Genomic DNA, 72,089 nt, shown 5'->3' with positions numbered 1-72,089 from the left:
TGTTGGGTAGAAGTCCGTAGACACAAGGAATAGACTGTGATCCACAGAGTGCATGGATGGTATATAACTGGAAGAAAAGTTCTGGCACGATTTTAAGTTCCATCCATTAACCAATGACGGGCTGTGGATAGGATTTGTAAATTACGTTGAGTGACATATATTAGCATACGTGGTTCTTCACCTGGGCCACTGTCATGTAGGAGAAAATGCCTGTCTTTCATGTCAGCTCTGACTTTCAATGCTTCAGGCCTGCCTACCACTGGAGCATGTGTATGTTCGTTAACATAACCAACAATGTCCCCACATAAAACTTTAATTTTCGCCTTGCACTTGCATTTTAGTGTCTGTTAAAACTGTCAATTTAAGTATTGAAGGGGAGAATTTACCAGGGGGGAAATGCCCTAGAACCGGGATACTGGGTTCTTGAAGTCTGGTATCCAAAATTAAGTTCTGGTATCCCTGGGATATCAGGATACCGTTAGTTAATCTCGAACACTGTCATTCTGTTATACAAAATGCACCAACTGTACAAATAATTCCACCACCTAAATGACTTACATTGACTAACAACTTTGTCAAAACCATATACACAAGAAAATATAATATCTACTCACTGTTACGTATAACCCATGTAACCCCTTTTCAGATAAGTCTCTTGATGTCATGTCATAGGGTTTTACGTGCACAAGCTGTTGTAGCGCACGCCTGTCGTGGGCACAAGAGCTGGCCTTGGCCGGCTCCTCCGTCCATGACAGGAAAGGTGGGGGGAGGGGAGAGGAGGGACCGCCTGCACTGGCAGGTGCAAGGGAGCACCAGCAGCCCGATCAAATCGGTAGCAGGCAGGTGGGGGTGGTGGTGATGGTGCTATGGAATTTGAATGGAGCAGTTAAATGCCAAAGAAAAAAGGGTGCGCAATTTTGATTGAGGGAATTTGGTGCAATTTTGAATGGTCGGTCGAAAGGTAAATGGCCGAGCTAATATAGGTTTTGATATTAGTGAATCAGATAAGTGTCTCTCTCCAGACTTGACCAATTCTGGGACAGGAGGGGGAAGGGTAAGTTTGAGGTAGGCGGAATTTGGAATAAAAATTAGTAAAGTTGAAAATAACCATGTCTGGTCAAAATTAAGGCCAAACAAAAAATTTAACTGCTCATCAAAAGTTGAAGGTGATTGGAGCAATTTAGACAGACGGATTGTTTAATGTCCTCTCCTCTATTTTTCTCCTTGCATTTTTATACCTTGTACACTAAACCAACTCGTTTTTCATTAGCTAGCGAATATCGGCAATGTAGTAAGAATGCCTCAAACAATACGCACATGCACCATACCCTTCCTGATCATCAGTACTCCCTTGCTTTAGTGAAATGTCCATATTACACACAGACTAAAATAAAGATAGACTTGCCTCTTTTCTAAACAAACTCAACCATTAAAATTAAAATAAATATATAATTACCAACCTTGACTTGTGACAAATAGTATGTTGTTATCTGTGGTATATTTTTTTAATATAAAGTAATTTAAGCCTAAACATTTGAAACCCACAAGCAAAATAATTCCTACAAATCACACTTGTAATGTAATAGTATTGCATGTGTCGGTCATGATGTTTTGGAGACTGATGCGTTAGCAGGAAAATTTAGTGTTATATTGTGAATGATGAATTAAAAATACATGTACATTGTATTTAAAAAGGACCCTTCAAATAGATTGGTGGGTGGGGGTCATGGGATTCTTATGACTCCTCTCTGTAGTACTGGCTAATCACTGGCGTACGTTTCATTGGCGGGGACAGGGTGGGGAGAGTAGCCCATGTAGTGGCGACAGCGGGTTTCCTCTCAAAATCTGTGTGGTCCTTAACTATATGTCTGATGCCATATAACCGTAAATAAAATGTGTTGAGTGCGTCGTTAAATAAAACACTTCTTTCTTTCTTTATATGGGGAGGCAACCCATACTATGAATGCATGAGCCACTGTTTAATTTAAATGAAATGGTGATAAGTTTTAAAATAAAATAAACCTAACGAAAGCAACAACCAGATTAACAAATGAAGGGGTGGGGAAACAAAGGGGGTGGGGGAAGACTATCTCCCCAAAAAACAAAATTATAAACTCAGTTTGGTTTGACGTAAGAACAGAGAAGTGTTTTGGAAATAACAAAAAAAGACAATTTTTGTGCAATTTAGAAAACAATCTGCTAAAAACTAAACTCCATAGACTGCATAGTATAAAAAAAGGTACTATAAGCAGTTGGACACAGTTTGAAGATTCTGACAACCGACGCTGATGTCGCGTATTAATTTAATCTTCAACTTAAACAAAAATAATATAAGTATACTAAATGACAAACGTAAGACTAAAATCACTTACAAGCAGTATAAACAGAATGTAGGTAATCGTACTAATAGCCATTACCGCCCGCATCTTAACAGCCAAGATCGCCAAGTCTGCCGTCTCGTCTGGCACCATTGATTTCTCCACCCTCCGGCTCGCTGTCATTTCTTCCTCAGTATGAATGAATGAATGAATGTTTAACGACACCCCAGTATGACAAATACATCGTCTATTGGGTATCAAACTATGGTAATGCAAACAATAAAGTGATGATCAACATCAATATAAAAATTCAAGATTTAAATAAAAACAGTGTAAAGAACTGTGCAAAAATACAAATATCACAGATAGATGCTGACTTTTATTCAAAATTTCAATTGTGCTGTATTGGCCATTCTCAAAGAGAATGTTACACCCCTGCACCACGGTGAGGTTACAGCACGCGCAGGGGTTCCTCAGTATCACTGTTGTAAGTAAATACGTGTCTTTCTTCATTTACCAATGGCTCAAATTGATAAAATGTTTTGCGAACAAACACTAATATTTGAAAAAGCTCTTCATTTCTTTGTGAGTGGTACTGACTAATGCTTAAATGTAAGGCTTCAGAGCGTGTGATGCATGACAATTTCCGCTCTATCTTTTTTTTATGGAGAAATTTTAAGTAAGTAAATTCTTTAAAAAAATTTTTTTTAGCTGATTCAATTTACAATTTTTAATGGCTGGTGCCAAATATAAGTCACCTGGCATGTTTTCTTTAATAACTTTATACCTACATCTCTAATGTAATATAGATGCATTCTTCTTAACACTCTTTAAGTGCATAATAAAACAAATATTTCAACACCACACCATCCACAGTAGGGATGTCATCGCCTCATTGCATTCATCTAGATATTTGGAATATTTAAAAGAATTTGGCCGTCCTTTTCACTAATGGAACATTTACTGTTGCCTTGAAAGTTGCTGTCTCTTTTCCATCTTCAGTTTTAAATTTTTTACCTTCTCTTGTGTTTTTTTTTCATTTTTACGAGAATATCCTTTTATGTATCCAGTATTTTTGTAGAATGAGTCACTTTTTCTTATAAAAATAGGCAAGGATTAAAAACAATGTGTCTTAAAGTTTTATAAAAACTCGATGTGAAATCAGTCTGGTAAGCTACAACATGTTTGGTACTAAAACACTCCACTCAGTGGATACACATCGCTTCACTCTGGTGGACATGTATTGCTTTTCCCTGTCCCAACCTGTAGTATGCACTGTTTTTTCTATTACAAAGTGTTTATAAAATATCTCTTTCTGCTTTTCAATAGGAGTAGCCTATTTGGCAGCAGTGGCTTCCTCGATATAAAACAAGTCGTAATAACTATTTGTTAAGACACCAAATAGCCATAGTTTAAAATGGAACAAATATTCTTTCTTTTCTTTTCCTTGTTTGTTTGAAACATATTTTATTGCATATAATATACAAAAGGATGGTGCATAAATTATCCAACTTACAAGGCCCTTTCCTTTCCTTGTAATCAATGAAGTAAACCGGGCAAGATGTAGCCTAGTGGTAAAAGCACTCGCAGTGTCTGTTTAGGATTGATCCCTTTCTGTGACCCCACTGGGCTCTTTCTTGTTCCAGCCAGTGCTCCACGACTGGTGTATCAAAAGCTGTGATATGTGCTGTCCTGTGAGATGGTGCATATAAAAGATACTTTGCTACCAAAGGAAAAATGTAGTTGGTTTCCTCTGTCAGAATTACCAAATGTTTAACATCCAGTTGCTGATGATCAATAAATCAATTTGCTCTAGTGGTGTTCTTAAATAAAATAAACTTAAGTGGTGTTCTTAAATAAAATAAACTTAACTATGAACTAAACTATAATACAATACACTGTTTAACAGACCACAAATAAATGTCTGATACAATCGTTAGTTTAAAATTTACACACCACATTGGTCTAGCTAGAGCATCTTGATGCCATCATATTATTGAGTTAAAAATAAAATATGAACTTGTTTTGTGCTACTGATAAGTATGTTTCAAATTTTGTTATAAGAATTATTTCTTTTATGTTCAGTGAGGCATGAAAAAGAACAAAAACATGCCAAACTTTTGTGTGAACTTTTACAGATTCACACTTTTTAGCTTTCTTTCGTTTAGTTTTTTGTGTTTGTTCATACTACATTGAGCTAAAAAAAAATAATTAAATAACAGAAAATCCATAAGTAATAATAATAATAATAATAATAATAAATTCTTTATTTAGTGAGGGTAACACAGTTAGCAAAAGCTAATCTTCGCTGAGGCCCTCAGGTACAAACAATACAGAATTACAATACATACATTTATGAACAAATAGAAAATACATATATGGCAATAAATATATGTACAAATGATATTATTTTAGAAAATATATCTTGTCTATATTTAAAAACAGCAGTATTTTGCGATGATCAGATAGCTTTAGGTAATTGATTTGAAAGTACTGGTCCAGAGTAACTGAAAGCATGTTTAAATAAAGACATTTTAGCTTTTGGAATTAACAGATTTCTATCCTCTGTTTCGAAGGTTGTAGGGATTGTTTTCTCCAACATATATTAATAAGTTTGACAGATGGTTTGGGGCTTCATTGCATAGACATTTATAAATTTGTACACATTTGTGATGGTGGATTCGTGTTTCCATTGTCATCCATTTTAACTGTTTAAATAGTAGGGCAGATGGAGTAATAGGATCTACATCTAATATCCTTGCAGCTCTCTTTTGCAGTTTTAGTAAAAGTTCTAATCCATGCTGATTACAGTTTCCCCAAATTACACAGCAGTGGTAAAATATACCCATTGTGGAAAAGTTTTCTTGCATCTAAATTTAAATACCTAATGATTTTCAATAAAAGATAGACGTTTTGAGATCAAGGAACACAAATGTTTAACCTGATTTGTTCATTTAAAATTATTATCAACTTTGATTCCTAAAAGTTTTTCACAATCAGTGTGTTGCAGACGTTCTGAATTTATTGTAAGAGAAATATCATTTTGGATTGTAACTTTTTGTCTTGTTCTTATAGTCATATATTTGGTCTTTTTTGTGTTTATGAACATTTTATTATAGGAACACCATTTTTCTACACTATTCAGATCTTGCTGTAGTTTATCTTGAATTTGAGTAACAGTTTTCCCTGACATGAACATTGTTGAATCATCTGCATACATACTTGTGGAACAATGTTCAATGTATAGTGGAAGATCATTTATGTACAGTATAAAGAGAAGAGGTCCTAGTATTGAACCCTGTGGAACACCATAAATAATGGACTAAGGTTCTGATGTTGCCATTCCTATAGTGACTTGCTGTGTTCTGTTACTTAAATAAGGTTGGAACAAGTTAAGAAAATTCCCTTTGCAGCCATAAATGTTTAACTTTTCAATCAGAATTGAATGGTCCACAACATCAAAAGCTTTTTTGAAATCAAGAAATATGACTCCATTTACATTTGTTTGTTTTCCCTCATACAGCTCATCCACCAGCTGCACGAAGTGTCCTGTGATGCCTTGGCGTTGTAGTCCCTTCCGAATGTGCTTGTGGGACACAGTGTCGAACGCCTTTGCCAGGTCGAGTAAGGCGACCGCAATAGGTTTGCCGGACGTCTTTGCATTGTGGACCAGCTGGTCCAGGCACTGAACGTTGTCAGCGCACCCAGAGCCTCCATCATGAATGAAGCCTCTTTGCCTCAGGTTGAGAGAGATTGATTTCTCCAACTGGGCTGCCAACAATTTGGTGAATAGACAGAGCACTACTGATGTAATTGTTAATGGTCTCCAATTGCCAAGGTCAGATGTGTCTCCGCCTTTTGGGAACAAGATGCTGTGTTTGCCTTGGATCAGTTTATTCACTTTGCCAGTCAGGAGGAAGATGTTTAAGATTGTCGCCAAGATGGGGCTGTTTATACTCTGACGAAGAGTACCCACCGTTACCATGTCGGGTCCACAGGCTGTGTCCTGTTTCATGCACGACAGTGCTTTCATCACCTCTTTTACCATGAAAGGTTTTAACGTTTCCGAATTGTCGGCACCATGCTTGGCCACAGATCGACGTCCTGACTTACACAGCCGAATCGTTCTAAGTAGGTGGCCTCAATCTCATCCACCTCTACTGGACACGTGTTTTCACACTTGCCATCAAGGATCTCTGTTGCGAGTTTCTTTCGGTCTGACGCGTACAGCTGTTGTACACGCCTAAATTCAATGGCCTTCGCTTGATTTTTCTTTCGGGTAATTTTGCTCGACTTGTTACCCTTGTTTCTGGTCCTCTCATCAGCTGTCCATGTTTCGGTAAGGCTTTTTATCAGTTCATCCATCTTATTGCCCACTTCGGCACTTTTAATCGCTTCCGCAAGTATTTCTACAGCTGAAAGGCAATCTGCGTTGTCATCCTTCAGCCATAGAGCAAACAGTCTGGGATCCAGTGCGTCTGATTTTTCGGTGGTCCCACGAGAATCAAGGTTCGGCCAGTACCTTTCTTTTTTACATTGTGCTTTCGTCCTTTTTTCCACCACTGTGGCCCTTGCTTTTTCTACCATACGTAGGCTAGATATTTGTTTATTTGTTTTTGTTAGCAGTTCCGCAACAATGCACATGTTGATTCTCTTTTCGTCCTTGTATTTAATACAGAGGACGCGCAGTTGCTCGATTTATGCTTCTGACCAGACAGCACGTTCTCCCACTGTTGCCGCTCTTCTCCGGGCCTTTTTCACCAAGACCTCGTTCAATTTTGCCTGTATCCTTTCCATGTTCCTGGCAAGTGGGTGGCGATGCTTTTTATGCTGGCTTAGTCCACTCTGTGTTTTAAATGTTTGTTTGCAGAGATCACACTCGTTGTGACCCGTCGTTCTACATTTACGGACACCTGTACACAGACTGTTGTGGATGGTTGCACCATGAGCTTTAGGGTCCTTTCTGCCGCATAGTCAACACATGAACTGTATGGACATCTGATCGTGTGCTTTAGCTACATGGGCTTCCAGCTGAACGGCGGTTTGACACCACTCATCGCACCATCGGCACTTGGTCAGATCATAGGGGATTACGGCGGTTTGTACTAGCAACTCGTGGGCAGCCGGGTTAAAGGTCACCACACTATTGTATTTTGATAGATCATCTTAGTTTTATATATTTTGTGTTTTAAATTGACTATAGGTGGGATGACGTACGTGTATAGTGCTACTGTAACAAAGGTAATCCAATGCTTCTAACTGGTTCAAAGATAAGAATTAATCAATTGTGACCTTGGAGCGATGTGGAATTGTTACATCATTGATCAATATATTGCATTTCACTACATGCTTATTTCAGTGAACTGTGATATGTTTAATGTTTATTTATTTGTAATCTAAAAGCAATATTGTGAAAAGATAAATTGTATATTACTTTAAATTATGCTCAAATATATAGGTAGCTAGAATACAGTATGCAGATGTTTTTAATTGGTGGGGGGGGGGTGCGAATTCCTCATGATGGGACCAACAATGGAAAAAAAAAGAAAAAGCATCATCTAAATTTGGACCTTTTATAATTTGGGGTGTGTATGCAGCCATCACAGTAGTCTATTTTATCATTAAATACTTGCTTGCAATAATACCACTGCAGGCATAAACATTTAGTTGAAATCAGACTGCCTCAGTTTAATGTTTAGGATTGTGATTGTGTGTGTGTGTGTGTGTGTGTGTGTGGTTGGGGAGATGTGCAGTCTATGGAAATGATCTTTTGTATTCTTAATCCCAACAAATGATACCATGAAAAAATACAACTTGAGTCAACTTTATAAATTATGTTAAGCATCCACAAACAGTATCAAAATACAGCTGTTTAAGACTGGTGTCTACTTAATACAGATATTTGTGTTTTGCATCATACTACAGTGAAACGCCTCTAAATCGGACACCCTTGGGACCAAGACGAATGTCCGGTTTTATGAGGGATCCGGTTTAGAGAGGTTAAGTTCTGTATTGGTTTTTAAAACATGGACTCTGTAAAACATCCGGTTTTGAGAGAATTGTGGTTTACAGAGGATCCAGTCTTGAGAGGTTTCACTGTACTTGGTTGTAATACATCAAATCAATTGCTGTTGCCGATAATGTTAACGTTTACTAATAAAACTGATATAAGCAGCGTATCAACACACCCAGGAAGTACAGCAATAAAACATGTGGCACCTCACATCTAATCTACCTGCAAGACAATGGGGGGGGGGGGGTGTCACATACCATTTTTAAGAGATTTAATTAATGTTTTTAATAGCAACCGTCATTTTTGCTGAAAATTGCAGTTCCATTTTTGGGGGTACGCCGCATTAGTTTCAACCTCTGATATATACTGCATAACAACTGTATAACAAAAGTATTTCTTTATTGTAATGGATAATAGTATTTGCACAAATAATCAATGTCACATATTACTACCAATCACTACCAGTCACAGACACAGCTGTTTCTATTCCGTAAATATTTGACAGTGCACCTCAAACTTTGATGCGGAACTGTCTACTTTGGGAGACTAAAAAGTGGCAGTTAGGACATTGGCGTGATTGCTCAGCATAAGTGGCCACTATTTGTGATTGGCTGTTGGTGAAAATGTTGCTTAACTAATTGTATGGATGTGGTTATTTCGGAATATGTTCTACTCAAATATTACGGAGTATTTGTGAAATGTGTGAGTGAGGGGTGTTGGGTGTGGGTGTGGTAGTATTAATCGCTGCTTGTTGTTTTTTAAAAATTCTACGCTTTGTGGATAGATTTATTTTGCGAGCCATCATGACTTTGTTATTCTTGTTCATTATTTTGACAGCATTTTTTGTTTCATCATAGTTCACCAGTTTTCTTGTCATTTACCATTTTGACCAACCCCATTTTTCATAATTTCATTGCAATTTTCTTTTATATTTGTAAAACATTAAAATGTATATTAAATATTTGTTCAACTATTAGCTGACTGGCCAAGTTGATTTTTTAAAACCATTTCTTATTATAAACTTGGTTTTAAGTCATATCATTTTCATTTGACAATAGATATGATACAATGGATGTTTCAATCTACTATTCGGCATACCAGCTATTGTAATATGTAGCTTACAGGTTGTGGGTTGTTTTTATTGATGATTTTTTTTGGGGGGGAGGGTGGGGTGGGGGGTGGAGGGGTTTTGTTAGGGTTTTATTGGTTTTTGTTTTTGTGTAAGTTTCTGGTTTTCTTTCTGTATTTTTCTACATCTTACCCATAAGTGTCTTTATTATTCCAACGTAATTAGCATTTACGTTGGTAAAATTGTTATTGTGGTTTCAGTGTTATATTTAAAAAGTAATTTTTAAACATTTTTAGACAGGATTTCACTGTTAAAACTTTTGTATTCCCACGTTTTGTTATAAAATGTTATTTAGTTAAATCTGTGCATTTGTAACAAGTAGGTGACAAGTAAACCATTTTTGTGATAAAAGGTATGGACGGTTTTAGATTTGATTGTATATGACTTCTATTGTTGTACCCCTGTCGGTCTGTGGGATGGTGCATATAAAAGATCCCTTGCTGTTAATCGAAAAAGTAGCTCATGAAGTGGCGACACTGGGTTTCCTCTCTCAATATCTGTGTGGTCCTTAACCATATGTCCAATGCCATATAACCGTAAATAAAATGTGTTGAGTGCGTTGTTAAATACAACATTTCCTTCTATTGTTGTTCTACCCCACCACACCCATGAACTGGTAGTGTACATTTCCTACAAACTCACCTGTCATAGAATAGCTTAAACCTAGGAAACCTTTGTCAAATGATTACTTATTACTTTTTGGATTGTATAACAAAGTAATAAATATTCAGCACCAATATATATTGATGTAATCTGTAATCTGATGTAGGTTAAAAGGCTTGCATATATGAGCACTGCATCAACATTGAAATTAACGAGTACTGCTCCATCACAAAATACTTAATTGTGGATATCATTTAGTAGGCCAAGCACGTTTTTAAGCCTCTGTGTATCTTACTTTATATTGAATGTCTGATCACTTGGTTTTAATTCTAACTGTCTCAACATATTTAATTAAGAAAACAAGTTGTGGCTGTCTGCACAAACATAAAGAAGAGTGCATGCACACACACATGCACACACACACACGCACGCTTACACACACACTTGCACACCACACACACACTCGCACACTTGCACACCACACTCACGCACATACACACACAAGACAAGACAAATCCATGCAAATCCTTTATTTTATTTATGCAGTCTTAACAAATGTTATGCTCTAATTTAGCAATGTAAATAAAAAGGTATGTTATACATGTACTTTCATATATGTAAATTCGTTATCTGATGAGATATTTTCATTTGTTGAAATTGAGCAGCTTTGTCAGAAATGCATCATTGATGTTTGGTCAGTGGATACAAAATACATGAAAATATGCATTTTCAGTTCTTGCTTTATTTATATAGGGTCATTAAAAAAACAATTCCACTTCCTGAAGGTGAATAACTGAAAAAGTATGCAATGTAGAACATGGAAGTTTTGCACATGACCAGCTTGGGTGTCGATAGTTAAAACCCCCACTGTTTTTGTACTTGATGTCTGTTCTGTCTAAATTTCCATTTTATACATTGATTTTTTCTTTTTGTAATCACTACCATATATGTTTTGCGGAAATAATACATAGACTGTTCCACGATATTATCTGTTAATATTATTTTCTTTGGGTTTCTTTTTTTCTTTTTTGTATTTAACAAAGATTATTCATATTTAGGAAATGGTTGTGCCATATTTTCAGGGTTTTGTGTTTTTTTGGTGAGAGATTGAATTTGTTTCCTACAATTGTTTTGCATGAAGCAGATACAAAATAAATAACTTAAATGTTTTCAACATTCTTGTTATTGCCTCTGTTTATTTTAGCTGGAATAGTTTTTTGAGGAGAGTGATTAATTGCTCCCCAAACTTAGATTAATTGGAGCTATTTAAGATATGACCATATTGATACCATGTAAATTCACATGCTAAGGGGAGCTAAACATTATTCTCCTTGATATAGAATGATAGCTCCCCTTAAATGACAAGATCTGTTGGACTAAGATTATTTTACAGCTGCCTGTCATTGAGTACTTTTTATATGCCAGTCTTTGACGGGTTGTGTATGGTATAGGTTACACACCACCATTAATTACTCCATAGTGTTCAATACAATTTTTATGTCAGAATATATTTTGTCGAGATGATCATGTGACTACTATTTTTTTAGGGAGGGCTCTCCCTTAATAAACCGGCCTCAGTGGCGTCATGGTTAAGCCATCGGTCTACAGACTGGTAGATACTGGGTTCGGATCCCAATCGAGGCATGGGATTTTTAATCCACATACCGACTCCAAACCCTGAGTGAGTGCTCCGCAAGGCTCAGTGGGTAGGTGTAAACCACTTACACCGACCAGTGATCCATAACTGGTTCAACAAAGGCCATGGTTTGTGCTATCCTGCCTGTGGGAAGCGCAAATAAAAGATCCCTTGCTGCTAATCGGAAAGAGTAGCCCATGTAGTGGCAACAGCGGGTTTCCTCTCAAAATCTGTGTGGTCCTTAAAGGAAGGGACAATTAAGGCATTTGGCCTGGTATGCATATTCAACGATATATAATGCACATTACTGCTTAATATCAACAAGTATAATCATATAGTTAATTAATAAAATGGTTAAATGTTACGGCTATTATATATAACGGGCGCAGCCATTTTGTACCTTCTCAGTGAGTACACCCTCTGGCTGGTGGTTACATTATACTTAACGCGTAACGTCAGGAATGAGCCTTAGAACTAGAGAAACACAATCTACCTGGTTTTCGCAGGATGATAAATAATCATACATTGCAATGTTCTGTAATAATACACATCCCAGTAAGCCAGCAATAAGTATATCCATCACTATATACATTATTTTTCAATACAAAATAAAATACCATTGTCTAAGTGGCTACACAACAAGTCGAAATAATTAATAATGTTTTGTCCATGCATTAACCTACGTACTGAAATGATACACGGAGTGTTTTCTTAGTTAATTGGTCTATGCTGTTAGTTGCTTCTACCTGTGATTCCTGATTGGCAGGTGTGTATTTAATTGGTAACCAGATGAGCCAATTAATTGACGCTGTCTAGACACAAAAATACATACCGGTATTGTGGAATAATACCTGTCGCCCCTAAAATGGTAATGGACATGGTTTATTACTGTAAATAGTTCTGTAAAACTATTGATTAAGTAAACTTTTCCATCTAAAACCACAGAATTGACCAATTATGTAGTCCCAAAGAAAAGAAAATTATCACTTGGGTATCGTGGGTTGTCGTTTTTGCTCTAACGTAGCATATCAATAGGCGTAATAGTGTACATTTTTCTTTTGGATTATTTAACAGAGAAAAATACTATAACCCCATTTTGTTCCGTTAATGCAACTTGAAATATATTTAGTTAAATAGTTTATTATATTATTACGTCATTTATGCTGTTTTACGTCATTTATGCTGTTTTACAAGTCTGGTTGATCAAAGAGAAGCGCCTTGTCGAAAATTACTACTTTTGTTTACACTGTACATATAGGAGATGGTCAGGAGCTGACGTCACTTCGCCCCAAGCTATCCCACAGGACGTCACAAAAACGAAACAAAATGGCTGCCCCCAGTTAGCAGGAATAATCATGGTTTTTTATTAACTCTAAAATTACGCGTTTTTCATTTGCTAAAGTGTCAGTATGTGTTGGTGGTCTGGGTATGCATCTTTCCAACACATAAGGCTCTTGTTTGAGTTGACCCTACCTTTAACCATATGTCTGACGCCATATAACCATAAATAAAATGTGTTGTTAAATAAAACATTTCTTTCTTTCTCCCTTAATAACTACTGTGCAAAAAATCAACACTGGTTGACTACAAATATGTTTAGGTTAGTTTTTTTAGCGGCTCTCATCCCAGAGCACAGCCTCATCTCATGTTGCTGTTGTGCAGGTGGCAGTATACCACTTGTACAGTTGTTATCTGTTAGTATTGAAATGTAGTCATAATAGCCGTTGATGCATGGTATTGTGGTCTATTAGAGTGCACTGTGCTGCCCAATACTTCTGACTTCAGCACTCATGGTTTCTGTTAGGGTTACCTCACCCTTAGTCCATATCAGTCTAGCCTCTACCCATTGACCAGTCCAGCTTGGGTGTCCCTAACAGAAGCCAAAGCTCCTGCTGGCATAGATCTCTGGGTCACTGAGACATACAAGCCCCCTCATCACATCAAGGAATGGACTGTGAAGGAGGATCACTATACAAATTAAACCCCAAGATGTGTGTTATTTTCTGGAGTAAAAAAAAGAAGAAAAAAAGGGGGAAACTGCCCCCTCCCCCACCCCGGAAGATACGGCCCTGAATGGGTCTATTAAGAGAAAAAGAGTATAGTATTCTGTACATTACAATATGTCGCATTGATTATATAGAGAATAATTGGAAGGTATGGCTCTGGTGACCAGGTATCACTGTGGAGCAGCCAGTCACAAATCTGAAAAGTATCTCCAACCTATGTTGGAGACTATATTTATCTACAATGGGTCATCTCTTGCACAGATGTGTAAGAAAACTAAGTTGTAATTACTGCATTAGTTTTCAAAGTAGAAGTTAATAGAAGGGAAGCAACTCTGTATCAAACTTTTGTAAATCAAGATCATAAAATTGGTACTCGTTGATCATATGGTTAAAGTGAACAAAAGTAAAGTTTGTTTTATTTAACGACGCCACTAGAGCACACATTTTTTATCTTATCATCGGCTATTGGACATCAAACATATGGCCATTCTGACACTGTTTTTTAAAGGAAACCTGCTGTCGCCACATAGGCTACTCTTTTACGACAGGCAGCAAGGGATCTTTTATTTGCGCTTCCCACAGGCAGGATAGCACAAACCATGGCCTTTGTTGAACCAGTTATGGATCACTGGTCGGTGCAAGTGGTTTACACCTACCCATTGAGCCTTGCGGAGCACTCACTCAGGGTTTGGAGTTGGTATCTGGATTAAAAATCCCATGCCTCGACTGGGATCCGAACCCAGTACCTACCAGCCTGTAGACTGATGGCCTAACCACGATGCCGGTAGGTTAAAGTGAACAAACATTGAACTTTGTTAATCAGAAAATGTTCACTTTTATCAACAACAACAAATCCTACATTATAATGAAATATTTATTGAAGAATGTGTGAATGTTTACAAAGTGAATACAAAAATGCCACATGCTGTAAATGACTAAAAATGGACAAAAGATGGATTCAAATTAAATGTGGAAGACATAATTTGCAAACCAATTTAACCAGTATGTTCAAAGAAATTATAAAACCCAGCATTCTTCTCACTGCATACTTAGCTTAAATAGCTTACCATTTTAAAATGGATGTAAAAGTAAAAACCTTTGGCACATTTTAGTTTTTCTCAAGTTTTAAAAAATATTAGAATAGATGATATATACGTCCATTTGCTACATACCAGCAGCCACCATAAACAAAAGTTATCCACGAAACAAAAAAAAAAGGTGTTTTTAAAGATTTTAAAAAGTGTAAATTTATCTAACTACTCCAATGAAGACCAATCTTTTTATAAATGTACTTTATATTGGTGTTCTAATTAACAATAAAATGGGTAAATAATACAAAGCATTGGAGTTAAAATAACTAAAGTGCATTAAATGGTAAAATGAAAATAATGATTTGCAAGAAATAAGCACCAAGTTGTAATACACCAAGTCATATTACACACAAATGCACAACATAAAATATCATATCTGGTATAAACCAGAAACAATAACTATGGGGATGCATTGTATCGGCCATATTTTCACAACTCTGATCTGATTGCAATCTTGATTATTTTTTTGTCAAAATTAGCCACCAGCAAACCTACATAAGGGACCAACTGAAGATTAATATTTTGCCAATCAACTGCAGTTTTTCCCAGTCACCATTTGTGGTGGGAGAAGGTTGCATCTCTCTTTTCTCTTGACCAAGTGTCAAAGTAAAATATGTTGGGCAACAAATAGTCGTAGTTTTAAAAAAAATGTAACGGCAAGGATTTTTTTTACTTTGCCCGTCTAAATGAAATAGTTTAATAATTACTTTTGAATAATAAACAACTGGATAATACATATAACTGGATTAGTGTCAATGCACAAGAGATGACAAAATGGTAACAGTTCAACTGCAGATTATGAAATTGTAATGGTGTGAATACCACACACTGGAGTATCTACATAATAATATTTATTGTTATGTTGCCATTGCTTAATATCTGATCCAAAACCATGTACGGTTTGTAAATAGCTGTTCTTGACCGACTAATATTATGCACAGATAGTATTTAAAAAAATACCAAAATGTATGCAATTTTCTTGATGACAAACAACTTTTAGACCCGTTTTAATAAAAATGTTACATATGCTCATGTCTACAGTTTGAAAAGAATATTTCGCACCTCTTAGTTGCACCCCACATAAATAAATGTATTATACTTTTGTACATCAAAACTTGTCTATGACAAATGTGTCATTTTATTCAGTTATTAAACTTCCTCAGAACCATGCATTTTGTGATTCAGACAGTTGGTAAATGTGTATTGTTATATTTTAAAATGTAATGCTTTAACATTCAAAACGTAACTAATTCACTACAACAATCCATCATCACAAAGTGAATTAAAATCTCAACAATAATCTTAAACATAACAAACCAAACAGGAATGATCCATGCATTTGTATTCTAATCAAAGAATAACGACTCGGATAAGCTTCGACTAACCACACTGTTAACCAACCTTAAAACACATTTCTACACATCACTTTTTTGTATGCAAAATGAAAGGAGGATTTTTTCCTCCTCAAACAAAAATAGCAAATTGGGTAAGAAACAGGTTTATTTTATGCAAATTTTGTTTTAAAAAATACAATTATTTTTTTATTTTTTTATTTGTAGCTGAATTATATTTTTAATATTTAATCTTTAAAGAATTTCAATTTTCAATTTTTTAAGAAGCTTTTTGGCAATTTATTTAAAAAAAAAAAAAATGTATTCACCAAATTCAATTCTGATTTGCATTTGGTGATCGAAGCTTAAACCCAATGTATGGACTGGCCACTGAGATAGAGATGAGGCTTCTTGTGTGTAGTCACTAATGAGTAATTATTATATACATCCAGCATTCTATATTATTACCTGCCAGGATGGTTTTATCCATCTTGATTTCTGGAAATAACTTCTAATTCCCACATTTTAACATATGATTCTTACATTTCTAAATGACTTAAGTTTGCTTCAAACTTTATCAGCCGGGATACCACACAGTCTTAACTAAATAAAAAACCAAAAACTAAATTTAAAATAAAAAAAAGCTGGCTCCTTTAATTTGATATTTTGACAATTAGTTTCCAGTATTTTAATTTGTTTTAAGTACGGTACATAAAAATCTGTTCTTGGTGGTAATATCAAGTTCTAGAGGTCATCAGACTGAAAAGATGAAAATTATTACATGAAATGAGACGTTAAAATGCTAAAATAAAAATGATTACATGAAATTGGGCATTAAAATGATGAAAATGATAAGGCACATCACATGCAGGGACTATTAACAAAATGTACACACAATTGTGGCAATAATTTGTTATAATAATAACTATGTCACGGTCTAGCATTTGTTAAAATACAAAAACAAAAACAAAATAATAAAAAATAAAAAACAGTAAATAAAATGACAACATTAACTTCTTGCTGAAAATTTAGATTTTTGTAAAATGTCATTTATTAAGGTCACACACCACCATTAACTTTCTTTCACATTTATACAGAAATCTGTAAATAATTGTATTGTGTACATAAACATTGCAAGACGTATGAAATGCATTTTTTCTTAATATTAGGTTGACCAATTACATTGTGAGCTATGACCCATTCAAAACTAGTTTTCAGATTTGCTGCAATTTATGAAGGTTTTGAGATGACTAAAGTAGAACAAGGAGCAAGAACTGTGTCTAAAATACCCAAAAAGCAACTTCAGGTATTTAATGCACTATCTCTTAATCAAAGAAAGGGATACCTTTCCAGCTGGACTGTATTAAACTACTACACTACACAGCAGAAGGGTAATAGTGGTGTGTGCCGTAATAAGTTTGTGTTACAAATTATATCACTTGCTGCAATAGTCTGAACCATTCCTTCTCACAAAATAACTTTGTTGCTGTTATTACCTGAACACAAAAATTACAATACTATAAAAAAAAATGTGTTATAAAATATTGCCAACATAATGATTATGAAGGTACAAGGATTGAAAGCAAATGAGGCCCAATAGTGTATGTTTAAGAAGACAACATTTCATTATGCACTAATTAAAATGCAAGGTAAGCAAATCTTATTAAATGAGTATTCATTACCGATATAATTTTTATAATAATATAGCCGAAACCCAAAAAAATATACAACAGAATTACAACAAAGATTTATATAGATATGCTATATTGCTTAATAGTAACTACTAAATATTAATACAATAAAAAAAAAAAATGTAAACACAAACATTTTCATATTAATCATTCCAAAAATATTTTATCTGCCTAGCTAATTTTCATATGATGTTTTGACAAACTTAGATTTTCACAAACAAATGGACACAAAAATTAATAAATCATGTGAACGTAAATGATGAAAGCAAAACAACAAAAACTACAAAATGGAAACAACAAAACAAAAGAACCTAAAAAACAAAACAAAACCTACAAAACAAAAACTGCAAAAGAAAAGGAATGTAAAAATGTTTGGAAATGGGAATACACACAGTAAATTGAAACACAAAGTTCCAAAATCTGTACCGGATGAGAATAAATAAATATTTACACGGTATCCTTATTTTAAAATTAATTACTGGCAAGACAATTATGCTGGCTATGCTGCCTACAGCATCATTACGAAGAACTGAATTTGGAAATTGATAAAAACGGCAACACTGCTGAATGCGAAGTACAAACAGAAGATGCTCTTAACATATGTAATTATTATATGATCATATTAACACCATAATGAACTACTTTTGATACACGAAATGCATCCAAATGATATTTTCATAATTTATTAAATAAACAGTTGAGCATGTTTACTAAATATATTTCTGTTTTAATATTTGAAGTAAATGTTCTTTCACAGAAGATTCCAATTATGATAAAAACAAATAGAAAGTTATACAATTTGAATAATAATTACATTTAGGTCAGAGAAACGAATCATCTCTTAAAATGTTACAATTCCAAAGATATCTAGAATTTTTCCATATTTCTACCAATAGAGCTACAAGCGCTCAACATTTATGTCAGCTGAACTGACTGTAAATATTTAAATAATTATGCTATTCAATTTTATGGTGTTAAAGATAAACAAAAAAATAAAAATATATATGTATGCACAAAGCCTTAAAATTCTGACCATCCAAAGATAATCAGTTATATATTTTCAAAAAGGTAGAAATTGGGACTGCATGGAATATATTACGCATGCCAATTTCGTATATAATATTAAAACTAGATTGATACTAAATCACAAAAAGCACAAGCCCTTACAAATAGCAGGGTAAAATGCTGTAGAAAAGGTTGAATTAAATATGCAATATTATATATTCCATTATAACATTCCCATAAACATCCATATGGAAAAAAAAAAGGTATCTAAGGTAATCACATGCAATAAATTGACCACAACAATACTAAACATTCCAGAGATACATTAACAAACACGGATGATTCTATGAGAATCACCAAATAGAGAAAAAACATTACAGATGGTCATTAATTCATTAGCCATTTCACAGTGTAATATCAAGTTATTATGCATCAAAATAATTACATTTCTTGATGACCACAACATATCTGAAAACACAACTCTAAGGAACTTGGGTTCCAAAAATTATTACAATAACACTTATGTGTTCATATTATGGCTTTGATAAAAACAAAAACAAATGTGTTATATTATGTCTTAGATCATGGATTGTATTTCTGATTAGGTCTTCATATAGTGGTACACATTTTACCCAAAAAAGTTTATTTCAAGTCATGGGTTTTATTAACGCAACAAATAGATGATGTTATGTGTCAGAGCATGGATTTTGAACACTTCATATTATAGTGTAACATTGGTTAAACGGTTCTATCTGGATTTTTGACAACAGGATTAATATTAAACTGTGCTTTTCACTTAATACTATTTTTAAAAAGTGAATTGTTCAGGGGTGGGAATTGGTGAATTGTAAAAAAGAGGAAATCGAGAGGGGTCCCGGAAATTCTTGAAATCCTAGGTTAAAATCTGTGCCATCTGACACATTTTGGAGGAAAGGATGATTAAAATGCGAGGAAACACAATGTTCCATGAGAGGAAAACAGCTGATCCAAGGAGAATTCCCACCCCTGATAGTTGCAAGATGTAATATCTGAGTCATGTGAAGCCAGGATTCCATTAACAAAACTCCAGCATGCAGACATATTGTTGATATGAATTCATTAAAGTGGGAACATATCAATGTTATCCTCTCGCACCGTTAAGATGGAGAGATGGATTCACTGTACCTAGCATTTGAACAGGCTGTGTTAGGACATATCTTAGTCGGAGCCAAGTTTGCATTAAAGTGGGAACATATCAATGTTATCCTCTCACACCGTTAAGATGGAGAGATGGATGCACTGTACCTAGCATTTGAACAGGCTGTGTTAGGACATATCTTAGTCGGAGCCAAGTTTGCATTAAAGTGGGAACATATCAATGTTATCCTCTCACACCATTAAGATGGAGAGATGGATGCACTGTACCTAGCATTTGAACAGGCTGTGTTAGGACATATCTTAGTCGGAGCCAAGTTTGCATTAAAGTGGGAACATATCAATGTTATCCTCTCACACCGTTAAGATGGAGAGATGGATGCACTGTACCTAGCATTTGAACAGGCTGTGTTAGGACATATCTTAGTCGGAGCCAAGTTTGCATTAAAGTGGGAACATATCAATGTTATCCTCTCGCACCGTTAAGATGGAGAGATGGATGCACTGTACCTAGCATTTGAAAAGGCTGTGTTAGGACATATCTTAGTCGGAGCCAAGTTTGCATTAAAGTGGGAACATATCAATGTTATCCTCTCACACCGTTAAGATGGAGAGATGGATTCACTGTACCTAGCATTTGAACAGGCTGTGTTAGGACATATCTTAGTCTGAGCCTAGTTTGCATTAAAGTGGGAACATATCAATGTTATCCTCTCACACCGTTAAGATGGAGAGATGGATGCACTGTACCTAGCATTTGAACAGGCTGTGTTAGGACATATCTTAGTCTGAGCCTAGTTTGCATTAAAGTGGGAACATATCAATGTTATCCTCTCACACCGTTAAGATGGAGAGATGGATGCACTGTACCTAGCATTTGAACAGGCTGTGTTAGGACATATCTTAGTCGGAGCCAAGTTTGCATTAAAGTGGGAACATATCAATGTTATCCTCTCACACCGTTAAGATGGAGAGATGGATGCACTGTACCTAGGATTTGAACAGGCTGTGTTAGGACATATCTTAGTCTGAGCCAAGTTTGCATTAAAGTGGGAACATATCAATGTTATCCTCTCACACCGTTAAGATGGAGAGATGGATGCACTGTACCTAGCATTTGAAAAGGCTGTGTTAGGACATATCTTAGTCTGAGCCAAGTTTGCATTAAAGTGGGAAAATATCAATGTTATCCTCTCACACCGTTAAGATGGTAAGATGTATGCACTGTACCTAGCATTTGAACAGGCTGTGTTAGGACATAACTTAGTCGGAGCCAAGTTTGCATTAAAGTGGGAACATATCAATGTTATCCTCTCACACCGTTAAGATGGAGAGATGGATGCACTGTACCTAGCATTTGAACAGGCTGTGTTAGGACATATCTTAGTCGGAGCCAAGTTTGCATTAAAGTGGGAACATATCAATGTTATCCTCTCGCACCGTTAAGATGGAGAGATGGATGCACTGTACCTAGCATTTGAAAAGGCTGTGTTAGGACATATCTTAGTCGGAGCCAAGTTTACATTAAAGGAATCCTAGCTTTAGTCTAGACCCAAAATGAGAGGCAACTTTTCAAGAATGGAAAAAGTTAACAAAATATGCTTAAAGGTTTTTTGACTCTGTGAGATTTAAATTTAAACTGTTTTTGATTTTAAAAAAAAGAAAAAAAAAAGTCATTCCACTTGCACCCCTCCAACCCTATAGATATGGCTGTGAATTTTGTCTGACACATTTGAAGCAGAAAACCCAAACAAAAACATGAATTCGGTGGAATTAAACATCTCGTCTACCATAAACTCTTTCGGTGTTACCGATAGTTGCATCATATAAATTTTAAACTCTTTTCACACATATTGTTATGAACATTCATAGGAACAACTATTAAACAAGTTTTATCGATCTAGGACTTGCAGTGTGTGTGAAATGGAGCTAAACACAAAACGTTAGCTAAATTCAAAAATATTATAATTAATTCTGTTCACACATTCTGTGATGAACAACCATTGGTGCAACCATAAACCAAGTTTCATTGTTGTAGGACCTATAGTTTTATTAGGAACGGATCTAAACACGAAACTTTAATGTAGAGAAAAAAATAAATATTTTAATTAAAAATGTTTAATTAATGTTTAATTCTTTTCACATGAATTGTGATTAAAATCCATAGCAACAACTATAAAACAAGTTTCATCGATTTATCACTTAAAGTTTATGAGAAATGGGTCTAAACATAAAACTTTAACGTTATGCAAAATGCAAAAGTATTTTAAAATGTTTAATTAATTAGGTGAAACAACAAACCAAGTTTCATCGACCTCAGACTAATAGTTTGTTAAAAACTGATGTAATTACAAAACTTTAACGTTAAACTTTAAATACCAAAGTCGATGCCGATGCCACCACCTCCAAAAAAGCAACACCTATATTTCGCCTTTTTTACTTCATAAAAGCAAAAAGCAAAAAAAAAAAGGTTTTATGTTACACTAAAAGTTGCTATCGTTATCAAGCTCAAAATATGAACAACATGACCACCACTGAACCGACAACACTGACTCCATCTCTTGACATCTTTTTGAAAAGGTACATCTGGTTCTTGATGATATTTGGCGACGACACCAGCTCAATTCGTTTTGCTCTTGTTCAACACTGTGCGATCGAGAATGGCCTTGCCTTTCTGGATATACTTCCTGACGACGGCATGGCGTCTCAGGCCCGATTGAAGAAGAGCCACGTTCACTGAAGATAGAAAATATATTGTGAATTTTATCATCATATTGACCATTACGTTCACTGAAGACTGAAAATATACTGTGAATTTTATCATCATATTGACCATTACGTTCACTGAAGACGGAAAATATATTGTGAATTTTATCATCATATTGACCATTACGTTCACTGAAGACGGAAAATATATTGTGAATTTTATCATCATATTGACCATTACGTTCACTGAAGACGGAAAATATACTGTGAATTTTATCATCAAATTGACCATTACGTTCACTGAAGATGGAAAATATATTGTGAATTTTATCATCATATTGACCATTACGTTCACTGAAGACGGAAAATATATTGTGAATTTTATCATCATATTGACCATTACGTTCACTGAAGACGGAAAATATATTGTGAATTTTATCATCAAATTGACCATTACGTTCACTGAAGAAAGAAAATATATTGTGAATTTTATCATCATATTGACCATTACGTTCACTGAAGACGGAAAATATATTGTGAATTTTATCATCATATTGACCATTACGTTCACTGAAGACGGAAAATATACTGTGAATTTTATCATCAAATTGACCATTACGTTCACTGAAGATAGAAAATATACTGTGAATTTTATCATCATATTGACCATTACGTTCACTGAAGACGGAAAATATATTGTGAATTTTATCATCATATTGACCATTACGTTCACTGAAGACGGAAAATATATTGTGAATTTTATCATCATATTGACCATTACGTTCACTGAAGACGGAAAATATACTGTGAATTTTATCATCAAATTGACCATTACGTTCACTGAAGACGGAAAATATATTGTGAATTTTATCATCATATTGACCATTACGTTCACCGACCAGGGTATCTAAGGAACAAACAAGGTTCATACAACACATTGTTACCAACCAACTTCCATGACTTTCCATTATTTTTAAAAAGTATTTTCTATGACCTTTTTTTTTTTTTTTGGTTAAGATTTTCGAAGATTTTTCGCAATCATCAATAATAGTACAGTATTTTGACATCAACTGACCATCACTTCTTCTGTTATTTTACATGAAAACAACTCATATTATTATTTTGTTTTTTGCAGTATGATCTTTAAAAGTTGCATTTGCCAGACACACTAATAAAAATACACATTTTACTGTGTATCTGTCCCAACGCAATAATATCATGACACATTATTTTCATGACAGTATTTACATACCTATTAAGTAGGTTAGAAGCATATTGTCAAAGAGAGATCCAATCCATGCAAAGAGAATCAGCATCCCCATGACCACAATGAAATACTGAAAAAAATCAAATATGCACAAATTACACCAAGAGGAATGTAATAAATACAAAAGCTATGCATATTAGTAAATAAATGATATTTATTTCGACTTCATGTAAAATACTTGAATTTCATTGGTTATTTAGCCTTGAAAAAAAACCCCACTTATACCCTGTGTGGGCCGAGTCAAATCTCTTCTACCCCACCTGTAACATTGGACTGTTGTTATTGTATTAATGCGCCATACAAAAAATTGTCTGTTACCAACGTAAATAACACATGGCTGTCAAACGATTTCCCAACCACTCAGAAAATGAAATTGATGAAATGCGAGCATTTTAATGTGGTGAAGCATTGTAATAATACAGCTAATTTTGAATTTGAATGACGTCAGTATTCCAGTGACATCACTTTAAATCTCCTTATAATATCAATAAACTGGGTACATGACGTTATTGAAAATGTTTTGTTTTGTTTGAACATTAATGCACCTGGATGTGTTTAAAGAAAAACTTGTAATTAAATATGTTGGCAAGATAAATTTGTTGTAGAAGCATCACTTGGGGTTTACGGATTTTTAATTTTATACCCTCTGTATGCCTTCGGCTCGAGGTACAAGAGCATACAGAGGGTATAAAAATCCATAAACCCCAAGTGATGCTTCTATACAACTTATAGTATGTCACACTTTAATCTGTAATAAGAACAAAGTGGACTTCACTAGAATGTAAAACCATTGATCACAAAATTAAAATGTATTTCAACTATGTTTAATTCAACACAGGTTGCTTCTATACCTTAAATATCAACAACTTTAAACAGATATGGTTTAAACGTAAAATAAAATATTAAAAAATACCAGAAAGTTAATTTTACAAATAAGTGACCTATAAACAGAAGATGGTGTTTTCCATACCACTTTTGGTTTTTCAGTTTTCAGCTGTGACATTGTTTCCTTGAAGTTGTTGAAGTGAACTTTGGCATTCCACAGTCGAATACAGATCTGCTCAAACTCCTGTTCTTGGACGACAGTCCTTCAAAAAAAAGGAATGTCCAAATTGAAAACAACATCAAAATATAAAAACTAATTTTCAAACAGAAATGTAAAAAAAAGAAGTGGTTTATGAGTTCACTTCTGCTTTTTTATTATCATGTAATCACCCATTTGTATTGACAAAATGTCATCCATTGTAGTATATACAATGATAGTTTATTTCTGTCCAATAAGAGCTCATGTACACTGTCCTGGGCACATAACACAGCTGCCTGCAAATTAAAACTATTTAATCACTTCTCTATATTTTGACTCTCGTCAGTACATCAGGGGTAAATGTTTTGTGATATTTTCTGATCAGTTATTAGAGTTAGGCAGGATACCGCATATACCGTTCGGTATCGATATCATGTCAACACCGATTTACCATACCAAACAAATTTCAAAATACCGAAATTTTGGTGTTGAACATTTTTATCCGCCATTTAGTAAAGCACGAACGATGTATCTGACTAACTCAAAATAGCTGACAAGAAGAGAGAGAGAGAAAGGCCTTGTGTATCGAATTTAATTTTATTTAGATGAAATTAGAAGGTGAGACTTAACTCAGGCATGCATTTAAAGCCGAGTATACCAAAAATACTACTCGATATCGGTATCAGTATTGTATCAATACCGGATACCGTACTGATACCGAGGTAAATCACCCCTAAATACTGATACCAATACCGAACCTGAAATTTCAATACCACCCAGCTCTATCAGTTATTTTTTAAATCTCTTTTTAAGTGCATGTAGTTGTCTTCTCCATATATGCCATCACCAAGATCAAAGATTATTTCACTTGGTAAAGCCATAGAATCTGAATATACAATTTTCCATTGGGATCGGCACATGAGTGTGAAACGTATAATTCTGAGTACAAAAATGTCACTGAATTAAAATATTTTTATACCACAATATCATTATTTTTTTTCTCTTTGTCATCATCTGAAGGAGTCATAATAATCATATCAATGTATTCTAAAACAAAAGTATTACGAATAGAAATCAGGAAGGCCTGAACTAGTGTTGGGGTCCAGATTACCGCAAGGCCCCGTTTTACGAAGCAATCTTATAGTCCGTCCCACAGCGAAAGCATTTTTTCATACTATGAAATTTACTACAAGTTATTTATTTCTGAGCCGACCGATTTGTAAATTGCACACAAAAATAGTATTTTTTGGTTATTTCCAAAACACTTTAAGCTTACTTTTCTTCTTACGTTAGACCAAACTGAAATTATTTACAAAACTGTTTTTTTATAGAATGATGGGACTGACTATAGGTAGTTGTGCACTTACGCTGATCTTAGCGCTAATATCGCTTCATAAAACGACGCCCAGAGAGTAATTTTTAGCTCCCCTTAGCATGTGAATTATTATTTTTAAAGTACTATAAAAGGATTAAATATCAATGCTAATTCAGGTAATATCTTAAATGACTCCCCATTATCTATGTTAGGGGAGCAATTAATCACTCCCATCAATTCTTTTTATGGCAAGGTCTGCTACATCACCATGAAGCCCAGTGATAAGTATGTATGTTTGGGGGGGGGGGGGGGGGGAGGATATATAAATATATAACTGGACACACTTACCACTGTGTATTAGAATACAGCATTGGTCCAACCATAGGTACAATGAAATCAATAATGCACATGAACAAACCAATCAAGGAAAAGGTTGTCAGGACTGACGGCTCGAAGTACCAAATCAACCTACACAACAGAAAAAAAAAAAACATATTAATTAAACATTGTCAATCTATACTGACACACAATGAAAACACAAAACAGATATTTTTCAATATTTTGTTGTGATTAATGAAAAATATATTTATTGGACTTAAAATAACTATTTATGAGAGGAAGCCATTGATTGGTACTTTTGTCTGGGTTTTAATCCTGGTTTTGTTCTCGTTACACATATAATAGCAGAAACACACAAAATGGTGTGAAATGCGTTCACTACATGCTCAATCATCCTGCATTCAATGGCACATGAAATGCCAGTATGTGGACACATAAAAGTCACTTAACGGTGTCATATTCCTCGTCACATTAAGAATGCCATGACTCAGAGAAGAACAAAGGGAGTGAGCGTTGGGCATGGTTCAAGGGGGCACTTCGCAAAGCCAAGTTGCTAGGACCATCAGAGTCCATCCATTAACTATTGGACGACTTGCTGAACATCATCAACAGACCGGGAGTGTCCGTGATTGACCTCAACCTGGTCAACGTCCCATTACGATCCCACGCCAAGATCGGCAGATTCGACAACACCACCTCCGTGACCGGTTCAGAATTGCAACGATGACAGCAAGCAACACGATAGGATATCGTGGAAGGCCTATCCATCCGATGACGGCCATCCGTCAAGTCAGAACGGCTGGACTCAGATGCAGACGCCCGTACAACGGTAACATCATGACACTGCGACATCGTGCTGCAAGACTAGTTTTCTCTCCAGAATGGTAATCATCCACCATCTTCCTCTCATAAATTGTTATTTTAAGTCCAATAAATATATTTTTTATTAATCACCATAAAAATATCGAAAAATATCTGTTTTGCATTTTCATTGTGTGTCAGTATATATTTAGTTTAAGATAGTATCTTCAGATTAAAATACTGCTGTAAAAAAAAACTGGTTATAAAGATTGTCCAAAAGCCAAACTATGCTTGAACTACATCATCAAAGAATTTTTTAAACCAACGATGTCTCTTAAAGGGACATTCCCGAGTTTGCTGCATTGTGAGATGTTTCCGATTAATAACATATTTCTACGATTAAACTTACATATTTAATATGTTTTCTTGTTTAGAATATCAGTGTCTGTACATTCAATGTGTTTCTGGTCGTCTTAATATTTGTAAGAAACCCAAACTGGATTTTGTCTTCAAATAATTTTGTATGTACGAAAAAATCTTTATTAGGAAATAAAATGAAATTTAACCTAGTACAAATACAAGAACGATCAAAAACATGTTTAATATACAGCCACTAATATTTTATGCTGAAAAATATATTTGATATGTAATTACAGTCGTCAAAAAGTCTCTGTTAGTCGACATCTTAAAAATTGCAGCAAACTCAGGAATGTCCCTTTAAAATAATGTAAATTTTGCCAAAAATTCTTATTTTATTTTAAAAGATACTGATGAAAAAACTGTGAAGGAACCAAATATTTCTTTAATGATACTTCTTTAATGTTAAAATTTCCAAAGTCCAAACCATGGGCGTCAAGTCAATTTTAGAAATAAAACCCTGTCTTTATGTTCGTACATGAAGACAAAAGTGGTGAATCCCACGATGATGGCTGGGTAGTATGGTTTCTCCCAGTTGAGAAGTTTGTTGAGCGGTATGAGCACCTCGCGCCATCCTTCCATATCCTTCTTGATGTTAGCAAGCCGGTCATCCTCCGATTCACTCGACTGGCCCTGCTGAACATCAAACACAAATAAAAACAATTCAGCCAATTAGCATTACTAAACACTAATAATAGATAGTGTTAGCAGAATCAAGGGTTAACAGGGCAGATATACTATACAAATTGTAATTCTGCTGTCTATTATTAATGTTTTCTACGTACGGAAATTGTCCTTTTTTGTTTCTTAGCTTTAATAATACCTTATTCTTTATTAGCACAATCCATCAAAAAAATTCTCTATTTTCGAAAACACTAATAATTGATAGCGAGTGCTAGCAGAATCAGGGGTTAATAGGGCAGATATACCAAATAAATCCTGATTCTACTCTCTATTATTAATTAATGTTTTCTACATGTATGTATTGTCCTTGTTTGTTTCTTAGCTTTAATAACCATAACTTATCCTTTATTAGCACAATCTATAAAAAAAAATTAAACATTAAGGGAAACCTTTAACAGTGTAGCAAATGATGTTAGTGAAGATTTGTATTTTAGTTCTCATTTGTTAAAAAACTGTTTGGGTTTTTTCATATAGCAATTATGCAGAAAGATTATGAACCAAGATACAAAACTTCCAAACATATACATGTATTATAACTCCATAGAATTCCTATAGACTGCAATACCAACAGAAACAATATTTTGAACATAAACTGAAATACAGAGTGAATCTATTTCAATAACAATCATTACAGTGCGACAGTCCAGGGATTTACCGGACGCACAAAACTTGTGTATAGGACGTACTAAAACTTAACTGGACCCGCAAAAATAGAGATACTGCGTCCCATGGGACGCATAAAATATCTGACATTTTCAGTAACCCTGTCCACTATCAAAGATCGATCATTCTGTGTAACACACTATTTCTTTTCTACCTATAAACTGTTTATTCAAATGGGGATTCCCCATCTTGAAAACTAAAAGTTTTAATCTCTGGGAACACTGCGTCTTTATCCTTTGCTGCGCTTAATCGTGTAAAGTTGGTAATTTCCGGAAAGAGATCGCGGATTTGCGATCATTCGGAACTTCTCGTCAACAGGCCGAACACAATCGGAAATTCCCGGGCGAATAAAACACATTGGTTATATGTTCTGATTTGCATTAACAAAGAAGTAGCACGATTCATAAACAACACATGGTATTGTGAGTGTCATTTAGCTTGCAGGAAATGTTCAAATAATTATACAGATCAAAGTGAAATGTTGATTTTGAAAGAATAAACAATGAATACCGACATTGATTTCCCGAAAGGAAATACAACAACACAGCTTGTTAAATTTACTTTAATGAAACATATATAGTATACACGTGATTTGTTGTCTGCAGCTCTCTGTCATTTGTGTGGTTTTGGGACCCTTTGTTTTCAGGTTGGGACCCCCAGAAAAGAAAGAGGTGAGTCCAAGGGACCCCCATTTCAGAAAAATAAGGTAAATCCCTGCGACAGTCACATAATTTTAAACATAATTCTGCTGGACTATACTAGTCTATATCAGTGTTCTCACTGTGCATTAGCCACCTCTATGGATAGGCGTATCCCTAATTTTGACCATCAATTTCTGGTATCAAACGGTTAGTATGATGTATTTTTTAAGCTGAACCGGACTACGTAGATAATGTTGGTACATCATTCATGGGCATTTGTTTTGGTGAACCGATAAAAGTACAAATATTAAATTTGAATAAAGATTTCAAAATATCTGAAAAAGACAACACATTTTAATCAGTTGAAGTGTGGAATAACATTATTGTGTTGTTGTTGTTGTTTTTTTATCTTCTTCAAATATATTGATCAAAATCACTATAGTTTTGTCTTTATGAAATATGGTGTACATTTTATATTATTTAGCACCCAAGAGAGATATTTATAGAAAGCATCAGAACTAACTTGTCCCAGTGATTGTCGACTTGCCCCAATTAAGTGTACTTTGCTGTCCATATTTGTGACAATATCATTATTATCATATATTATTTTCTTATAACTTTTAAGTTGATGATTCCCACTGTCCATTAAAAAATTGTAACAATGCTAGATTTTACCTTTTGAATTTATGTCAAATTAATAACCTAGTACTTGATGTAAAAAAACAACAACCATGTTTAATTCAGTTTTGCCTTAAATAGAACTCTTAATTTCAAACTTGGTGAGCAGCCAATATTCTTCACTATAGATGAGTACTGCAGTATTATTTATATCATGACCGATGTTTTTACAAATTGCACATAAAAATAGCTCAGTGGTACAGCGTTTGCTCAATGCGCGGTCAGTCTGGGATCGATCCCCATCGGTGGGCCATTTCTCGTTCCAGCCAGTGTACCACGACTGGTAAATCAAAGGCTGTGGTATGTAGGCTACTAGTACTACCCTGTCTATGGGATGGTGCATATCCCTTGCTGCTAATTGAAAAGATTTCCTGTCCTGGAAGTAGGAACCGGCCGAGGCCTGTACTTGTGCCCAGGACAGGTGTGCGCTACAACAGCTTGCTCTGAATGTGCACACTAAACAATTTGGAACTGAATTGAAAAAAGTAGCCCATGAAGTGAGGACAGAGGGTTTCCTCTCTCATTATCTTTGTGGTCCTTAACCACATTTGATGCCATACAACCATAAATAAAATGACTTTCAATGTGTTGAGTGCGTCGTTAAATAAAACATTTCTTTCTTTCCTAAGACACGGGACGGGTCCTAACCAAAACAGAAGCCACACGAATATATTTTATTAGACCATACATATTCAAATGGAAATTGACCTCACTTTCTAGGTTTTAACAAGTCAATACTATTTTATTACTCTGACCAGCGAAAAAGGCATGCATTGTTTTTATGACGTTTGATTATTTTGAATCTATCGAATACGGTTATAAATCATAAATATTTATGTAAAGAAGCTCCCAATTTCTACTATAAAAATGCTAAAACACTATTCAAGATGGCAGTATTATGTGACATTTTTCAGTTTATAACAAAAACTGTTTAACTGTGTATCAATATTCCATCTCGATGGTAACAAAAACCTAAAAATAACCACCTCATTTTGACGAGAGAGATTTTCAGTGCTGTCGGCCATTTTGTTTATTTTCACACTGGTTTTGTAATATTTAAATAAGTACAACGTCATTGTGTACCAATATTAACTCGTACCAGGTTTTATTTCGTCCCATAATTCAAGGTTATGGTTCTTTTCAGAGACCGTGTTACATTTTTTTTTAAACTAAACTTAATCGAATTTATGTCAATTTATATGCAAATATCTTGTTATAGAATTGTTTTGTTACACCAAAAATGTCGTGATGATGGGACGAGTTAACATTTACTTTGGACGAGTTAAATGGTTGGTGGTACTCATAAGTATGGCACGATTACCAGTCGATGCCAGATAGTGATTAAAAAAATAATAATGTTCACCAAGATGATGTGAACTGTGACTGTTAAAATTTACACACATCGTTGACGTTTAGGTTAAAACCATGTCCTCTGCAATAGTGAAAAAATGTTTAGAGCTTTTTAAGGATGACCTAAAAACAGGTGAAATAAAATTCTGTGTTATGGTAAAAACTTACCACCATAAAATAAATGGCCATTTCTTGTTAATGTTTATTTTGATGCACTAAATCCTGGGGGTAGGCATAATGTTAAAAAAGCATTGCTACCATTTTATTCAGGGATAGTTCATAAATGTTCAGATTTGGTTTCATCTAGTGCCCCACTGTCCCATTCTCCCCACCGCCAATCCAAACCTAAAATACTGAAACCTGTGCAGCCGGTATAATGTATTTTCCACCAGTGCACAGTATTATATTTGTAGACAGGCTTGCAGTCTCTGAGGTATTAGCTGTTTTGAAGAGACATCTAGCATTTGTTGACATGCAAATAGACCGAAGGAAGTATGTTTTTGATATAAAAATTAGTGTGAAATGTTCCGTCCTCCTGTAAGTTGAAAAACAAAAAATATATCTACACCATTTTCACAAACCTTGAAATGGTAAATTACCCCTTTTAGTATTTTTTTTACTGAATGTGGCAAATATCCATATAACATTAGTAATAAGTGTGTAATATTAAAATTACAGTCGCCATACTTCTTAGCCAATTCCATATTCAGTAGTTTTAAAGGGTTGGGTTTTTTTGGCCACTCAATATAGTCCCTAGTTTAATGGATGGTTACAAAAAATTAGGACTATAATATGGATATGGATAGCAAAAGACGTTTCTAGAAAAGGATGAAATGAAGTGGGCATACACATATGCAGAAGTGGGCATACACATATGCAGAAGTGGGTTGGGCGTCGAAAGTCTGCTGTTACTAGTGTTTATAGAAAAGATGTAGACGTGTTAATTTCTTGAAGATTTTAATTTAAGTCTTCTGTGTAGTAAAATAAGTCTGTGTTTTAATTTACTGGTATGCCTTTACTTTCAGAAACACCTACTTCTGTAAAGAAAAAAAAGAAGACTGTTGATGCCATGAAGCTAATAAGTTCCAAGAACACTGGGACATGGAAGGAACTAAGGAGACTTCAGAAACAACAGAGATCACAGAGAAGAAAACAGACGAAACAGACAAAGTCATTGATTGGTAAAGATCGAATACAGTCTATAAAACTAACTACAGTTGAATCCCGTTGGCTCAAACTCTGTCGGTGCTCGAGAAAATGTTCAACCCATCGTGTAGTTCGACCCAACCATTCAGTCAACATTGTGTAAGGCCTTCTTTATAATTGTAGGTTTAAGCTACAGATAGCTGAAGTGTTCCCAGGACAGTATGCTTGAATCATAATTAGATATAAGCACAAACTTAACTTTAAATTAATTAATAACAATGGCAGCTAGGTTTCCACCATTTCATTAATTGTCATTCTAACTTTCACATGACAGGATAAAGCTGATATCTTGAGACTGTATCTATTTATTCTTTATTTAACATTTATCCAGCCAGTGCACCATGACTGGTATATCAAAGGCCGTGGTATGTGTTATCCTGTATGTGTGATGGTGCATACAAAAGATCCCTTGCTGCTAATCGAAAAGAGTAGCACATGGAGTGGAGACAGAGGGTTTCCTCTCTTAATATCTGTGTGGTCTTTAACCATATGTCTGATGCCACATAACTAAATAAAATGTGTTGAGTGTGTCGTTAAATAAAACATTTCTTTCTTTTTTTCTTTATTTAACATTTAAATTTCTGGCTATTAGGAGGTGGGATGTAGCTCAGTGGTAGAGTGATTGCCTGAGGTGCGAGGGGAGGGGGGGGGGGGTGTCCCATCCCAATCATTGCCTCACAATTGGTACATCAGAGATCCGTAATTGCTTTATTAGTAGGAATAGCCTGTGTGGTGGCAGTGAATTTTCTCTTTCTCTATTGGTCAGTTGTCAAATTAACTGTTTGTTAGGCCTCAAATAGCCAGTTTAAAATGTGCTGAGGTGCCATTAAAGAAGTATCACTTTCCTTTTCTTTCTGGTTATCAATTTTGCTTGCTGCTACTGCTAAACATCAATACACTGATATTATTATTAGTACCCTACCGGTCCAACCAGAGGGGCTATAGGTTTGGTCTCCATCTGTGTGTCCGTCTGTCTGCCCCACATTTAATACAGGGCTTCTAGATTATGGTAGCCCCACTCCCATAGCTAGTGATATTCAATGTTGGGCTAGTAAATAACTACCATTGCTATGCTCGACGGCTAGTGAATTTTTTTGGTCAAATGTTGCAGTTAAGTCTATTTTGTAAATATAAATATCCTGCTCACACCCAACCCCTCATTGTTAGTGTTTTAATCTCTATCTCCCTCTTTAGGTAACATATTTGATTATTACTAGTATTTAGTAAAATTGTATTAACTTTCAAGTAAAGTAGGGCCAGTGAATTTTTTAATCGTGGCTAGTAAATTTTTAAAATCACTGATCCCATGGTTAGTGGATTTTTTGAAAATTCTAGAAGCCCTGTAATATTTCGAAGGTTTTTTCCCTCAATGCCTCAAGATATTGAGCTGAAATGTTGTTTATTGCTTTATTGCGTGCCTGTAGTTACAAATCAGGTTTGCCGGTGTTGGACAGTGTTTCGGCAATTGAACTTTCTTCAACTTCAGGAGATATGAAAATTTGTCAGGCCCGGTAGAGGACTTGTAATCTTGTATTGTTTTAGCAGTACTCTCAGAATGTTGGTTTTAAATGTATTAATATATTAGTGATTTCCCTAGACATTTGGCAAGGCATGGTAGAAAAAAAACTTTTGGGGCATTTTCACCATTTTTGGGACACTTGTTTTTCATTAAAAATACACAAAAATTAATTGAAATAAACATTAATGTAATTTATGTGCTTGCTTTAATAAATGAATGGCAAAAGATATAAAAGGCATATTTTATTAATTAATAATACTTTTTTGGATGTTTTATAAAGGCAATTTTAGAATTAATTAGTGAAAAAGGCTTCTTTAATCTCAGGGAAGCATGGTGCTGATTAAGGCAAGATGGTGCTAGACTATTGAGGCATGGTGCTGCACCATGCTAAAACAAGCTAGGGAAAACACTATATATGATAGTGGGCCTGAGGAGTCATGGATTTCAGTTTGGATTAAGAGTCTCTCACTGGGCAACATTTTGCTGTTGACAACAATGAGTTAATATTAACAAGGCAGTCAAGGTGAAAGTTTACTCACTTGATATTAGTTTTTTTTACACCTTTTGTAAGTACTAAATCATTCCTTTGGTTATGTAGTTCTGGTTACATTTTATATTATTTTAATATTGTATTAAAATGTAAAATATCTATTTTTAGAGATATACCAAGACCGTCAGCATGGTGATTTTACAGAACATAACATCAGTATGCTGCAGAAGTTGTCACACGCTGGAAAACTGAAAACAAATCAAGCGAAAATGGTTAGTTGGGACTTTTGATTTAAAGGGACAAACACTAGTTTTTAAACACTAAGGCATATTTTTCATTATTTGAGCAGTTTATGATCACTGAAATCGAACTTTACTTATATTTTATTGTTTAGATTATCCATTTCTGTGCATTTTAAGTGTCTCTGGTCCTCCTTGTGTTTCTAATACCACTCATCAGGTTTTTCATATTTTTAAAAACGCATGTGCATTTGAGAAATAACGGTTATGGAGTCGCATTTTAGTTTATTTTTAAGGGTATTTCAACATCACAAACTCGTTTCACTCTGCTGTATCCATATTTGTTACATGTTTGTAAATTAACCAAACTTATTGTCCATTTTTACAGGTTTGAAACTAGGGTGTATGTGAAAAATATGCCTTAGTGTTTAAAAACTAAGCTCTGTCCCTTTAAAGTTATGACCACAAGACCAAAGTTCCACAATTGAACGGCAATGTGGAACTTTTGGAGGTTATTTACCTTTTTTATTTATTTGTTTGTTAGCACAGAAAAGATTGCACTGCCTCCTTTTTAAAAGTAATTAATTTATCACATTATAATAACTGTCTGTAAAAATGATCAATTGATCAATTTGAGCACTGAATGCATCTATACCACGTCAACTTTCTGCCAAATAATAATTAGAGGGTATGTAATAAAACAAAGTGGACACTGCATTTCATGCACTTTGAAACATTTTATACAGCTTTTCTCTTACTATCATCTGTCTGAAAATTATTAAAATATATCCATTAATTTCCAGTATTTGGATGGGCGACTACCATGGACCACAATGTGGTAGACATTACATCTTTTCCACACCGTAACCATATGTCTAACGCCATATAACCGTAAATAAAATGTGTTCGAGTGCATCATTAAATAAAACATCTCTTTCTTTTCCACACATAGCATATTAAAGGCCATGGTATCTGCTAGACCGTATTATATAAGGAGGAGGATTTATTTAGATAAACAGTTATTAAGAATAGCAAATTCATTTTTCCTCACTAACATGTTGGCCCGTTATAAAAAAATAAATAATACAAAATTAAAAACTAAATTTATGATAATGATCATTGCAAGTTTATCTTAAACAAAGGCAATGCATAAATTATGTGTGAATGGATAAATGCCAACATTTTGAAGGCTAGCAGCCAGAAGAGGTTACGTTCACCATTGCTGAAAAAAAACGATAATGGTCCATCATTTTATTTTTTTTATTTTTTTATTTTTAATAAGAAAGCATGTTTGTGGAGGTTAATAAAATCGGTTTCAGAGTTTAAAAAAAAAAAATCCTTTTCTAAAACCATGACTTTGGATGCATATCCAGTTCTAGTTGTTAGCCCACGATTTATCATAAATTATTAATTAAACATGGCTGCTTAGGAAACTTACATCCGTCTTGGGAATAAATACTTCATGAATTTATGTTCACTGTTGCTAAAAAAAAATAATAATGGTCCATTATTATACTTTTTGTTAGTTATTTTTTTTAAATAAGAAAGCATGTTTGTGGAGATAAATAAAATGGGTTTGGGTTTCAGAGTTATAAAAAATATCCTTTTCTAAAACCATGACTTTGGACGCATATCCAGTTCTAGTTGTTAGCCCACGATTTATCATAAATTATTAATTAAACATGGCTGCTTAGGGAACTTACATGTGACTAAGGGATAAATACTTCATAAATTTGGCCCCGAGAGTTTAGTTTGTTTTCTGATACTAATAGGTCAAGACAGAACAAAAGATACATCTGTCATCATACATGTAACAACACTTTCTTCTTATTCTTGATACTAGTAGACCAGTTAAACACCCAGAAATTCCATCTACGGCCCAATGTCCATGGTCAGATGGCCAATGTAGGAACTGGGTGGGTGGGCACAGGTCCCCCAACTTGTGGCTTGTGTCCACCACTAGAAACTTTGGCTCCCTCTCTAGAGATTGTACTCCCTACTCCAGATATTGTTACTACAGGCCTGCTGATTTGCATGTTCATCTGGTCTACTTGAACTTTCATTTGTTTAAGTACAAGGAATTGTTTATGTGCAGTTTTCGATAGACAGGACAATACATGCTACATCTTTTGATGTTTCAGTCGTGGGAGGTTGCTTGGGATGGGACAGAACCTGAATCCATCAACAGTGATTGGTCCTGCAATTTATCGCACATCAGGCCACTGCTCTACCAAGTGTTACATCCCACCAAAATTTGATTATTTAAAATTTGATAAATAATCAAGTAATAAATTACCTAACATGAAATTCAATTTATTTCAGATTCTTGAACAGAATGACAGACATCGCAGAAGACCTAAGACGGAGGAAAGAAAAACAGAGGAGAAAAGCATTTTCACAGATAAAGACTTTGAGAAATTTGAACAGGAATACAACTTTACCTCACAATGAATATCATACATGTATGATCAGCATTCTTCCTAGAAATTTATAAGTGGTGAAAACAACATGCCAAAGGCATGGAGTGTGAAGTTGATTACATTGACAGAGGCAGCAGGTGGTGGGACATAACCCAGTGGTAAGGCGAGTGCATTCTGCCTAGGATCGATTCCCAACAGTGGGCCCATTGAGCTATTTCTCATTCCAGCCAGTGCTCCACAACTGTTGTAACAAAGGCCATATGTTATATCCTGTCTTTGGGATGGTAAATATAAAAGATCCTTTGCTGCTTATAAAAAAGTAGCCCATGGAGTGGCATCAGCAGGTTTCTTCTCTAATTAGTTGTGATTCTTAACCGTATGTCTGACGCCATATAATCGTAAATAAAATGTGTTCAGTGCATCGTTAAATAAAATATTTAGTCCGCATCCTGATGGACAGACAACTTGGATCAGACTGTTAAAATGACAGTAAAGCTCACGCGATGTCGACCACCACAGAACCCTGACGTGAATCACGTTATTTGTAATTATAGCTGAAACTGAAGTGATCTTGTTCACAAATGTGCAATGTACCAATTTAATAATAAAAACTTTGTATTTCATATATGTGTTCCAATTTTTTTTAATGCATATACATTTTTAACATTACTATATTAAGTAAATGAACAAATAACAAAATTATGTATTAAAATAAACATGGAATATTTGGGTAGTACTTACATGTACTTGGCTTCTTATTGTCTCATAAAATATAACTGGTGAATTACTGGCTTGCTACAAGTTATATAACTTTCGGAATTAATACAGAATGTTTACCAAAAAAAAATGTTTGTCCTATGATGATATACAGATGTTCAAAAGAAACTATACAAAGAAAAATTTATTTAAATTCCTTTTATAATTTGGCTAAAGGAAATGAAATGGTGGTTAAATATGTTTGTGCTTTTATGGAATGAAATGTTGTTCACAACATGCTAAGAAGCCTATTTTCATGATAATTTATTTTTTAAACGAGCAAAATATTTCGTGTTTTCTTCAGTAGTCTCTCAGTTTTGGTATAGTTTTGTTTGATCATCTGTATATATATATATATATATATATATATATATATATATACTACAAGGTATAAATGTCATTAAGTGAAGATAAATGAGAGGAGAAATTAATCATATTTAACTGAACACAGACCTTCAAGTCTGTTAATGAATTTGGTCTATTACACAATACTATTACTGTTCAAAAAAGTATTTTAAAATTGAATGGAATTTTTATTTATTTGCTGATCATATTTAATCTTAACTGGAAATCGGACACAATTTATTAACTATCCATATATTTGTTTAAGCTGGTTTGGCAGATTACAATGACACTTCACAGTAATACAGGGTTATGTTCAGTCAACCGCTTGTCACCAAATTTCGCTAAACTGTTTTTTACGGTACACAGTAAACCGAATGACCGCTATGGGATCCAATCAAATAATTTGCAAACATTAGCAAAACATTCGCTGGCTGAACTTAAGGCTGTTGTTTTGGACCCAGGTCTGATGGAACAATATTTGGGTCTGTGCTTATAAAACTTTAAGAGTTGAGACACATCTTTAATAATGTCACACTCGTAAAATTTGTAGGCATCCCATGACCATAAAGCCTTAAGTCTAGACTTTAAAAGTTCAGGGTCTGAAGTGTTGTGTGTTGGTTGAAGGCAGTACAAATTAAATGTTTTGGGGTGGTTGCTTCAAACAGTTTTCTAGCATCTTCAAGTACAAAACAAAATGGCAGTGATCTGAATGACAGTTTAAAGGCTATTTTTGTTACAGGACAAAAAAGTTATATTTGTGTTCTTCATGGTTTTGAACAAAGTTTAAATTATAAAATCAAAGTCTGAAAGTTATAAAATCAAAGTCTGAAAGGTGCTGTTTGTATCTTATGAATGACAAATCAGCTCTTCAAAATTTCTTAGTACTGAGCCTGGCTAAAGATGAAGAGTATTTATCACTATATAAACTGAATGTAGTTTTTGTAGTCTTACGGTTAGACTCGAGATTTTAAATGCTTATATCCACATTATAATACATTAGGATCACATATTATCCTCAGAGGCTGAAGAGAAGTCTGTTGAATCAAAGGAGCTGTCGTCTGTACTTGGTTCAAAGTTGTCAACCGTGTCTTGGGTGTATGAAATCCTGGACTGCTCAACATACGGTGTATCTGTGACTGACGCAGAAAGCTCCATTTCTGGCTGCATTTCTGTCTTAATTTCACTTGGAAGAAAGAGATGGTTCTTCTTCAGACTCAACTCTGAATCGGACTGTGAATGTCTTTTTCGTTTAAATGGATGTTCACTCTTCACATGACCAGGTGGATGAGCAGACTTTGTGTTTATTCCTCCTTGATGATGCCTCAGAAACTCATCAATGATGGCATCATATCTACCAGGGTGAAAATTGTCAAAGTCATTCAATCCCACAATGAGTTCATTTTCAATGCTTTCATTTTTCAGTGGAAGACTACTTCTGCTGACTATTCTTGAGAATCTGCCGAAGATCCTCTGCAAATCAGAGCTGCTTACTGGCAAGACAATGCATATCTCCGCTATGTGCAGTATATTTGTTATCGACAGTGAAGACTGCGATGCAAAAAGCTGTTGCCAGGCCTGCTCGTTTGTAGATCTAGACAGGAATGTGGTTACGTGATTATAGAGGAAGCCAAACTCCTGACGCAGTTTTCTGAACTCGCAGAAGTTGGCACTAAGGACCGAAGAAAAGTGCTGGTGCACCATCAGGGCACTCTCAACTATCACGTCGGCAGAATTATACTGGTAGCTTTTTGTATCCAAGAAGACCGCTGCAGCATGGTAAACTGGGTTATTGAGGAAGTCGGAAAATTTGACATTCAGGTTGACCTCCATGTATCCCAGTACTTCCTGGATCTCCTGGTACACCTAAGTGAAACAAAGAAAAAAAAATTAATAAATTAATATTTATTAAATATATACATACTTTATTTAATCAGATAACATTTTCTTTAGTATTGTGTCACAATTTATTAAACGTTAAATAGTAGTTGAATCTACTTTTCAAATTGAGCAACAACCATTAAGGACAAAATGTTCCTCGGGTTCTACATGTACATACAAAGCATGTGTATTTTTGTTTTGCTTAATGACACCACTAGAGCACACTGATTTTTAATCATCCGTTATTAGATGTCAAACATTTTGTAATTCTGACTGAACAGAAACCTGTTACATTTTTCCATTAGTAGCAAGAGATCTTTTATATGTACAATCCCACAGACAGGAAAGTTGTACCAGTTGTGGTGCACTGTTGTTGTAGAAAAGAAGGGTTGCAAATCCAAATCTCTTTGAAGAAGTGCAAATTGTCCCATCTGTAATCCTCGAGACAAGAATTTCCAGTAATCTTGAAGACGTAACCACATTAATATTAAAAACCATGTGACAACTGAAGTGGTACAAAAACCACCCTGCTGCCCCAGGCATACCTGGCATGAATTTAAGGGGATCAACTTGGTACATGGTACACTGCACCATGCTACTAAAGTCCATGTCATCAGTCACATTTTAATACTCGGCATTCCATATATACACGATCCTCGATCAGCTCATTGGTGTCACTGTCAATGTGACAAATGGTCCGGTGAGAGAAAAAACTTGCTGCTACCATAAAAATCCATCTAAACAATATTTTTTAAACTTTAACACCTCAGAATATTTTTTATTTCAATGGCTATTGGGTGTCAAAACTTCATTTTTGAGATACATGGTTTAGATGTACAGAAGAATGTAATGACCAACACAATGGCTAGTCCTGGTGAATTTAGCATCACTGGATCTTTCAAATAACTGATCTGACTTTTTTGCCATCGTTAAAGGGGCAATCAGGTCAAACATGAGCCTTATGTGTTGAAAACATGCATACCTGGACTACCAACACATATGATACATTTTCTCCATACCATTAAACAAAGATTATTATTATCCATATGGTTCAATATAACCGAGTTAATAATAATCATACGAAGCACACGTGTAATATTTATTTAACAAATGTAATGACGTAATTTTGGGAAGCGACATCATAACATGACGTTGCTTCTTCAGTCCTAGCTCAGACTATGCATTTGAAATATGTCATTTCATTGTCTCCTTCTAGTTGTGGCTGAAACATTTTGAGTTGGGTCTTGTTATTCATAAAGAAAATAACAATAATAATATGGATAATAAAGAAATTATTACACCCGCGTGTGAGTGATACTGATTTTTACGAAACTCGTGTCAGGATTCATGTATTACCCTCGCTCTCACTCCTGACATTCGTTTCGTAAAATCAGTATGACACACAAGCTTGTATAATAATCTCTAGATATATTATACATGTATGTCATGACACATCCGAATTTTAAAAAATTCATTACAATACCCTATGATGCTAGCAATACCAGTACATATTCTTTTTGTGTTTGGTACACATGTTTTCAGGGTTTTTTAGCAAATCATTTAATACATTTATACATTATATTAAATAGAGGTAAAATCCAGATTGGGCTACCACATGTACATGTAAAAATATTAGGATGATAAAAAAAAAATTATTCTGATAATCTTAAACAAAAACATTTATGTCTAAAATTTAGTATGTAATACATACATGTAGTTGTTAAAAAGGCTCTGTCAGAAATATGCAGAGTTCGACAATGGTATCAAACTCAAGATAGTCTGTTTAATATGCTATTTAAAGCACTTTCCAACATATGCAACAGCACATACATGTACCACAACTTTCTAAATGTTAGGTAACAGAAGTTAGTTGACAGGTTTTTTTTTTATCTAGCAGGCTTTCTGTCAGAAAATAATTTGAGGGTACAGAAAAAAAAAAAAAAACCCACTATAAATGCCCTTACTAGTTGGTTATGGGTTTGAAATGTTTTGAAATTTGACACTGTTTTTTGACAAATTTTAAACAGTACTTAGTTAGAACAATAATCTAAAAACAAAACAAAAGTGCCAGACCCTAGTTTTCAAACACTAAAGCGTATTAAATATAAAGCTGTTTTTAATCATATAAATTATAAATACTTACATTTTATTATTTAAAATATTAATTTTCGTACACCTTCAGTGATTCTGGTCATCCAGGTTTTTGCAATACCCCAAAATGCAGTTAATAATTCTAAAAACGCATGTTCGTCTGAGAAGTAATGGTTATTGACACAAACTCATTATTTTTAGATGGCATTTCTCTGTTTAAACATCATAGCCTTTAGCTTCTGTCTGTTAATTATAACCTTATCCAAATGTGTGTTGTAGGTTTGTACAGTACAGTAACTAAACTTATAGTGTCCATTTTCACGGGCTGAAACTAGTGCCTTTAACCTATAGTCAATTACCATACCATAAATTTCTGCTTATTTCTATCACTGTTATATAGGTTACCAAGCCTGTAATTTATGGTTACCACATACATGTGGTTTACCACACATTTTTCTTATTTTGATGCCTGCATGTATGTATTGGAAAAACAATAAGTCCACCAAAAATGATGAATCCTAAGACTTGCTGTGCACCTCAAATGATAGGGCTTTAGATTGCAACGAAGTCACGCAATAAACACTGTGCCCAAAATACATATATATATATATGCCAAAAATTATCATTACCAAATTAAGAACAAACATGGTGACCTCAAAATATTTTACCTCAAAACCACTTAAATGTTAAATTTAATTTAATTTGATAATTAAAATAAATAGAAATGCATTTTGGAATATTCACAACTTTACAGCAGCTGTTTATGAAAGTACTGAACTAAAATGACCTTCCTGCACTCAGAAAAGATAAAAGTCCCCGTTGTGCCCAAATGAGTGAGATTTAAAGCCCTGAATGAATCCTCTAGATATTGTTACCATGCAGCTACATTCCACCCAGTAATTAATATTTTTAAAATACTGTGTATACATTCCATCCTGTAATTAATAAAAACGTGTATACAGTCCATTCTGTAATTAATAAAAATGTGTATACAGTCCATTCTGTAATTAATAAAAACGTGTATACATTCCATCCTGTAATTAATAAAAATGTGTATACAGTCCATTCTGTAATTAATAAAAATGTGTATACAGTCCATTCTGTAATTAATAAAAATGTGTATACATTCCATTCTGTAATTAATAAAAACGTGTCCGAATAAACAAAGATATAAATACCATGCTGAATGCTGTTTCTAAGCCAGTGGTCATCTTGAAACCATGGAAGGTATGAAGCTCCGCAGTGGGAGTCTTCTCATCAGATCTTGTAGAACTGTGCTTCATGGTCTCCAAGTGAGGTAAAATTAGACTAGCAAGTGTTGGGAACAGCCCGTCAGTGTAAAAGCCAGCACTGCCCTCTTCATCCAAAATGTGTTTGATTCTCGAGATAACTTGCATAGCACTCTTCATGGAACTCAAGGTCTCGGGTGCAAGCAGCAGGTTTTTTTCCACGAGTTGAGTGAAGGGCGAAAGATAGACCAACAGATCGTGTTTAACTGCCATGTACAGAAGCAGCTCTAACCACAACGTGGCTTTAAGATGACCTTCCAACACAGGCTTTGCATCTTTTATCCTACTGTTGTAAGGAGACTGAATCTGTTGGTGCAGGAATGCAAGAAGAATTGGCAAATTGCTTAAATAACTGTTGAGAGAATCAACTTGATTTGCAACCCACAGAGTCCCAGATGCTCTCTTGTATTTCAAAGGTTTTACATCCATGTCCTTTGCTTGAAATTTAAAAAGTCTCCACTTTAAATGAGATCTGTTAAACAGGTGAAATATGTTATCTACCAAGTTTTCACTGGCTTTGTTCAGCTCTCCATGTTTGAATGAATCATGGACTCCAACTTCCACCTTGTGGTTAGCACACCATCCTTTGACTAAATGATCACCAACATCTTCTTGTTCAAGGCTAAACAGTTCATCACTGACACCAACTCCATCGCTGCCATTTCCAATCTGATGAAATCTACGCTCGAATAAAAAGTTCTGTTTTCCCACGCTTTGTTCAAGGGCTTTTTTTAAACAATGAACATTGGTGTTATCAACATCTTCAATCGACATTACCTGAAAAGAAGGTTTTCCTGCATTACACGTCTTTATGACAAACACTTCTTTTATCTCCATTGATTCCGTGCATGTGCATCTATCAGACATCAGAGAAAAATAATGGCTCTTGGCACTGTTCAGGGGATTAGTAATTTCATCCTGTTTAATTTTTTGTGTGAGGAAGCGACACATATTCCGAGCTGCTCGTTTGGTCAGGTATTCTGATCCAAGATCGACTTTATGCACATCCACTTCAAATTTTGCAAAATGTTTGAAATCTTCAAATGATTTTCCCTGTGTTACAAGATAGTGCAGTAATTGGAATGTTTTTACCAGTTGTTCACGCTGTTCGGTTGTTATTTGGGGTATTTCATTGATAATGCTCTCTGGAACCACAGTGTGCTGTTCCAAGACACAGATAGAACTTTTAGTTTTTGCAGGCTTTCTACGTCTAACACTGACACAACTTTCACCTTGTGCAGCTGCTGCAACCCTATGTACAGACGATTTAGTCACGTGGTCAACAGCATTGCTTTTCTTTATTACTTCTGTACCCAAAACCCACTTGTCGGCAAGACTGGATACTGCACCTTTAAGACCATGGACCATCCGCATACCGCCCTCTCTCTCTCGGTAGAACTCCCTACACACGCTGCAGTAAACCATTTTAACTGACGTCCCGTCATCCGCGAGAACGAATTTAATACAATCAATTCCCCATCTTTCCACTGTATCTTTTTTCACCATCTTGGAAGGAATTTATTCAACTCTACGGTCGAAAAGAGATAAAAGTTCGACGAATAGTACGATCATTAGTTGAGTCGAGTGACCAAACCTTTCAAAATTTTCTACTTTTTGCGTCAGGTGAGGTCCAAAAGAGTTAAAATTCGTGTCACTGGAAATACAGAAAATGTTTTGGTGAATTCCTGACGTCCAAATGCCGACGTACAAAGTAAATTTACTTCAGCTTTTACGTCGGCAATGCCGAATGCTGTTGCATAAATCCACTGTGAGAAATAAAAACACGCATGCGCAGACATTGTTGTTGTCTTTTCGTGACGGACCAGACGAGCTGTCCGCGGTACATTTCGTCCACAAGACTACAGTAAAACTTTGTGCTGTTATCGATTTTTATTTACTTTTTTTTTTCTATTGCTACTAATAGTTACTAGTAGTGGGCAAAGACATAAAAATTAAATTAGCTTGTACAGCTCTTATTTAATTGTATTTAACAACTACGCTTTGATGTAGATTTTTCTCATTTTATGCGTACATTTTATGCCTAATATTGTATTCATTGTATTATTTTGTTTTTTAAATTTAAATTTAATAATATTGACTGTTTAAACTGAATAATTAATATCATATCATATATTATAGACCTACTATAAATATTTTTTTTAAATAAGATTTTAATCATCTGCGAGTGTGAGATCGGGTATAGATTAACTTGTCGGTCACCCTTAGGCCTATTGTATTTTGTAATAATATGTATATAAAGTGAAAATAAATAAATAAATAATAGATTATGCTATATAATAAATAGTAAATGAAACTATTTGGATGTAATTTTTTTGGTGGGCGCGTAATTGGTCTGTACAATCTTTACGTGTCAAAAGAAAATTAATAAATTATATTTTAAAACATTATGCAGTTTTCAGACTGTTCTTCAATAAGGCAGTAACAGCAATAAATTACTTGTTATATCACTTGCAGCTGACCACATTTACGAATTTACTCAAGTCATTTTAGGCCTGTGTATTCTGCATCAGACACGTAGAAACTGGTGGAACCCGAGGCCTCCTCTCGAATGCAAAAATACACGTTTTTCTGTCCAACCCTATATAAACAAAGGTAAAGATATTATTTGTGCACCCTCCCCCGAAATTCCACCACCACCACAAATGGCAGGACAAATTTGTAGCCTACTCATATAGGTTAATTGCTTAGCCAAGATTTTAGGGGGGGGGGGGGGGGGGGGGGGGGGGGGGGAGAGAGCAGAAGTTATCAGACTGTTAACTCCCACGTTTAAGAGGGGCCAATTCAGAATTAATTACTTTTCTAAATTGAATGAAACGATGTATAGTAGGTGATGTTAGGAGTGATTTTTGTTGTTTTTGTTTGTTCTGGGGATGTGGCTCATTGGTAGAGCACTCACCTGAGATATGAGTTGCAAGATCAATCGTCCTGAATGGTCTCTGGTTTTCCCCCACCCCGTCCCATCCAATACCCTGTGACTGGTACATCAAAGGTTGTGGTATGCACTCTCTTATCTATGGGATAGTACATACAAAAGATCCTTGATGTTTTATTGTTAGCAGTAGCCTATGTGGCAGCAGCAGGTTTTCTTTTTCTATATTGACTTAAATGTCAAAATAACCATGTGCTGTGCCGTAGGGGGGGGGGGGGGGGGGGCCGGGGGCTATGCCCCCCTCCCCATCAAACTTTAATTTTTTTTTAATATTAATAAATTTTATAAAATCATACATACATATATAGTGTGGGTTGCCCCCCTCCCCAATACAAAATCCTGTGCTAGACACCAAATGGTCAGATTTGCAATACAGCATCATCATGCAGATGCCATTAGCACTAGCAATATCAGACAGAACAACAAAAATTATATACAAATCTTTTTATTTACATGGTAACAAAATATCTGCGCACAAAGTTTTCACATAAAGTAATAGCAAAACAAGTATATTCCAGAAAACTTGTTTACAACGAACTGGCATGATGCTAATTTTACAAAAATATTAATTGGTATTACTCAGTAACTAGCCTAGTGGTAAAGTTATAATCAGTTTTAGTGTCTGGACTCGAGATATTAATACGGTCAGAGACTTTAAGGTCATGACTTTAATGTGCATGCATGCAACATTATAAAATATTTTAGTCTAAACTTTTAAAGTTTTATATACACGGACCCAGAAAGGTCATTGGTGTACTTCTGAAAAGTAGCCATGAGCATAATTATGTTGGATACGATTTGAACAACTATATCAATGTATGTAATTATATACTGGTACCCAACAGCTAGGTATGAGGACTTTCAAAATGTTTATTTAACGCAATTTATTTTTCAAATGTCACACTAAGTACACAAGAGTAAAGGCACAACTACTTGGAATACTATGTCTATATATAGTTTTAAAAGCCGTTTCAGACAAACAAATGAATTCTAGACTGTTGCAAATGTAGTGCACAGGTGGAGAGAACTGATGAACATCGTGGCTTTTTCTGTCACTCATGGCTATCTCTGTGTGAACAGAACTTTTTTGCCTCATTATCTATGAAATTTCAATCACCACAGAGACACACTTTTTTTTTCAATAAAATATTGTATTATCACAAAAAATTCTTTCACCAAATTAAAAAAAAAAAAATTAAAAAATGATCTATGTAAGTTCAGTCACTACAGAGACCCACATATTTTTGCAATAAAATATCTTATCATTGCAAGAAATTATTTTGCCAAATTAAAATAAAATGTGCCAGTTTTCTTTTACTTTGCAATTGATGAATTTAGCAAGCCATAGAACTAGCCCTGTCACTGACACTGTCCATTTCCTGATGTAAAGAAAAGCTTGTTTTGTTTAATTACACCAATAGAGCACATTGATTTATTAATCATCGGCTTTTGGATGTCAAACACTTGGTAATTTTGACATACAGTCTCAGAGACGAAACCCGCTACACTTTTCCATTAGTAGCAAGGGATGTTTTATATGCACCATCCCACACGCAGGATAGCATATACCACAGCCTTTGATATACCAGTCATGGTGCACTGGCTGGAACAAGAAATAGCCCAATGGATCAACTAACAGGGATTGATCCCAAACCGACTGCTTTACCACTGGGCTACGTTCCGCCTATGCAGCTTTTTCAGTTTTGAACAAAATGCATTTGGGGTTATTACAAACATCAGGATGAACAGAAATACATTTGGCAAATGATTAAAAAAACAAAAACAAACACCTAATGTTCTTACAATTTTGTGGTGGACATATTCCAATATTTATTTTTACCCTTCTAGTATTAAAAAGAAACAAGATAAATATATATTCACATTGTACATGATTTGATGTTATCAGTAAGCAGCTAAATTCTGACTAATGATATAAACATAAGCACCTTGGGAAGATTCCAATGGACAACCCTGGCAAACTGTTTTATTAAAGACACGATACACCAAGAGTTATCTCAATTATTTATGTCCACCGATAACTATAAATTAAAGAGTTTCTAATGATGAATGATGGGGAAAATATGGCACAGTGAACAGTTCCATGTAGTGGGCAAATGCGTCTTTTTTACAAGTGTTGCCTTTTAAGTTTAACATGTGTTCATATTGCCTCATCACATCAGACTTTGTATAAATTAATCAACAATGTCACATCAGGATTTCCGATTAATTTTTCTTCAATAACCTTGACCTTTCGATGAACCAGGTAAGTCATCTTCATGGGAACTAGAACTCTGGAAAAAAATAAATTTAACAAAATAATATATTGTCATAATAGGAACAGTTTTTATGTGGCTAAAAATACTATAAGCAATACATCAATAAAATTATGAAAATTAAAGACTGGGGATGTTACTAAAAACAGACATTGAGTGAGTGTACAGCAAATGTCAAAAGAACAACAGTTCCTGTACATAAAATATAGCTTCCAAATACAATCTCCGAATTACTGTTGCAAAAATGAGAATTATATGCAATACATCAATCAAATTATAATCCATAAATATGAATACTATAACCACTCCTCCAAAGTATTAATTAAAGAAAGTGGAATATTTTATACCTCATTTTCCACGTAACTGAATGTTTTTATAACACCCCTAGTTTCGCACAGAAATGTTACAGCCAGGTGGGGGAAATATATTACGGCCAGGTTAAGATAGAACAAGCATTATGAGAGTACTGCTAAAGCAATACAAGTTCTCTACTGGGCCCCAACAACAATTTTCAATCTCCTAAGTTCAAGGGCAATAACTCTGCCAAAAATGAGTAAAACCCCATAAATTCCAAATTTATTTATGTTACATTATAAAGCTACACATAAAACGTCAGCTCAATATCTTGAAGCATTGCAATATAAAAAATATATATAGAAAAACTATGTGGGAAAGATAGACAGATGGAGATAAAACCTACTGTCCCCCTCAGTTGGACCAGTAGGAGACTAAAGAGAAATTAACAGCATTGTGATGGATATGAATCTCTGTGCTAAGAAATATAATGTATTTACTATTAAAATATGAACATGATGTTGGATACAACATGCAAGACATGTATTTACTCATTACCTTCTGAACATACTGTGGGTTAACTGAGATTTCTCGGTCCATTTCTTTCAGTTTTTCATCAAGCCGCATACACTTTTGCATCTGAAATAACAGAAGTTAAAGTTTGTTTTGTTTAATGACACCATTAGAGAAACATTGGATTAATTAATCATCAGCTATTGGATGTCAAACATTTAGTAAAGTTTGGTTTAACACCACCACTAAAGCACATTGATTAATTCTGACTTGTAGTCATCAGAGAAAACCCACTACATTTTTCCTAATGCAAAAAGGGATCTTTTATATGCACTTTCCCACAGACAGGAAAGTATATACCATGGCCTTTGACCAGTTGTGGTGCACTGGCTGGAACGAGAAAAAATGAAATAACAAGACCAATAACACCCATTGCAAAATAATTGATTACTATGATTGTTTTTGGCTATACAGTGAATGAGACAAATGAAATTGACTTTCCTAGATAAATACCTCTGTCGATTAATTTTCATAATAGTTTTGAAATTATGAAGCATTATAAAGCCAAATTTCAAACAATATGCATTTTACAACTGGGTGTAAACAGTAAACGGTCATGTGTAGCCTTCAGTGTTCAAGCAAGAAGTTTGTTTTGTTTAACGACACTACTAGAGCACATTGATTTATTAATCATCGGGTACTGGATGTCAAACATTTGGTAATTCTGACTCAAGTCATCAGAGGAAACCCGCTACATTTTCCCATTAGCAGCAAGGGGTCTTTTATATGCACTTCCCCCACAGACAGGAACGCACACACCACGGCCTTCAACCAGTTGTGATGCACTGGTTGGAACAAGAAAAAAAACAATCAGTTGAATGGATCCACCAAGGTGATATTCGATCTTGCGATGCAAGTATCTCAGGCAAATGCTCAAATGACTGAGCTAAATCCGACCCCTTCAATGTTCAAAGCAAAACCAAATTAAAGTCAGCATTACACCAAAAACGTCACATCAGCAAAAGAAACAAGTGGTTTATTGGCAGTCATGGTGGTTGTCCCATTTTGAGTTCTGGTGAGCAGTACTTTATTTGACTCTAAAAAGCAGAAATCAGTTGGTTACCTCTTGGTCCACATGTAATAATGTAGAAGAACTGTTGTACTTTTCTGGATTGTCATGGAAACGAACCATGCCATCTTTCTGATTTATTGTGGCAAAGATTTCACCATCTTCAATCTGAAACAGACAATTTATTCAATTTAATTTTGTTTCAATGCTTAAAACTAATATTTTACTCCCTCCTATTACTTACGTGGATAAATGTGCAATAACATATTATAGTTCGTCCAAGAGGGAACGCCTTTTTTCATACTATGTAATTTACTACAAGTTATTTATTTCTGAGCCAGTTGTTTTCTAAATTGGACAAGCTAAAACACTTTTACTTTTCTTCTTACGTCAAACCAAAATGAAATTATTTACAAAAAACATTTGTGTAGGAGGATGGGGCGGACTATATATAATATTGTAGCATTTAATTTTTCTAATTTTTCAAAGTTTTCTTAATAGAAGTTTGTAACATTTATTCAGTGTTCTTATAATCTCTGGAATGTTTGGAATACAGTTTTGTAAACTTTATAATAATGAAAAATCATGTGCTTACTGCTAGCTCTTCACAGCTGATAAAAAGCTGATATAATTAAATTTCTGTTACATTCATTACAATTTAATGTCAGGATAATTGGTATAAAAGATATGCATGTAATAACTAACCATGTGTAACACATATTTTTCTGCTTCTTTGAAACCAGACAGTTGAACTCTGTTGGCCATGTCTGTCAGGGACAAGGTGAGGAATGTCTGTAAGCAAAGAAAATATTAACCAAGATAGTAAAAACAATACCCATAATATATTCAACAATTGTGTATGTATAATGGCTCCATGGTTTATTGGAAGAAATCAGTCACACATATTCAAATAAAAGCTGCAACCAATTTTATAATTTAAACAGATGACAAAAACTTGGAAAGAAAGTTTGTTTTGTTTAACAACACCACTTTAGCAAATTGATAAATTGATCATCAGCTATTGGATGTCAAACATTTGATAACTCTGACATAGAGTCTTAGAGAGGAAACCTGCTACATTTTTCCATTAGTAGCAAGGGATCTTTTATATGCACTTTCCCACAGACAGGAATATACAAACCACAGCCTCTGACCAGTGGTGGTTCACTGGTTGGAATGAAAAAAAAAAAAAAATCGGTTGAATGGATCCACCAAGGTGATTCGATCCTGTGATGTAAGCACCTCGGGCAAATTCATGGTGCTCTTAACCATAAAGATGTACTTCAGGTTTACATGTGTATATGTTGAGCTTAGAGTCAATTTATTTTCCCCTATCAGCAGACAGAAACTAATACAGCAGCAAGGCAGACGAAGAAACATAATAAACACAAAATTACTATTAACACATACCTTTGTCAGCCTTTGAATATTTTTCTTGTATATTGATATCATGCACTGCTTAACTAGACCATAATTGGTGTCCTGAAAAAAAAAGAAGAGAAAATTCATAACCTATGTCATCTCGTTATAAAGTGCGAATTAGGGTAGACTCGACTAATGCGGTCAAGAGACTGAATATTGTATACTCTACAAATCAATGCATCATAATGCAATATGTCTTACCTAAAACATTATCAGTTATATGATCATTATTGTTGACATGTATTGTATGTCAAATGTTTGGTTATGCACTTGTAATTTACAAGAAATGGAATTAAATGTAAAAATGCTTTGAAGATCTAAGCACAAAACTTTATGGTGAGCCCATTTTAAATGTCTTACCCTAGTATAAACCTCTGTATTTTTGGAGACTGCTGCACGTAGTTCTGATGGGTTATTCGTTCCATAGGCATTGGCTAGATCATGATAGGCCTGGCATAATGGCTGAAGCGAAGGAAAAAAAAGCATCATTTGTTATTAAAAATAAATGTGTATACTATATGTATACTAACATAATGTAAAATAAAAATATTACATATGAACTGAACTCAATCTGCTTTCTGTAATATAAATCACATAAGCATAAAATTTATATTAAATAATTAATTATATTTTCTTCTCATTTTTAATTTAATTTTTATGTTTAGTTTCAAGAATGCTGTCCTGAATAAACATCTTAGCTATCTGGGCTGTCTGTCCAGGACATATGTTAACAGTGTATCAAAGGCCATGGTTTTGCTAATGCAAAAATGTAGCAGGTTTCCACTAACACCATATTATGTCAGAAATGTAAAATATTTGACATCCAATAGCCAAAAGATGATTAATAATGAATGTGCTCTATCTAGTGGTATTGTTAAAACAAAACAAACTTTAATTAACAAATGTGAACTACTCCTTTGAGAATGCCATATTGCTTGTACTAAAACTGTAACACAATCAAACTCTCTGAGTTACATATTGTAGTGTTTCAAACATTTTAGGTGTACTGAACAGTTAAAAGTTTATTCCAAAAAAAGAAAGGTCGACTTTACCTTGATATATCTTGGTACCACTTGAGAAGTATATTTTGGAAGATTTGGTATCTACAAAAGAGAGAGAGAGCTACTTGCATGAATGTGATATAAACTGATATATGTATGACCAAATACTGGTAGGATATTTTTTTCGGAAAAACAGCAGTTTTGTGTATACAATACAAGTGATTTAAACAATACATTAAAATGTCAATTTTAATTGAGATCTATCTGCCATTGTCAACATAATTTATGTAAAAATAGTTATATTTGAATAAAAGATCTATTTTAAAGATAAAGACAAATTCAAATTTTAGAGATGTTGGAACATACATCACTAAATACATTATAAATATATAACACTACCATAAAATACACACGTACTTGTAGATATATATAATAAATATATCACTAATATAAGCGATACATGTACTTACTTTACCATGGACAATGAGTGAGAGCAGGATGAACTTCTTATAGGACTCCATCATGATGTGGCTCACAGCCATGCTGGGTGTGGTGACTGCCTACAACACACCCATCAATACACAAACATCATCAGATATCCGGAATAATTCATTTGAATATTTGTATACAAATCACTAATATTAAAAGGATATTTAGTATTAAGTGTTTATTTGAAAAGACCCAAGGTGGGTGTGGTGATTGCTTACAGCGTACATGTATATATTAATAAGAAATAATAAGCAAAAAAACAGCAAATATTTTGAAGAGACAATATGAACAGTAATACTGTATAAATTCCAAATCGATATTTATTACTCAATATTTACTTGAAATGACCCAAATGGGGTATGTTATTATAACTGCTCTCAACAACAACACACATCAATAAGCAAAACAGGATAAATAGTTCATTTCAGTATCCGAAAGCAAGTTAATATAGCATAGTATGCAAACAGGTTATTTATTACCAAAAGTTTAAATTATCTGAAATGACTTAAGGTCAATGCATTGTCTATTAGATAAACAAAAACAGTGATAGTTATCAAACAATTCACCCAATTCTCTAAACACTTACAACTTTGTGTACAATGCAAAAAGACTTCCAAGAATGATGCAATGTTGCTTACGAGAGCTAAAGAGATATTTGTGAATTATGCACGTGGATACATATCAAAGAAATAACAAAACTCAGATTCAAATAATTTTACTGCAAAAACCTGCCTCAGTGTAAGGAGTGCTTTGCTACAATAACTTGTGTTCAGACACAGGGCTAGCTCTGAGTGAGCAAAACACTTCACCATATTATCTTCAAATATGCAAAATCCACTGTTCTTTTTTAACAAAATAACAATTATTACATGAAATGTTTTCGCCAAATCAAAATAAAATTTGCAAATTGTTCCTAAAATTCACAATTGGCGAATTTGGTGAGTGGCAGAGCTAGCCGTGAGACAGCTGTCATGTGTAATATAATACAAATGTATGGAAGAAATCAGAAAACCCAATGATGCAGATACATAAAAATCCATTATATATTAATATATCTAATTATTTAGCATACAATGGAACCAGAATACAATATGTACTTACAATCTCAAAGAAATAAAGACCTCTTTTGTACTGTTTCAGAGCTGTGTAAATCATGCCACCATAGTAGAAATACAGAAGAAAGTCCTTTGCATCATATTGTCCACCCTGCAGTACAATCATCATATTTTATGTCATAAAGGAGTATACAGAAGGGCTATTGAGTTTATTCAGCTACAACTGTCAAAAGATCTTCAAATGTGTGTGCATGATGTACATCAGTTATTAGTGTGCTGTGTGTGAGAGTGGATATTTACCCGAGTAATAAGTAAATAAAAGTTGTTTTTTTGTACTTTATCTATAGCAAGTGTATGTATAATGATTTGTAATGTGTATGCATAATTGACCACTAATGTGCTTTTATCTACAGTGAATATTGACTATTGTTTCTGAGAACCACAAAAAATGCACCATAGACATTACTTTTAAAAAGTTTAAAAGTGACAGCCATCACTGCCATCAGTTTAAAACTACTAGTTATAATGTTTAAACTGTTAGTTTAATTGTCAGAGTAGATAATAAAAGCCATACCTCTCTGCTGAGATCGGTGATATCACTATCCAGAAATTGTAAAGCTGGCTTCAGATTCTTAGAGAGCAAACATAGCTGGAAAACAAAACAATGTTAACCTTAGAGCTGTATTAGAACTGAAGCAGCAATTTTAACTATCCATCACACAGAGAGAAAAAGAAAAATGCACCCATGTAAAGAAAGAAAATTGCAGCAGACCCACTAGGCAGATAATATTAATTGCAATATCACCAAACACGATGATTCAATAATGAAGCATCCCTTAGTGTAAGAGCTAATATCTAAAATAAAATCCTATGTATTTTAAAATAGTCTAAACTTTTTGGATGAGACACAAATGTACAATAATTAATTTCTGAATGGTTATTATTATTTCAATTTCTTATTTAATAGCTAATATCTAAAATAAAATACTATGTATATTAAAATAGTCTAAACTTTTTGGACGAGACACACATGCACAACAATTAATTTCTGAATGGTTATTATTATTTCAATTTCTTATTTAATAGCTAATATCTAAAATAAAATCGTATGTATTTTAAAATAGTCTAAACTTTTTAGACGAGACACACATGTACAATAATTAATTTCTGAATGGATATTATTATTTCAATTTCTTATTTAAATATCAGTTACGTTTTACATTTCTATTCACTGATGACTCCCTTTTCACTGTTTGCTCAAATGAGACAATTTTAAAGCAATGTTTTCAAATAAATTATTTTGCCTATTTATTTCTTATTCAAAGATGCATTCATTTACATTTTTATTTTCTGTGTGAAAAATAATCAACATAATAATAATGCACACAAGAACATCCTAAAAAAAACCTGTATTTGTTTTTAACTTTACAAAATGCTATCCAGGAATGTACAAAACAATAGTCATACTATATTTTTAAATAAACACGAAAGATACCAACACTATTATTGGTAGTTTACCTGACACAGATCAGAGTGTATTGAAGTCAGCTGACTGGGAAACAGCTGAATTTTCTGTATGGCTTTTGTAAGAATGGATATACCACGTAGAGGCTGAAAAATATGTGGAAAAAAAAACAACATTTGTATATTGTACATTACTTCACCAACAAAGAAAACTTGTTTTAGCACACCCAACATATGTAACACTATAATTATTATTTGTGACAATGCCACCATATAGAAAGTTAAAGCTTGTTGTGTTTTACGACATCACTAGAGCATCTTGACTGATTAATCATCGGATACTAAATGTTAAACATGACTGGTATATTACAGGTGGTTGTAAGTGTTGTCCTGTTTATGAAATGAGCACATTAAAAATATCTGGTGGTGGTACTGTTGGTTGAATGAATGAATGAATGAATGAATACTTAATGTTTAATAATTGTCAGGTCTGCAGATGACTAGACATCAAAACCAGTCAAGATTAACTAATTTTATTACTTTTATTTTATTATTACTTACTTGTTTTTTGTCAACCAGGTTGTGTGTGAATTTATGGCAAAGATCAGCAACTGTTTGAAATAATAGAACATCTGGTTTATATGAAATATAAAATTATATTACCAATTAGAACATATAACTTTCATTCAAGATTCAGCAGGAAACCTTGGGAACAGTTCAATAGATTTGAATATGAAAAAATATATTTTACATATATTATTTTTTAATATTTAATATTTTGCTCACAAAACAGCATAATATATTAATTGCTTAATATTTTTTTTAAGAACTGCATCTTATATCATTTGACTATTTGGGGTGCTATATAATTCTATATTTGATGTAGGTTGTGACATATAACTCACAGCTGTCTGTTGCATATCTAACTTGCTCTCCATTGCATGTCACAATAAACTCCTGGGTCTGAACATATAGTGTTTCAAAGTCTGGGATGTGAGGAAGGTTATACTTTACACATCTGCAATAAAAACATCCCATATTAAAACTTTACAGACCAGTGAATTGGAAGATAATCTAAGAATGATCAAATTTAATGTTCCTTAATGTTACCACATCTAGCCTTTGACTAAGTCAAAGAAACCTTAATTTCACAAAATAGTTGCAAAAGTTCTAATAACAATATATTTTATTTCGTTTCAAGTTGCATTCTCACCTCTCTATCTTATAATAACATAATTGTCTATGACACAATATAAACACAATTTTATATAAATTGTTGCCAGGCATAGAACTACAAGGAGGGTTTTTTTAAAGTTCAAATTTTACAATCCTGTTACATATATGCATTTTTAAAACTTATTCCTTATCGAATAATGTTTTTTCGCTTCAGTATCAACTCATTATGTCACATGATATGACAATGGTCAGATATAATTTAATTTTCACTTATTATTTCTATTCTTAATGACCTCAATCAAGCCTAGCTCTGGGTGAGCAGAATATTTCGCCAAATTATTTATTAAATTAAAAAAATTCTGAAAAAAAACTCCAGTTATTTCCTAAAAAAATTGCAATAAATGTATGAAATTATTTTGTGAAATTAAAATAAAATTCGCCAATTGTTTTTAAAATTTGCAATTGGCGAATTTGGCGAGTGCCAGAGCTGGCCCTGCTCAATGACTTGAGTTTTTTTATCAACATATCCAGGGCTGCAGAAAGTACTACTCTGCTCAATGACGTGAGTGTTTTTATCAACATATCCAGGGCTGCAGAAAGTACTAGTCTGCTCAATGACGTGAGTGTTTTTATCAACATATCCAGGGCTGCAGAAAGTACTAGTCTGCTCAATGACTTGAGTGTTTTTATTAACATATCCAGGGCTGCAGAAAGTACTAGTCTGCTCAATGACGTGTGTGTTTTTATCAACATATCCAGGGCTGCAGAAAGTACTAGTCTGCTCAATGACTTGAGTGTTTTTATCAACATATCCAGGGCTGCAGAAAGTACTACTCTGCTCAATGACGTGTGTGTTTTTATCAACATATCCAGGGCTGCAGAAAGTACTAGTCTGCTCAATGACGTGAGTGTTTTTATCAACATATCCAGGGCTGCAGAAAGTACTAGTCTGCTCAATGACTTGAGTGTTTTTATCAACATATCCAGGGCTGCAGAAAGTACTAGTCTGCTCAATGACGTGAGTGTTTTTATCAACATATCCAGGGCTGCAGAAAGTACTAGTCTGCTCAATGACTTGAGTGTTTTTATCAACATATCCAGGGCTGCAGAAAGTACTAGTCTGCTCAATGACGTGTGTGTTTTTATCAACATATCCAGGGCTGCAGAAAGTACTAGTCTGCTCAAGAATATTGGACCTCTTAGTGGTTCAAAGACAGGTGAATCAAAATGTCACTAGAACTATCAAAATACATACGTGTAACTGTAATTCTCTCTGCATTGATCTAACTGACAACAGTGGGTTTCAGAGAAAAATTATAACAAAGGACAAAAGACAAACTCACAATATTCCAAGTATACCCAATGAGTGCTGCTGAACATCCAGAGTTGCCAACACATTGTCAAGATGAGCAGCATTCTTCGTCAAAACTTCAGCACTCTTGCTTATGAATTCACACAGTTGCGTGAAGTTTCCTGAAATTACATAAAAGTCATTTTACAATAACAGGGCTTCTAGATGATGGTTAGCCCCATTTCCATGGTTAGTGATATTCAACCTTGGGCTAGTAAATAACTACTATTGCCATGCCCGATGGCTAGTGGGGGAGAAAAAGAAGTCAAATGTTGCAGTAAATCTATTTTATAAATATAAATATCCTGACCCCACCCCAACCCCCCAATGTTAGTGTTTTTTAAGCTCTATCTCCCTCTTTAGGTGACATATTTGATTATTACTGTTATTTAGTAAAATTGTATTAACATAAAGTAAAGTAGGGCCAGTTGATTTTTAATTGTGGCTAGTACATTTTTAAAATCACTGATCCCATGGCTAGTGGATTTAAAAACAATTCTAGAAGCCCTGAATAATTCTAAGTACATTTTAATCCTGATATTTTTTTAAACTTATAAAATGCAAAAACATAAAATAAAACTGCAAATAAAATAAGCAACTTTAAATGTATAAATGCCAAAAATAATGAAAAAACAGAAGAAAAAAAACGGTATTACTACATGTATGAAATTAAATGTAACTGATATTGTTAATTAACATCCTAATAAAATACTTGCAGGTACTATATCAGAATAATATTTTGCTGCCCTAGTTGTTGTTGATAAATAAAAATACATTCTTTGCTGAAGTACATGTATTTATGATTTTTAACCAAAACAGTTTAATATAATGTATATAAATGCTGTGTAACAGAAACGGTGAGTATGATTTTTGTGTCCACTTTCGTTGGACATGTTGCGTCTGTTAATGGTACTTGTTTGCACTGTAACAAATGATTATAAACCTTTCATTTAATTTTAGCCAGAGTACTCCGCCGTTCGAGAGCTAGAAGGACATTTGGACAGTTATGATTGCTCTCAGTCAGAGATACATGTATGTCTACAGCAAAAACTGGAACATTAATGAAAGGAGATGCTGTCAGATTTCTTCCTAGTCAGGGCTCACCCTGGATGCTTTAGCCAAATGCATTATCTTCAGTTTGAAGCCAGTGCCCCATACACCCACACCTAAGGCCTTTGACATTAAATTAACAAACATACAGAAATATGGGGGTGGGTGGATGTTTATGGAGGGTGTTATTTTTTTCTTTCTTCCTTTTTTCCCAAATAAAAATTTGAGAGCTTTATTATTATTATTGAGCTCATTATTTCTTTAAATAGCAATCTTTGTTAGTTTGAATAGCTTTTTTTCTTTCTGTTTTTTAAGTGACCCATCAATTCCCCACCCCAAACAATTTCATAATTTGTGCCATGATGTTGCCGTTGATTTCAGCGTCGTGTTAAATGCTTGTTAAGATTTCTGCTTGAAAAATACCTCGGCTAGGAATGCCGACTTCACAGTATAATCCATTTATGAAAAAAATTTTAATAAAAATAAAAAAAACGTTAATAAAATTAAAATTTACGGTCTTTTTAAATTCCAGCTAACTTATTAAATGTCACCTCACAGTCTTACAAATTTATATCTAAAATTATCTAACAAATATGATTATTGTAAATTAATTTTATTCAGTGTTCATTTCCCACGATCGTGATCTGCATGCGTGCTCTCGACCATAGGTACGAAATTAACAAAGACAAAGGAATAAACAAAAACTGCTGTTAGGTATTCATTGATGCGAACAACTATTGTTTTTCTACAAATTTACATCAAAATTTACTTTTGCGTAATCGTATTGTTTAATGTCCGCAACGATGTCTCTTGACACGCGGGTATCAGCTGACTCTGAAGCGTGACATATATTCGCACCGAGAGCTGTCCTCAGTTCAGCCAACGAACGTTCTTTCTAACGTTCGCAAACTATTTGATTGGAGTTCGTCGTGTCCATTTGGTTTAACGTGAAGCACACAAAACAGTCTTGCGAACGTTTTGTTTTCACTCGGGCTTGCTAAACTCAGCTCTTGAGATAGCCTACATGTATTTCGGCCCTGAACTAGCATGTGTATTCAAATTGACATGCATTGTTGGTCTGTTTTTATTACTTTGGTTCAAAGATTTTACAAAGTAAAAATAACAAGTTACGAATCTGCCAGACATTGCTGTCATACATGTTGAATGCATGCCGTTAAAATTAATAACTGTGATTATTAAAATAAGCAAACATTGTAAGGCCTACGCTGAATTCTGCATGACACCGTTTCTTGTTACCGGTCGCGAGATCGCTATTACGCTAATTGAATATTTGGTATTATTATTATGCTTGAGGTGTCGGATAGATTATGTAACCGTTTGTTCACATCAGAAGACAGAAAATGGCTTAGCCAAAATTTTAGCCATTTGCAAATTTTATTAGCCATTTTTTGTAAAAATTAGCCAATGGCTAATTTAGCTACTGACAGCGCGAGCCCTGCTAGTATGTGTATTAGTGGTTAATATGTGAAATATTTGTTATCAGTGAACTTGAAAATTATCAATATAGTGGTATTTAACATCAAACACAGGGTTATTGTTATATAGAGTGGGAATCTTTGCCTACCCACTGTAACCCAGGCAGCAATTCTGTGTTTTCGCTTGAAAGTTATCAAGCGCTCAAACAGCAGAATACTCGGGTTACCTTTCATTATGTTTAGAACATTACCACTTACAAAAGTGGTCATATTTTTCATAAAAACTGCATCTTGGGTGCTAAATTATGCATTTACGTAGACTTATAAAACATTATCAGCTAGCGGTGTGGTAGGACTTTCCTTTGGCACTGTCACATATAAAGAACATTATAAATACTTATCATAAATAGAGTTAGGGTTAGTGACAGTGCCAAAGAAAAGTCCTTCCCAGGAATGCCCAAAAACCTGCCCCTACAGTTCTCGCTCTATTTAGAAACGTGGCTAATTTGCCGTAGACAAACTTAAATTGCCTCTTTTTTCTCTGTTTTTTTAGAATTTTGTGATCCCCATTTTTTTACCAAATCCTGGATCAGCCCCTGCAAAATTATAATAAATTTACCTGCATATATAAATACTAATCTGTGTCAGATAGCTGTCCTGGATGGAGGAGCTGGCATAAGTCAACTCCTGTCCTGTGGCTGTGCCCATGATCATGAGGTGTGTTATGTTCTGAATATGCATGTTAAAACCTATGACCTCACCTGGTAGTGGTAACTGTTTTAATTATTGTTTTTGTTTTCTTTTGTTTTGGGGTTGGGGTTTTTGGTTAATTAAAAAAAAGATGAACATCAGGAGCAAATAAAAAAAAAAAAAATTCCAGAAATAATGAATTTGCTTGCAACTTAATTTTAAACTTATTCAGTATATGCGATTTTACTTTCTTAAGGTGGTCAGATCAAACGAAATTCTATTGAATATGTATTATAAGATTAGGAGATTATTGAATTAAAAATAAAAATACACTGCAGATTACCCTGGGATGACAAACTTTGCACCGTGTTCACATATTGCTCCAAGGCAGTGGCCATTTTGATCGAATGTTTCGCTTGTATCAAATACAAAACCCCGATTACTTCATTTGTTTTTATGTTTAAAAGATAAAAAGTGACAAATACGGACATTATTCATGTGTAAATAATAAAATATAAAACATATACAGTGAACATATCAGAAACATAGTATGCAATTTGATGCAAGCGACAGTTCAAATTAGGCCCCATCTTAACAACGCCCTAATTAAAATCACCCCCACTAACATTATCACTATATTAACATATAGGTTTTGTTTGTTTTTTTAAGTTGAAGTATTCTAAAGTTATTAATAATTTAGCCAGGAGCTGAAAGACTCCCACATATTATTATATATAATTACATTAAAAATATGTTTCCAGAATATGACAAAATTCCCTCTTTTTTTCTTATAAAGTAAAATGTAGCTCTTTTTTTTCTTTACAAAACCAAATAAACATAATATCAGTAAAAGTATGTCAATGTTTTGATAACAATATCAAGCAGATGTATTGACACACATTACATAATTTTAGAGGCGGATTCACTTCGACTTAGCTTTGCAAAATGTTACATGAGGTATAACAATTTCATATTTTACATTATGAAATAGTATAACGACCCTTAGTGGTGGTGGTGACAGTAAAAATAATATAAAAACAATAACTACGGTCTTCTCCAAATAGACAAATGGGTCATTTTAAACTAAATTTTTTTTATTTTGGGTTCTCTTGTCTCTATATCGAATATTTTTGTCTCTGTAAAGTTATATTTCATATTTTATATTTATATGTTATGTTCAATGGCTTTACAAAACATGTAAAATATTAATATACATTGGCGTAGGAAGGGGCGGGGGAGCAGTAGTTGCATCAATGGTTTATACTAGTATTCACACACACACACACACACACACACACACACACACACACACACACACACACACACACATGTAATTAAATGTAACTGATATTGTTAATTAACATCCTAATAAAATACTTGCAGGTAGGCTACTATATCAGTATAATATTTACCTGCCCTAGCTGTTGTTTATTTCTAATACGTTGATCAACAAATAATAAAAATTATATAAAATTATATTTTATTTGATAAATAAAAACACATTCTTTGCTGAAGTACATGTATTTATGTTTTTTAACCAAAACTGTTTATCACATGTATATAAATGCCATGTAACAGAAATGGGCGAGTATGATTTTTGTGTCCACTTTCGTTGGACATGTTGTATCTGTTAATGGTAGGCCTACTTCTTTGCACTGTAACAAATGATTATAAAACTTTCATTTAATTTTAGCCAGAGTACTGCCATTCGAGAGCTAGAAGGACATTTGAACAGTTATATATATATATATATTTGTGTGTGTGTGTGTGTGTGTGTGTGTGTGTGTGTGTGTGTGTGTGTGTGTGTGTGAGATTAAAATTAAAATTAAAATAAATATAAAATATGAAATGTAGCTTTACAGAGAAAAATATTCGGTCCACCTCTTCTCTTGCTAGGTATGGTTAGAAAATATGTTACTGTACTATCTTCATATTATTTCATGATGCACATAGATGTACTAAGTCATCATCATTATCATCATAATCATCATTATTATTAATTATATACTGGTACATGCAATTAAATTAGAAACTAACACCGGCCTCGGTGGCATCGTGGCAGGCCATCGGTATACAGGCTGGTAGGTACTGGGTTCGTATCCCAGTCGAGGCATGGAATTTTTAACCCAGATACCGACTCCAAACCCTGAGTGAGTGCTCCGGCCTCGGTGGCATCGTGGCAGGCCATCAGTATACAGGCTGAGTGGGCTCCCCGCATGGAATTTTTAACCCAGGACTCACCCTGATGAGGTCCGCAAGGCTCAATGGGTAGGTGTAAACCACTTGCACCGACCAGTGATCCATAACTGGTTCAAGAAAGGCCATGGTTTGTGCTATCCTGCCTGTGGGATGCGCAAATAAAAGATCCCTTGCTGCCTGTCGTAAAAAGAGTAACCTATGTGGCGACAGCGGGTTTCCTGTGTGGTCCTTAACCATATGTCTGACGCCATATAACCGTAAATAAAATGTGTTGAGTGCGTCGTTAAATAAAACACTTCTTTCTTTCTTTAGAAACTAACAAACTACATTGCATTATTTAAGTAATGGTTTACACAGGCCCACAGGAACAATACCTGGAGTTGGGGACTGGGGGGTGGGGGTGGGGTGGACATACTCTAGTGGAGGTGGCACGTTTTATGAAGTGAAAACAATTTTTGTTTGTTTAACAACACCACTAGAGCACATTGATTAATTAATCATTGGCTATTGGATGTCAAACATATGGTTATTATGACTCGTAGTCATCAGCCGAAACCTGTTACATTTTTCCTAATGCAGCAAGGGATCTTTTATATGTACTTTCCCACAGACACGAAAGCACACACCACTTCCTTTGTCCAGTTGTGGTGCACTGGTTAGACTTAAAAAAAAAAAAAAAAATCAGCTGAATGGATCCACCGAGATGGTTCGATCCTGTGACACAAGCACCTCAAGCAAACACTCCACCAACTGAGCTAACTCCTACCCCCTGTAGAAGGGTGCCACAAAACACTGCTCCACCCTCAACTCTTAGAAGAAAAGAAATAAGAAATGTTTTATTTAATGATGCACTTTTATTTACAGTTATATGGCGTCAAACATATGGTTAAGGACCACACAGATAATGAAACAGGAAACCTGCTGTCGCCACTTCATAAGCTACTCTTTTTGCTTAGCATCAACTCTTGGAAGGCAAATTAATACATTGCTGGCCCCTCCAGTTGCTGGAATATTTTGGCACTTATGGAGTAAATACAAACATAGTCATATAGGCTACTTGTCTAAAGAAGCAGCAAATAAGGGTAGAGGTGAGAGGTGAGAGGTGAGTGAGGGGTGGAACATTTCCTTACATAAAGGTTCTTGCATTGCATACCATAACCTTAGTTATGGAAGCACTGGCTGATGCAGAAAATACCTAATGTTTATTAATGGATTTGATATATTGTAATGGCTAGGCAATATCCTGCTTCAACAGTTGAAGAAGGAGGGAAGGAAATGTTTTATTTAATGACGCGCTCAACACATTTTATTTACGGTTATATGGCATCAGACATATGGTTAAGGACCACACAGATATTGAGAGAGGAAACCCGCTGTCGCCACTTCATGGGCTACTCTTTTCGATTAGCAGCAAGGGATCTTTTATATACACCATCCCACAGACAGGATAGTACATACCATGGCCTTTATTACACCAGTTGTGGAGCACTGGCTGGAATGAGAAATAGCCCAATGGGTCCACCAATGGGGATTGACCCTAGACAGACCGTGCATCAAGTGAATGCTTTATCATTGGGGTACGTCCCACCCCACTTCAATAGATGAGTGCTGGCCATATTAGAATAATGCAAATAGAAGTTGTGGTGAAAATAACTAACAGCCTAACTGGGATTTTTTAGATTGTCTTAAAATTTGAGACAAATCTCAATTACCATCTGGAAGTGGAGATATACCGGGGTAGTGACAATATAATTTTAAAGGTTAAGTGGCACTCATATTGAATTTATGCAAATTAAAAATAAAAAAAGCCCAAGGATGACAAAATGTCATTCATATTTCTGTGTGATACACCAGAAAACATTGCACAGAATACCAGAAAACATTGCACAGAATACAAACCCAGTTTACCTGTAATATCCCATTGGTCTACTGCACTACTTCTAAATGTGATAAAAAAAAAATCCTCTGCAAATAATTTGATCCTAAAAATAATCTTTGCATAAAAAAGTCAGGAATATCCAAATTGTACTGTGCTTGCAGTATAAATAGTCACATTCTGTACAACTAGATTCCTGTCTTCTCATGTTGTAACTAATACCTAATATTAGGCCTCTGATTTATGTTAATCATCAACTGTTGGACAGGCGAGTTACACAAAACCTGCAAGCTTGCTAGCAACATCATTATTAACCACAACTGAAGATATCCACTTAATTCAGTCATCCTCTAAAAGATTCGGTAATACATTTTTTAATTTGGTTGTTATTTTTTATGAGCAAATTATTGAATGTATATTGTTTGCATTTCAAAGCAAATGTAAATAAATAATTTGGAAGAGAGATGCCTTTATGCAATTTTGATGGGGCGGGATGTAGCCTAGTGGTAAAAGCGCTCGCTTGATGCACAGCCGGTCTGGGATCGATCCCCTTTGGGCTATTTCTCGCTCCAGCCAGTGCACCACGACTGGTATATCAAAGGCTGTGGTATGTACTACCCTGTCTGTGGGACGGTGCATATAAAAGATCCCTTGCAGCTAATCGAAAGAGTAGCCCATGATGTGGTGACAGTGGGTTTCCTCTCTCAATATCTGTGTGGTCCTTAACCATATGTCTGATGCCATATAACAGTAAATAAAATGTGTTGAGTGCATCATTAAATAAAACATTTCCTTCATTTCCTTCTTCCTTATGCAATTTTGAGATTGCACCTTTAAAATGTACATTCAGCAATTCCTTGTAAAACATTAAAATTGCCAAAGAAGAACCAATTAAGGTAAGCATGGCATCTTTGACTTAATCATCTTTAAAAGTTAAAATGTTTTGATTTAGAGACATTTGCAAATAAATATCCAAACCATATTTAATAGAAATCCATTCAAATATTGTTGATGGTAATCAAAAGCAATGGGAACCTCCATCAATTTCAAACACAAACCATTTTAATATTAAAACTGACAAAGCAAAAATAACAAACAAATGTGGTTTCATTGTTTTGTTTTATTTGTGTAACAAATAATCAAGATATTGCTGTTATGATCCTGAAATACAACATGAACACCACCGATGTTATTAACTGATATTAATTTCATAAAAAATACTTTCATTTCATAACATTTTAAAATAATGGTAAAGATATATACAAACATTCAAATATATACATAAACTATCACATATGAAATGGGTTTTGCTTTTTGTTTTAAATGAAATCAGGGAACAATATTTCAAAATCTTAGGCAACTGGTACACATGATTTTCATCTAGGTAACTCATTGATTGGTTACACAAATTCTATTTGCATAGGAAATAAAGTTCTTATGATCCTGAATGAAGTGTGTAACTTTTAACTGTAGAATGTAAAGGTTCACCATGTAACCAACTAGCAGTTCATATGAATTTAAAATTGCATAACCGACAAGCGAAATGACCAATGTTTAGCAATAAAATATTGTGCCCTGTGATAGTATAACAGAAATCAGTTGAAATCATTAGTGGTGGATTGTTTGTTATACCTACAACAGTTTTACAAAATTGCAACCAACAAAATGCATCTGAAATATTCTAAAACTTATGTTCAATTAAGATCAAAGCACAGTGTTCTTGATATGGATCTGATGCATAGGTTTACTTTAGCATCTATTTTAATTAATTAAGTCTTAAAAAGGAGACCTACTTCAGAATACAGACTACTCCTACTGACAAATAGCAAGGAACAGAATAGCAGTGACATACCGCTGATTTTGATAAAACATGTTATGGAGAATGTTCTTGAAACAAGGTTTTTCCATTAGTACAACCAGCCTTTATATACACACCAAATGATGGTGTGTTTAGAAAGGACTTGATAATTAGCACAACTAGGAGGTCTGCTATGGATATATTCACAAACTGGGATGTGTTTAGCAAAGACTTGATAAGTAGCACAACTAGGTCTACTATGGATATATTCACCAACTGGATGTGTTTAGCAAAGACTTGATAAGTAGCACAACTAGGAGGTCTGCTATGGATATATTCACCAACTGGGATGATGCTTAGCAAAGACTTGATAAGTAGCACAACTAGGAGGTCTGCTATGGATATATTCACCAACTGGGATGATGCTTAGCAAAGACTTGATAAGTAGCACAACTAGGAGGTCTGCTACAGATATATACACCAACTGGGATGTGCTTAGCAAAGACTTGATAAGTAGCACAACTAGGAGGTCTGCTATGGATATATTCACCAACTGGGATGATGTTTAGCAAAGACTTGATAAGTAGCACAACTAGGAGGTCTGCTACGGATATATTCACCAACTGGGATGATGTTTAGCAAAGACTTGATAAGTAGCACAACTAGGAGGTCTGCTAGGGATATATTCACCAACTGGGATGTGTTTAGCAAAGACTTGATAAGTAGCACAACTAGGAGGTCTGCTAGGGATATATTCACCAACTGGGATGATGTTTAGCAAAGACTTGATAAGTAGCACAACTAGGAGGTCTGCTACGGATATATTCACCAACTGGGATGATGTTTAGCAAAGACTTGATAAGTAGCACAACTAGGAGGTCTGCTAAGGATATATTCACCAACTGGGATGATGTTTAGCAAAGACTTGATAAGTAGCACAACTAGGAGGTCTGCTACGGATATATTCACCAACTGGGATGATGTTTAGCAAAGACTTGATAAGTAGCACAACTAGGAGGTCTGGGATATATTCACCAACTGGGATGTGTTTAGCAAAGACTTGATAAGTAGCACAACTAGGAGGTCTGCTATGGATATATTCACCAACTGGGATGATGTTTAGCAGACTTGATAAGTAGCACAACTAGGAGGTCTGCTACGGATATATACACCAACTGGGATGTGTTTAGCAAAGACTTGATAAGTAGCACAACTAGGAGGTCTGCTACGGATATATTCACCAACTGGGATGATGTTTAGCAAAGACTTGATAAGTAGCACAACTAGGAGGTCTGCTACGGATATATTCACCAACTGGGATGATGTTTAGCAAAGACTTGATAAGTAGCACAACTAGGAGGTCTGCTATGGATATATTCACCAACTGGGATGTGTTTAGCAAAGACTTGATAAGTAGCACAACTAGGAGGTCTGCTATGGATATATTCACCAACTGGGATGATGTTTAGCAGACTTGATAAGTAGCACAACTAGGAGGTCTGCTATGGATATATACACCAACTGGGATGTCTTAGCAAAGACTTGATAAGTAGCACAACTAGGAGGTCTGCTATGGATATATTCACCAACTGGGATGATGTTTAGCAAAGACTTGATAAGTAGCACAACTAGGAGGTCTGCTACGGATATATTCACCAACTGGGATGATGTTTAGCAAAGACTTGATAAGTAGCACAACTAGGAGGTCTGCTATGGATATATTCACCAACTGGGATGTGTTTAGCAAAGACTTGATAAGTAGCACAACTAGGAGGTCTGCTATGGATATATTCACCAACTGGGATGATGTTTAGCAGACTTGATAAGTAGCACAACTAGGAGGTCTGCTACGGATATATACACCAACTGGGATGTGCTTAGCAAAGACTTGATAAGTAGCACAACTAGGAGGTCTGCTATGGATATATTCACCAACTGGGATGATGTTTAGCAAAGACTTGATAAGTAGCACAACTAGGAGGTCTGCTACGGATATATTCACCAACTGGGATGATGTTTAGCAAAGACTTGATAAGTAGCACAACTAGGAGGTCTGCTATGGATATATTCACCAACTGGGATGTGTTTAGCAAAGACTTGATAAGTAGCACAACTAGGAGGTCTGCTATGGATATATTCACCAACTGGGATGATGTTTAGCAGACTTGATAAGTAGCACAACTAGGAGGTCTGCTACGGATATATACACCAACTGGGATGTGTTTAGCAAAGACTTGATAAGTAGCACAACTAGGAGGTCTGCTATGGATATATTCACCAACTGGGATGATGTTTAGCAAAGACTTGATAAGTAGCACAACTAGGAGGTCTGCTACGGATATATTCACCAACTGGGATGATGTTTAGCAAAGACTTGATAAGTAGCACAACTAGGAGGTCTGCTATGGATATATTCACCAACTGGGATGATGTTTAGCAAAGACTTGATAAGTAGCACAACTAGGAGGTCTGCTATGGATATATTCACCAACTGGGATGTGTTTAGCAAAGACTTGATAAGTAGCACAACTAGGAGGTCTGCTACGGATATATTCACCAACTGGGATGATGTTTAGCAAAGACTTGATAAGTAGCACAACTAGGAGGTCTGCTACAGATATATTCACCAACTGGGATGATGTTTAGCAAAGACTTGATAAGTAGCACAACTAGGAGGTCTGCTATGGATATATTCACCAACTGGGATGATGTTTAGCAAAGACTTGATAAGTAGCACAACTAGGAGGTCTGCTACGGATATATTCACCAACTGGGATGATGTTTAGCAAAGACTTGATAAGTAGCACAACTAGGAGGTCTGCTATGGATATATTCACCAACTGGGATGTGTTTAGCAAAGACTTGATAAGTAGCACAACTAGGAGGTCTGCTATGGATATATTCACCAACTGGGATGATGTTTAGCAGACTTGATAAGTAGCACAACTAGGAGGTCTGCTATGGATATATACACCAACTGGGATGTGTTTAGCAAAGACTTGATAAGTAGCACAACTAGGAGGTCTGCTATGGATATATTCACCAACTGGGATGATGTTTAGCAAAGACTTGATAAGTAGCACAACTAGGAGGTCTGCTATGGATATATTCACCAACTGGGATGATGTTTAGCAAAGACTTGATAAGTAGCACAACTAGGAGGTCTGCTATGGATATATTCACCAACTGGGATGTGTTTAGCAAAGACTTGATAAGTAGCACAACTAGGAGGTCTGCTATGGATATATTCACCAACTGGGATGTGTTTAGCAAAGACTTGATAAGTAGCACAACTAGGAGGTCTGCTATGGATATATTCACCAACTGGGATGATGTTTAGCAGACTTGATAAGTAGCACAACTAGGAGGTCTGCTATGGATATATACACCAACTGGGATGTGCTTAGCAAAGACTTGATAAGTAGCACAACTAGGAGGTCTGCTATGGATATATTCACCAACTGGGATGATGTTTAGCAAAGACTTGATAAGTAGCACAACTAGGAGGTCTGCTATGGATATATTCACCAACTGGGATGATGTTTAGCAAAGACTTGATAAGTAGCACAACTAGGAGGTCTGCTATGGATATATTCACCAACTGGGATGATGTTTAGCAAAGACTTGATAAGTAGCACAACTAGGAGGTCTGCTATGGATATAATCACCAACTGGGATGATGTTTAGCAAAGACTTGATAATTAGCACAACTAGGAGGTCTGCTATGGATATAATCACCTACTGGGATGATGTTTAGCAAAGACTTGATAAGTAGCACAACTAGGAGGTCTGCTATGGATATATACACCAACTGGGATGTGTTTAGCAAAGACTTGATAATCAGCACAACTAGGAGGTCTGCTATGGATATATTCACCAACTGGGATGTGTTTAGCAAAGACTTGATA

At 34.7% G+C, this 72,089-nt stretch overlaps 5 protein-coding genes and 1 long non-coding RNA gene across 9 annotated transcripts in view; 2 read left to right on the top strand and 4 right to left on the bottom strand.

Moving 5' to 3' along the window:
* Positions 1-14,565: 14,565 nt before the first annotated feature.
* LOC121379877 (ADP-ribosylation factor-like protein 6-interacting protein 1) lies at positions 14,566-31,530 on the bottom strand. The gene is made up of 6 exons (XM_041508536.1): positions 31,479-31,530; positions 28,305-28,462; positions 26,618-26,737; positions 24,901-25,018; positions 23,916-24,000; positions 14,566-22,693 (listed from the first exon to the last, which is right to left on the bottom strand). Exons 1-6 carry the CDS (start codon positions 31,515-31,517, stop codon positions 22,578-22,580), a joined length of 636 nt encoding a protein of 211 aa, XP_041364470.1. The 5' UTR covers positions 31,518-31,530; the 3' UTR covers positions 14,566-22,577.
* A 268-nt stretch (positions 31,531-31,798) lies between these two features.
* LOC121379876 (active regulator of SIRT1-like) lies at positions 31,799-37,984 on the top strand. The gene is made up of 4 exons (XM_041508535.1): positions 31,799-31,975; positions 32,868-33,023; positions 35,226-35,329; positions 37,619-37,984. The coding sequence occupies exons 1-4, from the start codon at positions 31,918-31,920 to the stop codon at positions 37,745-37,747; spliced, it is 447 nt and encodes a 148-aa protein (XP_041364469.1). The 5' UTR covers positions 31,799-31,917; the 3' UTR covers positions 37,748-37,984.
* A 357-nt stretch (positions 37,985-38,341) lies between these two features.
* Positions 38,342-45,846, bottom strand: LOC121379880. Its single transcript, XM_041508544.1, has 2 exons — positions 43,965-45,846; positions 38,342-40,680 (listed from the first exon to the last, which is right to left on the bottom strand). Exons 1-2 carry the CDS (start codon positions 45,579-45,581, stop codon positions 39,820-39,822), a joined length of 2,478 nt encoding a protein of 825 aa, XP_041364478.1. The 5' UTR covers positions 45,582-45,846; the 3' UTR covers positions 38,342-39,819.
* A 2,739-nt stretch (positions 45,847-48,585) lies between these two features.
* On the bottom strand, positions 48,586-62,711 carry LOC121378717 (COP9 signalosome complex subunit 3-like). The gene is made up of 15 exons (XM_041507004.1): positions 62,652-62,711; positions 59,125-59,254; positions 57,511-57,623; positions 57,167-57,216; positions 56,660-56,752; positions 55,716-55,790; positions 55,188-55,292; positions 54,068-54,157; positions 53,649-53,699; positions 52,957-53,058; positions 52,585-52,656; positions 51,880-51,966; positions 51,229-51,342; positions 50,151-50,231; positions 48,586-49,316 (listed from the first exon to the last, which is right to left on the bottom strand). Exons 1-15 carry the CDS (start codon positions 62,704-62,706, stop codon positions 49,260-49,262), a joined length of 1,275 nt encoding a protein of 424 aa, XP_041362938.1. The 5' UTR covers positions 62,707-62,711; the 3' UTR covers positions 48,586-49,259.
* A 4,778-nt stretch (positions 62,712-67,489) lies between these two features.
* LOC121379054 lies at positions 67,490-69,648 on the top strand. Its single transcript, XR_005958801.1, has 2 exons — positions 67,490-69,199; positions 69,265-69,648. It is a non-coding gene; the product is annotated as an uncharacterized LOC121379054 (long non-coding RNA).
* A 1,700-nt stretch (positions 69,649-71,348) lies between these two features.
* Positions 71,349-72,089, bottom strand: part of LOC121379053 (transmembrane channel-like protein 7) — an 87,335-nt gene continuing 86,594 nt past the window's right edge. For all 4 annotated transcript variants that reach the window (XM_041507504.1, XM_041507503.1, XM_041507505.1 and 1 more), the window contains one exon: positions 71,349-72,089. This exon is cut by the window's right edge and continues 3,501 nt beyond it. The gene's annotated coding sequence lies outside the window, so the exon portion shown is untranslated.

This window comes from Gigantopelta aegis, chromosome 8 (genome assembly GCF_016097555.1).
Source record: "Gigantopelta aegis isolate Gae_Host chromosome 8, Gae_host_genome, whole genome shotgun sequence".
In the NCBI taxonomy this organism is placed as follows: Eukaryota; Metazoa; Mollusca; class Gastropoda; order Neomphalida; family Peltospiridae; genus Gigantopelta; species Gigantopelta aegis.
This window is presented reverse-complemented; position numbering and strand designations above follow the sequence as displayed.

Bases quoted from the DNA above. Each gene is read 5' to 3' on its own strand.
- LOC121379877 (XM_041508536.1), bottom strand. From the start codon at position 31,517: ATGGCCGACAGCACTGAAAATCTCTCTCGTCAAAATGAG. The intron at 26,738-28,304 runs GTACGAACATAA...TCTGTTGTGTAG, and splicing joins TTCACCACTTTTGTCTTCAT to GTTGATTTGGTACTTCGAGC. The intron at 25,019-26,617 runs GTAAGTGTGTCC...TTTTTTTTGAAG, and splicing joins CTGTATTCTAATACACAGTG to GACTGTCGTCCAAGAACAGG.
- LOC121379876 (XM_041508535.1), top strand. From the start codon at position 31,918: ATGTCCTCTGCAATAGTGAAAAAATGTTTAGAGCTTTTTAAGGATGAC. The intron at 31,976-32,867 runs GTGAAATAAAAT...CTTTACTTTCAG, and splicing joins TAAGGATGACCTAAAAACAG to AAACACCTACTTCTGTAAAG. The intron at 33,024-35,225 runs GTAAAGATCGAA...ATCTATTTTTAG, and splicing joins ACAGACAAAGTCATTGATTG to AGATATACCAAGACCGTCAG.
- LOC121379880 (XM_041508544.1), bottom strand. From the start codon at position 45,581: ATGGTGAAAAAAGATACAGTGGAAAGATGGGGAATTGATTGTATTAAA. The intron at 40,681-43,964 runs GTATTTATATCT...TGTTTCACTTAG, and splicing joins TAGAAACAGCATTCAGCATG to GTGTACCAGGAGATCCAGGA.
- LOC121378717 (XM_041507004.1), bottom strand. From the start codon at position 62,706: ATGGCCACTGCCTTGGAGCAATATGTGAACACGGTGCAAAGTTTGTCA. The intron at 56,753-57,166 runs GTAAGTAATAAT...CATATTTTTCAG, and splicing joins ACCTGGTTGACAAAAAACAA to CCTCTACGTGGTATATCCAT. The intron at 49,317-50,150 runs GTAATGAGTAAA...ATTTTTTTCCAG, and splicing joins ACCCACAGTATGTTCAGAAG to AGTTCTAGTTCCCATGAAGA.